Source organism: Leptodactylus fuscus, chromosome 11 (genome assembly GCF_031893055.1).
Source record: "Leptodactylus fuscus isolate aLepFus1 chromosome 11, aLepFus1.hap2, whole genome shotgun sequence".
Classification (NCBI taxonomy): Eukaryota; Metazoa; Chordata; class Amphibia; order Anura; family Leptodactylidae; genus Leptodactylus; species Leptodactylus fuscus.
This window is the reverse complement of record NC_134275.1, coordinates 58,131,648-58,203,736: the sequence shown is the minus strand read 5'-3', so window position 1 is coordinate 58,203,736 and position 72,089 is coordinate 58,131,648. Positions and strand designations below refer to the sequence as shown.

General features: G+C 44.7%; 4 protein-coding genes across 7 annotated transcripts in view; 2 read left to right on the top strand and 2 right to left on the bottom strand.

Moving 5' to 3' along the window:
• The window catches only part of SATL1 (spermidine/spermine N1-acetyl transferase like 1), a 24,827-nt gene extending 20,533 nt beyond the window's left edge, over positions 1-4,294 (bottom strand). Inside the window, exon 1 of the mRNA XM_075260894.1 lies at positions 4,121-4,294. Coding sequence (XP_075116995.1) covers positions 4,121-4,294 — 174 coding nt within the window. The remainder of the gene's footprint in view (positions 1-4,120) is intronic.
• Positions 4,295-8,917: 4,623 nt separating this feature from the next.
• On the top strand, positions 8,918-15,791 carry LOC142184380 (uncharacterized). The gene is made up of 7 exons (XM_075259211.1): positions 8,918-9,031; positions 10,147-10,252; positions 11,971-12,165; positions 12,289-12,382; positions 12,612-12,700; positions 13,877-14,024; positions 15,512-15,791. The coding sequence occupies exons 1-7, from the start codon at positions 8,962-8,964 to the stop codon at positions 15,635-15,637; spliced, it is 828 nt and encodes a 275-aa protein (XP_075115312.1). The 5' UTR covers positions 8,918-8,961; the 3' UTR covers positions 15,638-15,791.
• A 433-nt stretch (positions 15,792-16,224) lies between these two features.
• Positions 16,225-33,047, top strand: ZNF711 (zinc finger protein 711). Its single transcript, XM_075259867.1, has 9 exons — positions 16,225-16,659; positions 18,307-18,410; positions 18,795-19,319; positions 22,146-22,307; positions 26,074-26,220; positions 27,238-27,375; positions 29,395-29,442; positions 30,472-30,612; positions 31,738-33,047. The coding sequence occupies exons 2-9, from the start codon at positions 18,332-18,334 to the stop codon at positions 32,913-32,915; spliced, it is 2,418 nt and encodes an 805-aa protein (XP_075115968.1). The 5' UTR covers positions 16,225-16,659; positions 18,307-18,331; the 3' UTR covers positions 32,916-33,047.
• A 3,945-nt stretch (positions 33,048-36,992) lies between these two features.
• On the bottom strand, positions 36,993-71,865 carry POF1B (POF1B actin binding protein). 4 transcript variants are annotated; one of them, XM_075259268.1, is made up of 19 exons: positions 71,797-71,865; positions 68,635-68,853; positions 52,056-52,130; positions 51,800-51,862; positions 49,595-49,654; positions 48,826-48,912; positions 47,021-47,116; positions 46,832-46,876; positions 45,147-45,280; positions 45,029-45,044; positions 44,612-44,689; positions 44,070-44,162; positions 43,339-43,452; positions 42,966-43,118; positions 42,736-42,855; positions 40,727-40,855; positions 40,267-40,331; positions 39,915-40,026; positions 36,993-39,007 (listed from the first exon to the last, which is right to left on the bottom strand). In XM_075259268.1, the coding sequence occupies exons 2-19, from the start codon at positions 68,815-68,817 to the stop codon at positions 39,002-39,004; spliced, it is 1,629 nt and encodes a 542-aa protein (XP_075115369.1). In that variant the 5' UTR covers positions 68,818-68,853; positions 71,797-71,865; the 3' UTR covers positions 36,993-39,001. The 4 variants fall into 4 exon arrangements, with proteins under 4 accessions (XP_075115369.1, XP_075115370.1, XP_075115371.1 ...); XM_075259269.1 differs by having other exon boundaries at positions 52,062-52,130; XM_075259270.1 differs by lacking the exons at positions 68,635-68,853; positions 71,797-71,865 and adding an exon at positions 65,575-65,668.
• Positions 71,866-72,089: the final 224 nt, after the last annotated feature.

Here is a 72,089-nt window from a genome sequence, read left to right as displayed (position 1 = left end):
GTAAAAATTGTGGGTGCACGTAACCCCAATATATTCTTTGAATTACCAGTCAGAAACTGGCACTATATGGCAGTAGCAAGAAATGAGGGTATTTATAACCCCAATATATTCTTTGAATTCCCAGTCAGACAATGGCACTGTATACCAGTAGTAAAAATTGTGGGTGCACGTAACCCCAATATATTCTTTGAATTCCCAGTCAGACACTGGCACTATATGGCAGTAGCAAGAAATGAGGGTATTTGTATTCCCAATATACTCTTTGAATTCCCAGTCAGACAATGGCACTGTATACCAGTAGTAAAAATTGTGGGTGCACGTAACCCCAATATATTCTTTGAATTACCAGTCAGAAACTGGCACTATATGGCAGTAGCAAGAAATGAGGGTATTTATAACCCCAATATATTCTTTGAATTCCCAGTCAGACAATGGCACTGTATACCAGTAGTAAAAATTGTGGGTGCACGTAACCCCAATATATTCTTTGAATTACCAGTCAGAAACTGGCACTATATGGCAGTAGCAAGAAATGAGGGTATTTGTATTCCCAATATACTCTTTGAATTCCCAGTCAGACAATGGCACTGTATACCAGTAGTAAAAATTGTGGGTGCACGTAACCCCAATATATTCTTTGAATTACCAGTCAGAAACTGGCACTATATGGCAGTAGCAAGAAATGAGGGTATTTATAACCCCAATATATTCTTTGAATTCCCAGTCAGACAATGGCACTGTATACCAGTAGTAAAAATTGTGGGTGCACGTAACCCCAATATATTCTTTGAATTCCCAGTCAGAAACTGGCACTATATGGCAGTAGCAAGAAATGAGGGTATTTGTATTCCCAATATACTCTTTGAATTCCCAGTCAGACAATGGCACTGTATACCAGTAGTAAAAATTGTGGGTGCACGTAACCCCAATATATTCTTTGAATTACCAGTCAGAAACTGGCACTATATGGCAGTAGCAAGAAATGAGGGTATTTATAACCCCAATATATTCTTTGAATTCCCAGTCAGACAATGGCACTGTATACCAGTAGTAAAAATTGTGGGTGCACGTAACCCCAATATATTCTTTGAATTCCCAGTCAGACACTGGCACTATATGGCAGTAGCAAGAAATGAGGGTATTTGTATTCCCAATATACTCTTTGAATTCCCAGTCAGACAATGGCACTGTATACCAGTAGTAAAAATTGTGGGTGCACGTAACCCCAATATATTCTTTGAATTCCCAGTCAGACAATGGCACTGTATACCAGTAGTAAAAATTGTGGGTGCACGTAACCCCAATATATTCTTTGAATTACCAGTCAGAAACTGGCACTATATGGCAGTAGCAAGAAATGAGGGTATTTATAACCCCAATATATTCTTTGAATTCCCAGTCAGACAATGGCACTGTATACCAGTAGTAAAAATTGTGGGTGCACGTAACCCCAATATATTCTTTGAATTACCAGTCAGAAACTGGCACTATATGGCAGTAGCAAGAAATGAGGGTATTTGTATTCCCAATATACTCTTTGAATTCCCAGTCAGACAATGGCACTGTATACCAGTAGTAAAAATTGTGGGTGCACGTAACCCCAATATATTCTTTGAATTACCAGTCAGAAACTGGCACTATATGGCAGTAGCAAGAAATGAGGGTATTTATAACCCCAATATATTCTTTGAATTCCCAGTCAGACAATGGCACTGTATACCAGTAGTAAAAATTGTGGGTGCACGTAACCCCAATATATTCTTTGAATTCCCAGTCAGAAACTGGCACTATATGGCAGTAGCAAGAAATGAGGGTATTTGTATTCCCAATATACTCTTTGAATTCCCAGTCAGACAATGGCACTGTATACCAGTAGTAAAAATTGTGGGTGCACGTAACCCCAATATATTCTTTGAATTACCAGTCAGAAACTGGCACTATATGGCAGTAGCAAGAAATGAGGGTATTTATAACCCCAATATATTCTTTGAATTCCCAGTCAGACAATGGCACTGTATACCAGTAGTAAAAATTGTGGGTGCACGTAACCCCAATATATTCTTTGAATTCCCAGTCAGAAACTGGCACTATATGGCAGTAGCAAGAAATGAGGGTATTTGTATTCCCAATATATTCTTTGAATTCCCAGTCAGACAATGGCACTGTATACCAGTAGTAAAAATTGTGGGTGCACGTAACCCCAATATATTCTTTGAATTACCAGTCAGAAACTGGCACTATATGGCAGTAGCAAGAAATGAGGGTATTTATAACCCCAATATATTCTTTGAATTCCCAGTCAGACAATGGCACTGTATACCAGTAGTAAAAATTGTGGGTGCACGTAACCCCAATATATTCTTTGAATTCCCAGTCAGAAACTGGCACTATATGGCAGTAGCAAGAAATGAGGGTATTTGTATTCCCAATATACTCTTTGAATTCCCAGTCAGACAATGGCACTGTATACCAGTAGTAAAAATTGTGGGTGCACGTAACCCCAATATATTCTTTGAATTACCAGTCAGAAACTGGCACTATATGGCAGTAGCAAGAAATGAGGGTATTTGTATTCCCAATATATTCTTTGAATTCCCAGTCAGACAATGGCACTGTATACCAGTAGTAAAAATTGTGGGTGTATATAGCCCCAATTCTATTGCTAGGGGACTTGCAGGGTATTTCTGGGGTGAAGGTGGGGGGGCACACCGTTGGAACGGGTATCGGGGTATATATCGGGTATACGGGAATACACTGACAGTGTATTCCATTCAGGATCCTGGGAAAGCTGGGTTGCGGCGATTGAGCCCGTCAGTGCCACGTTACACTGACAAGCTTCTCCCTGGAATTTAGCTCTTACAAGAGCTGTTGGTTGTCTTCTCCTTCCTATCCTAGCCTGTCCCTGCCTACCCAGAATCTAAGCCCTAGCTAGCTGGACGGAAACCTCCGTCCTCGGTGAATTGCAAGCTCAGAATGACGCGAAGCTGGGCGGCGCTGTTCTTTTAAATTAGAGGTCACATGTTTTCGGCAGCCAATGGGTTTTGCCTACTTTTTTCAACGTCACCGGTGTCGTAGTTCCTGTCCCACCTACCCTGCGCTGTTATTGGAGCAAAAAAGGCGCCAGGGAAGGTGGGAGGGGAATCGAGTAATGGCGCACTTTACCACGCGGTGTTCGATTCGATTCGAACATGCCGAACAGCCTAATATCCGATCGAACATGAGTTCGATAGAACACTGTTCGCTCATCTCTATTTAAGAAGACTTTTCACTACCACTTTTTTACATCTTAGCCGCCCATCCACTGGTTCTGGCACAGTTGGAATTTTCTCTCTCACTCCCACCATTCCTGAGCAATCAGTGCTGTTAGTTTTGGTGCCTGATTTGCTATTTAGATTCTGTACTGTCAAGAGGGCGGTGTCAGGCAGGAGCAGACAAGGGGGTGTGATGCTGAGCTCTGACCACAGCTGCCTGTGATTGGAGCTCTGAATCAAACCCCCCCCTCCCTTCTGACACGTCAAACGCTAAAACTAATTGCAGTAGTTGTTCAGAAACTGTAGGGGCAGGAGAAAAAAATCAATTGTGCTGGAATCAGTGGGGTGGGGGGCTATTAACACATATTAGGAACTAGAGGGGATGAAAAGTTTTCTTGAACCTGTTCCAGGCCGCCCATGGACTATATACATCCGGGCAGTCCCTCTCTTGTTCTGTAAGGATGTAGCGGAATATCCTTGCAGTTTTCAGCAGATTCATGAAGTCGTGCAGCTGCTGAAACAGGGAACTAGCTGTAACTACGGCCGAGCTCCCTTAGAGAAGGCAGGGATGGTTTATTACTGTCCCTGCCTTCCCAATCGCTGTGTACAGGCAGGGCAGGAATTAAGAGGAAGGCTATGTTTTTCTTTTCTAATGCAACTCCATTGTCTATGAGGAAAAGCAGATGATTCAGGGCTCTGTCAGCTCCATCCTATACAGACTGGCTATGGTCTTGCTGAAACACTTCTAGCCTCCCAAGTCTGAACCCCCTTTTATGGTGGTGATGGTCCTCAGTGCCAATGGGCCCCTGTACAGCTGCACCTCCACCATCATTGCTTAAAATGCGGCCGTCATTTCTTCGACCTCTTACTTTGATCATCCGCAGAATCTCGGGACAGTCGTTTGGTTTGGCCTTACGAATAATAAAAGCAGGCTTGTCTGTGCCATGGTGACTGGTGCCAGCGGAGTCCTTGCTCCTCTGGGAATAGACTTTGCTAGATTCAGGATTTGTATTGCATATCTCCGGGACGCTCTGATTCTCCATATTGCGGTTGCTGATACTGGGCCTTCATCCAGATGTTGTCTCCAAGATCTTCTCTTCTGACACTTTACATCCTCGATATCAATAACTTGTGACTGGAGTAGTCAGGAGTCCAAGCTCCTCCATTGTGACTTCACCACCAGCTCACAATAGAGGCCACATCACCCTAACAACACAGAATGTCACACTGGACGTCACATCACACCAGCAGAAGCACAGTGTGTCTTACTGAAGGCTGACATGGTGACATATTCTCCATTCATTCCATGGTGTTGCACATTTGTGCTGTGGTTCACATACAGCATGGTGGCTCAGTGGTTGGCTCTGTAACCTTAGTATTAGAGTCCTGAGTTTGAATTCTAGGAATACATCTGCAAGGAGTTTGTATGTTCTCCCCGTGTTTGTCCAGGACAGGCTGTGGCCTAGAGAATACATGTGAGGTATCAGGAGATTAGGTGTGTATGGAGAGGACGGGTGAAAGATGATTAATTCTGTTTTATCCATATTGAGTTTTAGGAAGTCGGAGGATAAGAAGCGGCTATGGCTGACAGACACTCTAGTTCTCTGGATAGCAGAGAGGTGATTTCTGATGCTATCTCCGAATCACAAGTGTCAGTAAAGTGCTACAGATATCACAAGCCATCTGTCACACCTGTATGCTGCTAGTAGCTGTCTTATTTTAGAGCATTGTAACCACCAAGCTCATTGCCTATGTACTGTTCTTCAGTTACATCTGTGTCTCTGTCCTTCCACCATTCCTGAACAGAGAGTCACTGTGCTATTTGTTCAAAGGAACACACCAACACATCCCATGTCTGACCCAAGAAACTCTCAATGTAAGCTCTCTGACATAGGTACGCCCCCTGTGGCTAGTTTCAGGTACTTCTGCACAGAGGACTCTCTAGTCTAGTTTGATACAAAAACAATAAAGATATATCTGAAATGAGATGAGCAGGAAGCAGGAATAATATATAATGTCCAAAGGTCAATGACTGAAAACAGGACAAAGTATCAGGTGATAAGGAGATGGAGGAAGTGCTGCTTATCAAGGATCTGATGACGTCACCACATTAACAATCACATTTATTGGAGGATTCTACCCCATTTGGTACTGAGGGAAAGGAAATACATGACAAAGAGGTGCCCCAACAGCAGAGAAGACCAAAGCCCCCCTCCTTGTACTGGTTAACCCCTGTTTGTCCCCATGATTCCTGTTATTGTTCTTCTGTTTCCTAATATTGAGGTGACTGAGGAGAAGGGAGTGGATTGTCACTACTAGTCAACTTGGTCAGGACCCCCCTATAGTGCTTGAGCTTGGGCCTAATAGGTACAAATTACTATACAAGAACTGTCACATATCTTAGCAGAGAATTATGCCCGGGCTCCTTTCCTCCTGATGACGATAGAGCAGCTCATGCATTGGAACAAAACAGAACCCACCACCACCACTGAATCCAATTGAGGACCGGTAGCATTTGTATGTCATCTGAGTGTCACCTATAAAATCGACCCCACTCCCCTTGGCCTGGTCAGAGTTGTTGACATACAAGAGGTTATACTGTATATCCCCGAGGAGACGTGAAGAAAACCCAATGTACATAACCAAGTGTAAGAAAGGAGACAAACGCAAACAACTGAGGCCAGCTTCAGAAGGAACAGCCACTGAGCTCTGAACTTGCAGATCCACAAGCAATGTGTAACAGAAAGCAGGTCTAAAAGATACAAAACCTGAGCCAAATACAAAGATATATAGCTAAATTGTGTCACTGCTATGACCAGGGTGCACATACAATGTACTCACTGTATGATGTGTATAATAGAAGGTTCTGTTAATAAATATATTTGTTTTGTATCAAATGTGTTTTATTTCCTCAACATTCTAAATATTTATGTTTCATGTCAGTAAATGATACTCTGAGGCTAAAGAATCTACTACATTGTGAGTTACACTGCATCAGTCTGAGCATCCTCAGACACTGTCCTGTCATGGCACTCGTAGGATAAGTAATGTAATGTATATACACAGTGAATGTACCAGCAGAATAGTGAGCGCAGCTCTGGAGTATAATACAGGATGTAACTCAGGATCAATACAGGATAAGTAATGCAATGTATGTACACAGTGACTGCACCAGCAGAATAGTGAGCGCAGCTCTGGAGTATAATACAGGATATAACTCAGGATCAATACAGGATAAGTAATGCAATGTATGTACACAGTGACTGTACCAGCAGAATAGTGAGCGCAGCTCTGGAGTATAATACAGGATGTAACTCAGGATCAGTACAGGATAAGTAATGTAATGTATGTACACAGTGACTGCACCTGCAGAATAGTGAGTGCAGCTCTGGAGTATAATACAGGATGTAACTCAGGATCAGTACAGGATAAGTAATGTAATGTATGTACACAGTGACTGCACCAGCAGAATAGTGAGCGCAGCTCTGGAGTATAATACAGGATGTAACTCAGGATCAGTACAGGATAAGTAATGTAATGTATGTACACAGTGATTGCACCAGCAGAATAGTGAGTGCAGCTCTGCAGTATAATACAGGATGTAACTCAGGATCAGTACAGGATAAGTAATGTAATGTATGTACACAGTGACTGCACCAGCAGAATAGTGAGCGCAGCTCTGGAGTATAATATAGGATATAACTCAGGATCAGTACAGGATAAGTAATGTAATGTATGTACACAGTGACTGTACCAGCAGAATAGTGAGCGCAGCTCTGGAGTATAATACAGGATGTAACTCAGGATCAGTACAGGATAAGTAATGTAATGTATGTACACAGTGACTGCACCAGCAGAATAGTGAGCGCAGCTCTGGAGTATAATACAGGATGTAACTCAGGATCAGTACAGGATAAGTAATGTAATGTACACTCACCGGTCACTTTATTAGGTACACCATGCTAGTAACGGGTTGGACCCCCTTTTGCCTTCAGAACTGCCTCAATTCTTCATGGCATAGATTCAACAAGGTGCTGGAAGCATTCCTCAGAGATTTTGGTCCATATTGACATGATGGCATCACACAGTTGCCGCAGATTTGTCGGCTGCACATCCATGATGTGAATCTCCCGTTCCACCACATCCCAAAGATGCTCTATTGGATTGAGATCTGGTGACTGTGGAGGCCATTGGAGTACAGTGAACTCATTGTCATGTTCAAGAAACCAGTCTGAGATGATTCCAGCTTTATGACATGGCGCATTATCCTGCTGAAAGTAGCCATCAGATGTTGGGTACATTGTGGTCATAAAGGGATGGACATGGTCAGCAACAATACTCAGGTAGGCTTTGGCGTTGCAACGATGCTCAATTGGTACCAAGGGGCCCAAAGAGTGCCAAGAAAATATTCCCCACACCATGACACCACCACCACCAGCCTGAACCGTTGATACAAGGCATGATGGATCCATGCTTTCATGTTGTTGACGCCAAATTCTGACCCTACCATCCGAATGTCGCAGCAGAAATCGAGACTCATCAGACCAGGCAACGTTTTTCCAATCTTCAATTGTCCAATTTCGATGAGCTTGTGCAAATTGTAGCCTCAGTTTCCTGTTCTTAGCTGAAAGGAGTGGCACCCGGTGTGGTCTTCTGCTGCTGTAGCCCATCTGCCTCAAAGTTCGACGTACTGTGCGTTCAGAGATGCTCTTCTGGCTACCTTGGTTGTAACGGGTGGCTATTTGAGTCACTGTTGCCTTTCTATCAGCTCGAACCAGTCTGGCCATTCTCCTCTGACCTCTGGCATCAACAACGCATTTCCGCCCACAGAACTGCCGCTCACTGGATGTTTTTTCTTTTTCGGACCATTCTCTGTAAACCCTAGAGATGGTTGTGCATGAAAATCCCAGTAGATCAGCAGTTTCTGAAATACTCAGACCAGCCCTTCTGGCACCAACAACCATGCCACGTTCAAAGGCACTCAAATCACCTTTCTTCCCCATACTGATGCTCGGTTTGAACTGCAGGAGATTGTCTTGACCATGTCTACATGCCTAAATGCACTGAGTTGCCGCCATGTGATTGGCTGATTAGAAATTAAGTGTTAACGAGCAGTTGGACAGGTGTACCTAATAAAGTGGCCATGAGTGTATGTACACAGTAATTGCACCAGCAGAATAGTGAGCGCAGCTCTGCAGTATAATACAGGATGTAACTCAGGATCAGTACAGGATAAGTAATGTAATGTATGTACACAGTGACTGCACCTGCAGAATAGTGAGCGCAGCTCTGCAGTATAATACAGCATGTAACTCAGGATCAGTACTGGATATCAGAAGGTTACATTTTTCTTCCATTTTTTGTCCATTAAAGAAACATGAAAATGAAAAAAAAACAGGAGACATGGATCCATATGAGAAACACTTTGACTGTAATGGGGTTTCCGTTATCGTGTCCATCATGCTACATTATTTTGTCCATCATTTTTATGGATTCCAGCACAGATTTGATCTCTGCTCAGTTATGTATATAGTGATCTCCCATGGTATATAGATCATATTCAGATATCATTGCCTTGTACATTTGCTGAGCCGTGTGTCTTGGTCGTCTTATCTGCTGCAGTTAATCAGTAATATGTACTAACAATAAATTCCCTTAGGAGAAGACGACATCTCGTGTGTTCCTGCAGTTTCTCTTCCACTCTGATACAATGACGTCCTGGAATTTTAGCCTGTTTTCTGCTTTTCTGTATTTCTTGGTGGCGGCGACGGCTGGACAACGTAAGACTCTGATTGTTCTATAATATGGAGATATATATGGGATAACATATATACAGTATATATTATTGATGTATTTGAACTAAACAGCATAAGGATAGTTAGAGTCGGATACTCCATTTGCTGATCGATTGTGTCCTAGACATGCAGGACCGTCCAAAGTCTATGCTGGCAGGATTATGGGGCGCAGATCGGAAGGGAAAACAATGGCGATCACCAAAGCAGAAGAACTCAGCCAATTGCTGTCTTTAACCCAGATCAAATCAAATCAAATCAGCTTTATTGGCACGTCCGAATAGATATTTGGCATTGCCAAAGCTAGTAAAGCGGGTGGGTGGGGGTGGGGGGGTCGTTGGAGTCGAGGGGGAGAGTATGAGGGGGGTGGGGTGGCTGATTTGGGGTATAACAGTCCGTGGAGTCTCATCTTCCTCTTAGTTGGTGGCCGCTATATGGGGAGGTGGGGTGGGGTGGGTGGTTTGGGGTATAACAGTCCATGGAGTCTCATCTTGCTCTTGTTTGGTGACGGCTGGACACGTATTGGGCAGCGATCTCCACAGTGGCCTCTTCTTCTCCCAGTAGGATTTAGAGTTTCCTCTTCTTGTCTGCAGATATGAAGTCAGGGATGTGGGCAGAGAGTCTTTGGTAGTGGACGGCCCCCCTCACAGCTGAGTATTTGGTGCAGATCAATGTCCCGGATTGTCAGGTAGACCTTAGACAGTCAGTAACATAGAGCAATATTTCTCCATATTCATATTACAGGGGTTTCTGGATATATGTAATTGTTATTATTACCCAGGAGCTAAAAACACAGTTAAGTTATATCCTACACAGACACATTGTAACAGACCCTCAGCTGATGTTCCATGCCAAAATCTTGAAGTGTCTTATGAAATTTTTAGAGGAAAACCATTTAGTGCAAATCTATTGAAGCATTATAAAGAGGAGTAGAAGGGCTACCCTCCCCCCAAAAGAGGTGTGATATGTCTACGCCCATTTTATTATTTCCCCGTAAACCTGATACGTGTCTTCTGCTAGAAATGTGCCAAGAAATTCTGAGGCCATAATCTGATTATCAGATCTGATGTGTGATAAGGATGATGTTTCTTCTACCATTGCAGCCAGCTGTAACAATGTGGAGGATTTTGGCCGCTGCACCGGAGATACAGACGGCTTCTGCCATAGTGACATCCCATGCAGCTGTAAAGGCGGCCAACCGTTCTGCAGGTGACATTAAAGAATATCATGACATATATCTTAATACCATGTGCCCTAGTATGAACAGTTTCCAACATATTAGAGAGACTTGAAGGGACAGTTCAACCTAAGCTTCACCAAATTTTGGCCGCTTCCCCAGACAAAGAACTGATCCCAGAGTAGGGTTGGCTGAATTCCTCCCAAGCTAAAACCCCGGAATTCACTGGGACAGTGATCACTGACCACTTACTATTATTTGCTACTAGAGCCATGCAGGATTACCCTACCTCCTATCTACTACTAGAGGGGTGACACAAGCAGGGGCCCCACTTCCAGCAAATGGCTCTAAGCCTAAGCATGTGAATTGTTTTCCAGGTCTATGGATACAAGCAGCAGTGCTTTACACCTCTCCATCCATCGCTTGTCATTGTGCTTTACATCTCTCCATCCATCGCTTGTCATTATACTTTACACCTCTCCATCCATCGCTTGTCATTGTGCTTTACACCGCTCCATCCATCGCTTGTCATTGTGCTTTATACCTCTCCATCCATCGCTTGTCATTGTGCTTTACACCTCTCCATCCATCGCTTGTCATTGTGTTTTACATCTCTCCATCCATCGCTTGTCATTGTGCTTTACACCTCTCCATCCATCGCTTGTCATTGTGCTTTACACCTCTCCATCCATCGCTTGTCATTATACTTTACATCTCTCCATCCATCGCTTGTCATTGCGCTTTACACCTCTCCATCCATCTCTTGTCATTGTACTTTACACTGATCCATCTATCGCTTGTCATTGTGCTTTACACCTCTCCATCCATCGCTTGTCATTGTGCTTTACACCTCTCCATCCATCGCTTGTCATTGTGCTTTACACCGCACCATCCATCGCTTGTCATTGTACGTTACACCTCTCCATCCATCGCTTGTCATTGTGCTTTACATCTCTCCATCCATCGCTTGTCATTGTGCTTTACACCTCTCCATCCATCGCTTGTCATTGTACTTTACACCTCTCCATCCATCGCTTGTCATTATACTTTACATCTCTCCATCCATCGCTTGTCATTATACTTTACATCTCTCCATCCATCGCTTGTCATTGTGCTTTACATCTCTCCATCCATCGCTTGTCATTGTGCTTTACACCTCTCCATCCATCGCTTGTCATTGTACTTTACACCTCTCCATCCATCGCTTGTCATTATACTTTACATCGCTCCATCCATCGCTTGTCATTATACTTTACACTGATCCATCCATCGCTTGTCATTGTGCTTTACACCTCTCCATCCATCGCTTGTCATTGTGCTTTACACCTCTCCATCCATCACTTGTCATTGTGCTTTACACCTCTCCATCCGTCTCTTGTCATTGTGGTTACACTCTGCTCCTCAGCGCTTGGTGGCGCCCCCACTCTGTACATGGTCTGTCTGAATATTGTGGCTGAGCGGCCACTGTTCCTTAATAATCCCGCTCACAAGTGATGGAGGAATATCTAGGAGGGTAGACATTTCATAAAGAGACTTGTTACATCAGTGACACCTATTCCAAGACTATGCTAGAGTTCAGTGATCTCCAGAGATCTGGCCCTTATGTCAATAGATGTAATGGCGACTGCAGAGTGAGCAGCTGGATTATATTCACCGGGGCAATGAGGTAGATTTTATAATAACTGTTGAAGTGATTGTCTAGACTCATGTATACAGTGAAGGATTTATAACCCACCTTATTGGTCTCCAGCTGCCCGTTCTACAGAGGACCCAATGGAAACTACTGGTATTTGGGTAAAAAGTGCGACCATCTGTGGAGCACACTGGACATGATAGTGGTCGCCGTCTTCCCCGGGGTAGCACTGGCTTTTGTGGTTGCCATTACAGCACAGCTCATTCACTTCTGCAAGACTAAGCCACAAAACAAGACAGTAAAAGAGCCAAAGTAAGTGAATAACTGGGGCAGGGCTGTGACAACCTCTCAGACATGATACATATATATATACAGGTGGTTGTCAGGTGTGTGGCTCTTATGTCTGATCCCAATGTCATTTTATTCCATTTTCAGGAAAAAATCAGAGCGAAAAACAACTAATACGCATCAGAATGAGGCCTTCATCCCCGAGGAGGTGGCCAGAAATCAATATCCGAACATACCACGGGTAAAGAGATGTTTATGATAAGTGTCTAGATTTCAGTGGAGAATCGCCTTGGCACCATATGTCTGGCCAAATTAGGACATTGTCCTACCTATGCCCCTGGGCCGCTCTATCTCACATGTCAAAGGTCCTTGCCCCTTGCCTTGGTCCTACTAAACTATTGACCAATAAACCGCGGCCAGTGTAACCAGTCAGACTGTATCCTGATTGCTGGTTTGCATCTCTTTCTTAGATCAATGGCCTTGAACAAGTGCAACCGAAAATTCAAGCTCCACAGTGGGATGTGCCTGCAGCTGAAGCTCCGAACCCTCGTAGAATGAAGTGGGTATATAGGGCGACAGTCACGTATGGGTAGAGTTCCTGGAGCTTAAAGGGATTCTCCAAGAAAAAAAATAGCCGAAAGGGGAGAAATGGCATAAAAGAATAAGAATTTGCTCACATCCGTGCTGGTGTTCATCCAACGCAGAGTCTTCCTAAAATTTAGGAAGAAAAAGTCATGTATGTCATTTACCAGGTGACTGCAGAGTCGCCATCTTATTAATGATGAATTAATACATGGTCAGATGGAAGTTGCGGAAACCTCTGTGGGTGCTAAAGCCATATTGATAGATACAGTGGCGTAACTAGGAATGGCGGAGCCCCGTGGCGAACCTTTCACATGGGCCCCCCCCCGGTGCCGAAGACGCCGACCAACCCCTCCCCCCCGCGCACTATTATGCCCCATACTTGCCCCTGCACACAGCATTATACCCCATAGTGGCCCCTTCACCCAGTATTATGCCACATAGTTGCCCCTGCACACAGCATTATACCCCATAGTGGCCCCTTCACTCAGTATTATGCCCCACAGTGGCCCCATCACCCAGTATTATGCTCCATTGTGGACACCCATTAACAATTATTATACTCTGGGGTCTTTTCAGCCCCCAGAGTATAATAATCGGAGACTGAGAGGGGGATACAAACATAAACACTGTTACTTACCTATCCCTGCGCTCCCCGCTGTTGGCTATCTTCAATTACGTCAGGGACCACCCGGTCATAGGACGTCACACAAGTAGGCCCGAAGTCTTGGCGGAGCATGGAGAGGTAAGTAACACTATTTGTTATGTTCGCTTACCTCTCCCGGGCCTCCCATCATTATACTCGGGGGTCTGAAAAGACCCCCAAGTATAATAATGATGTATGCGGGGCCTGCGGTATCACTTACCAATCCTGCCAGGATCGGTAAGTAAGTAGGGCCCGTTACCGGTTGGATTAACTCCAGCCGGTAACGGCCTATTAAAAAAAAATAAAAACGCAGCGGCAGCGGCTGTCGCTGGGCCCCCTAATGTCCCTGTGGCAGTTGTCTCCGCTGCTTCCCCGGTAGTTACGCCACTGGATAGATATTATCAATAGATATTTCCTTGGACCATACAAAAGTGAACAAAATTTTATGACAGATGTATTTCTCATTTTCGGGGAAGTGCTGTAATAATGGCGTCTCTTGTATTGCAGCTACTACAACGACATGCCTCCGGCCAGACGATCCACCAATTACTTCAGTGAAAGGGAGCAACCTCAGAATTTTGGCTTCAAGCTACCTGAGCAGGACTATGACGGCTACGACCTGCGGGGACAGAAGCAGAATCAGCCACAGAACTCTGTAAGTAGGAGCATCAGGCAGGGTCCGCAGCAGTGCTGCCCTCTATGGGTAACACAACAATAAACAGCTTATGTTGTAGCCAGGGTAGGAGTCTCAGCCATACAATCCGAAAGAACCATCTTAGGTTGACCCTACTCATTATATCTGTGTCTCTCAGTCCCTGCATACAACATGCATACCTGGCTGAGTGTGCATGTATTATAAATTTGGATAGAAGTTTAATCCAATGCCAGATAGCTCTGTGACCTCCAGACTCCTTTGTCCCCCCAAATCCTTTTATCCATTCCAGACCCATTTGACCCCCTTATTCCCTCCAGACTACTTCTTCCTCCCAGATCCTTTTGTTCCTCCTCTCTCCTTCAGGCTTCTCTGTCGAGAGGACGCCATACACATGAGGTGTTTGGTTGGCTGGTTGAGATGATAGTGATCTCAAGTATATTTACAGTTTCATGCTGTGATTTGTTGCTGTGGGATTTGATTGGTTACTATGAGTAACTTAGACAGTTTTGCTTTCAGGCCAATGTAGTACATTTGCCCCATTAATCACATGTCCTATTTCTGCCCCTTTTACTGAGCCGTCAATGAACACAATTTTTTGAGGGATTCATGAAAATGTGTTCCAGATTGATCCAAAGCTGTCGTTTTTTACCTTCACACCTGCGTTCGAGATTCGCCGCTTGGGGACCGGAAAAAGGAAACGCAATCCTTTTAAAAACGGTTACCTGCAGACCCCATAGATTATAATGGGGTTCACTGGGTTTCCACCCGAAAAATGCGCAAGACTTGCTTACAGGACTTTTCTTCTGCATTTTTCAAATGGAATGAAGAAGGAATGCCTGAACGAGCAAGGAGCGCAAGTGTGAATCCAGCCTTAGGCCTTGTTCACATCAGCGTTTGGATTCCGTACAGGGGAGTCCGCATGAGGACCCCTCGAACGGAATACTGAACGCAACTGCAAGTGTTGCACACAGTGATAGCACACGGACCCCATAGACTATAATGGGGGTCCGCGTGCTCGCCGCCAAATCTCCGCAGGGATCGTGCGGACAGAAAAGCAGTTCACAATCTACTTTCCAGTCTGCATTATTCGTGTGGGCAGCACGCAGACCCCATTATAGTCTAAGTAGTCTTTCACTGCACACTGCTTGCAGTTGCGTTCGGTATTCCGTTCGGGGGGTCCCCCTGCAGACTTTCCCGGACGGAATACGGAACGCAGATGTGAACCAAGCATCAGAGTAGGTTCACACTTACCCCGAGCTCTCTGTTGTTCAGGGACCCGCGGATCCTGCATGCAGGAGCAGAGTGGGGTCCGTCGGGGTTTCCGCCCGAAAATGCAAAGAGAACCTGGGCTTATCGATTATGTTTACCTCATGTGTCATCTCTGATGTCATTTATTATATCTCATTTATTTTATATTGTTATATTGACCTTAGTGTCTCTTATTTATGACATTTACCTCACGTGTCATCTCTGATGTCATTTTTTAGCGGTTTATGATCCCACCCGCCGATTACCAACAGAGAGGACCAGAACCGAGCACCCACAACGCCGCCTGGACCAACCAATCTTTCAGTTTTGCACGTCCACAAGTTAGAAGTAACTTTGACTATTAGGACCTGTAATATTCTTTCTAACGTGCCGAGTTATGGCCGCCACCTCCTCCATGTTAACATTTTACTGTAAGGTTCAGGATCTGTAATGGCAGAATGAGAATCACCTCAGTTCTTGTCACAATGAATAATCTTTCACGTTTTAATAAAAGATGTCTGTCTGCCGCTTGTGTGGTGTTTTGTGTACACTGTGGTATTAACAAAGCTGCAGAGGTGGCCATAGCAAGGAAGTATGGCTGAATAAGAGTGACCAATCAAATCACTGCTGTTGTTCGTAGTAACCAATCACAACCCTGTATCGTCCTGGACACTACTCTGTAACAACCAATCAGATCATGACTTTCAATCTTTATTAGTTAAACAACCAATCAAATGCCTGCCTTTATTCTCCAAAAGGATGAGTACAGTAACCAATTAAATCAATGCTTTTAGTCCTTAGGGGAGGGGCCAATAACAACCAATCAAATGAAAGCTTTAAAGGTTTTGAGGGTAAGGTAATGACAGCTAATTGGTTGCTATGGGCAACAGCTGGTTCAGTCACGAAGCCTTGTGTATGGAATAAAATGGCGGCTCCTGTCAGCCACAAATAAACCTCTCCGGTGCGGCCTCAGGTTGTGTCACTGACGGCGAATAATGGAGGCCCAGGTTACGATAGTGCGGCTCCGGTCCACGGCCGGGCCCTGACTCTGAGAGTGGCCATGCTGGGAGTTGTAGTACCACACAACCCCGCTCCTGTGACCAGTACCCCGGCCAGGCCCGGCTGTGAAGGGGGATGAGGCGCTGTCATCTCGGGCCCAGCCGTGAGCAGTGAGGGCGGTGCGGCCTGGAGCTGCCGGTTCTCCACTCTCCCTCCCCGCTTCTCCGCCGCCAGTGACGTGAGGTGTGGAGGGGAGGAGGCCGCTCCGGGCCGGGGGGAGGAGGAGGAGGCCGCGCCCGCTCCCCTCGCTCATTGGCCGAGGCCCCCGCAGCCCCCTGATCCGTAGACCCGAGACCCCGGTGGAGAGAGGACGCCCGGAGCCTGACAGGTAACCGGAGGGATCGGGGGGAGCACAGGCCGCGGCCCAGGGACGCCAAATCCTCAATTACAGCCTGGAGGCCCCGACTGAATGACCCCCATCCTCCTGGGGAGACCCCCAATATACAGGCCGCGCATCAGGACAGGACCCCGAACCATGGACACAGGCCCGGACCCCCAAAATCCTGACCATACAGCCTGGGCCTGTCAGATAGGAGAACTCTAGGAGAGCACCCCAGATCCTGACCCCCCCCCCCCCCCCCCCCCCCCCCCCATCATCTCCCAGGGACTACCATCCCCCTCCCAAAGAAAAATCCTTTCCCAGGAACTAAAAAAAAAAAAAAAAAAAAATTGAAAATCCTTTCTCGTTACTGTTCAGCCCCCTCCCCCTCCATCCTTTTCCAGGGACCGATTACCACCCCTCAAATCATAACCCACATCCCTGATCCCTGTGTATACATCTGTATCACTCCTGTATCCACCATACATCATCTGTAATGATGCATCACTTACCAGTGGTACCCCCTCACCTCTGTACTAGGTACCCTCTCATCTCATCTGTGTGCTATGTACCCCTCATCTCTTTACTTAGCATCACCCCTGTACTATATACCAATCCCCTGTACTATATACCCATCCCCTGTACTATATACCCATCACCTCTGTATTTATAATCATCTCTCTATCCTTCACATCTGTTCTTATTATCAGTGTACTCCTCATATCTGTGCTATGTGCTTATCATCACCCATGTACTGTGTACCCCTCTTCTCTGTACTGTGCACTGATCCATCCCAATACAGTGTACCCCTCTCCTCTATATTGTGTTCTTATCATCACCCCCTGTACTGTGTACCTCTCATCTCTGTACTATGTACCTATCATCACCACTGTACAGTGTACCACTCATATTTGTACTACGTACCCCTCATCTTTATACTCGTCACCTCTGTACTGTGTACCCCTCATCTCTGTTCTAGTTCTTAACATCGCCCCAATACAGTGTACCTCTCATCTCTGTATTTCTCATCACCCCAATACTGTGTGCCCCTCTTCTCTATCCTGTGTACATAGCGTCACCGCAGTACAGTTTACTCCTTATGTCTGTACTGTGTACTTATTATCACCTCAGTACTGTGTACCAGTATCCTCTGATCTGTATTGTGTACCCCTCTTCTCACTACTGTGTACTTACAGGGGCACTCATGGGTGATAACACTAAGAACATAGTATACAGATGAGGGGTACAGAGGGGATAAGTACACAGTAATATATACTAGCTATCACCCCTGTGCACCCCTCATCTGAGTACAGAGGTGATAAGTACATAGTACAATGCACCCCTCACCTCTGTGCTGTGTACTCCTCACCCTTCCTTGTACAATAGACCTGAGACTCTGTTTTTTTTTTTTTTCTTTTTTGGGAGGGGGGGGGGGGGTGTTTGGAGCTTTTAGCACCTATTAGTTTAACCCCAGAATACAGAGCTTTGAGGTTCTTTTGTTCTCTGCCCCTCTGGCTCTGTGTCTTGTATTTGAGGGCACGGTACATCAGGTGGATGGGGCAGCTACAAAGACCCTGTACTGTGACTGGGATTCTCCTTTTGCTCACTTTCATCCGTCTGGGATTTCCAGTGACTTGTGGCTTTATTTGTGTACAGGTTTTGTGAATGACTCGGAATAACCATGGATTCGGGAGGTGGAGGGCTGGAACTCCAGATACAAGAGGCCAAGATTCCTCATACAATGATCATGCAGGACTTTGGTATGGGTACTTCCTTTATTTGGTCAGAAAGCCAGAGAGATCGTAGAAAAATCCTCAATAATGATCAATAATATAATGCATGGAAACATTTAGCAGGTATTCTAATGCATTGGTTCAGAGAATTAGCTAATAATGTAATACATAGATGCATAATACGTAGAAAGATCTTCTAGATCATATAATGGATAAATTCAAGGATCTTATAGGTAAAATCAATGGAGGGATCTTATAGTTTAATGGTCAAGTAGAAAGATCTTCTAGGTAATATAATAGAAGAATAAATAGATCTTATAGTTAATATAATAGATTATTCTACCTATCCTTGTATTAGATCTTTCTATTTATCAATCTAACCTGTTATATGTTCCTTGGTTGTCTCCGCAGTGGCTGGGATGGCCGGCACAGCCCATGTCGATGGCGACCACATTGTCGTTTCTGTTCCAGAGGCCGTGTTAGTTTCCGATGTCATCACAGATGATGATATCACATTGACGCAGGAGGAGCTGTCTGATGAAGTTGTGCAAGGTCCTGACATCATAAGTGAGGATGACGCTGGTACAGAGAACATTATTGTACCGGAGGCCGTCCTAGAAACCGCAATTGAGGAGGAGCTGGAGAGCAGCCATCACGTCTTGGAATCTGACATCATCACTGAAACTGTTACTGACCAAGTGTTTGTGACCGATCTTGTCGCTGGAGCTGAAAGTCATTTGGCCCAAGTGGTACAGGACGCAATGTCAGGATCTCACTCTCCCACCATGGTCTCTCAGGAGGTTCTGGTTGCCAGCTGTGACTCTGATGCCATTATCCATTCCCCTGACATCCAGGCTGCCGGCTCCTCAGTAACCATTAAAACCGAGGATGATGATGATATGAAAGGTCCTGGTGAGGATTACCTGATGATATCATGTAAGTAAACTCCGCTTGTAGGCATAGTCTCAGTGTAATCACCATTTGGAGTAGCTGGTCAGTGGGGCCTCATGGTCAGAGGCCTAGGGACTGTTGACATCACATTTTTTTTTGGACACTTGTGTTTATCCCAAAAGAAAACACACAGCCACGAATCCGTTACTTTTTCCATTGCTGACTATATAATCGGATGGCCACCAACCCATCTGTTTTTTTGCATCCGTTCATGTCCTCAGGCACATGCAGATTTATATACAGGACTGGAGAACGTCCCCTAGTACTAGTCTATGAATGAGTACAGTCAGGGGGACGCTCATCACAGCTTAGTGTCATCGTTGGGTGGTAAGGAACACCCCCTCTGACAGTACAACCTTATGGATGAGTACTGTCAGGGGAGGCGTTCCTCATAGCCCAGTTAGACTATCACGAACGCTCTTCTGATGGCACAGATATCTCCACCCCGGGGACAGATAGCGGGAAAGCGCACTGTCTGCTTTCTAGCGGTATATAAAAGCGCATGTGCCTGAGGACATGAAAAGTCCTCTGTAAATAAAAACGGATCAGTTTCTGTTTGTTCTTCAGTGCGACATAAAAAGTGTTTTGTCCTACAGTAACTGATCAGTTTTTATTGAACCTTGACTCCATCTTCAGTTTCTATCCGCTTTCATCCGTTTCTTTGCACCAGTTTTTTGAATTCGCAAAACTGATAAGTTACACTGATGATCAAAATGTAATGTGAACGGCCGCTTAAATTGGAAGTTGTAGACCCCAGTGTAAAATTTGCAATGGGGCCCTCGCTTACTATTGGCTTTCTAGAATACGTGTCTTCCTATGTTGTGGAGAGGTCTTTGGGCTCCCTCAAGCTCTGTAGCTATTTCTCTGCTCCTAGATGTCTTCTTGATGATGAATCCAAGTATCATTGATGGTTTCCACTGATTGTTCCACCTCCGTTATCTGTCTCAGTAATCTGCCATTGTCGGAGCTTACCAGATTGCTGAATAAATGCCCAGTGAACCACACTATTTTTCAGATTGCCAGCAGTGAGGTTGAGGGTAGAGCAATGACGTTTCGGTGTCTTTGCAGCTTTTACACAGTGTTTTGCAGTGTATTCTGGGAGGTTTTTCTCCTGTATAGGCATCTGTTACTGCATTCTGAATGTAGGTACAATCAGGACTTGCTCCACTTATGTATTTGATTAGGGCCTGGCCCAGATTTGATATTGGGCTTTTAGGGCTCCTTATTCTTCATAAGGTCCAGACAATGTCATTACCCACAATTAAGAGGCCGAAAGATTACTGTCACTCACCCATCACATTGTATGTTGCTTGTGTAAGTACCCATGTATCGTGGTTCCCCAAAAATAAGCCCTAGTCTGATTTTTTTTTTTTTTTTTTTTTTTTCAGGCTTTTTGGAGTATGCTAGAAATATAAGCCCTACTCCAAAAATAAGCAGTAGTTACAGTTCATTAAAAAACGTGTCCAGGCAGCTATATATGTAAAAATGTAATACGGAATAGAATAAAGCAGGACAGAATGGAAAGCCAATATCCCCCCCTTCCCTCAGAGAATTGCACCCCCCCCCCAAAAAAAAAAAATGGAAATTAATCTTAAAGGAGCTTTCTGTACAAGATGGCACTAGTGAGATAGGCAGCCATTATTGTTGTGGAGAACTATCGGTAATGCCAGGCTTTCACACACAGATCAGGTAGTCCCACTGGCATGACTCCACTCCCAAATCCAAGCATTGTGGCTGCTTCTGGTCACCAAGGGGAGCCAACTGTTACACTGCTGCAATGACACGAGACAATGAAAGTGATACGCCTTTGACAAGAGTGATGCCGGTCTGTGTGAGAGCCCATCCATTACTGGCACTTGTCTACTCTGTTTTGGGTGTGATGAGTGGATTGTTCCTAAGGGGAGACATCCCCTGAAAATAAGCCCTAACCCCTGCTTAGTTCTGCTGCTGCTTTCCTTCAGATTCATTGAGCATAACAAAGCTCTAGCTGTCTGTAGCCACCACTAGGGGGAGTTCCTGGCATACAGATTTGTCATTGACTTCTACGGAGTGGGAAGGATACAACCTCGCTCAATAGATATATTGCATTACTTTTCTTGTATATTGTGTCTTGTATTATAATCCAGTGCTGTGTTACCACTCCTGCAGGCTTCAGTGCATTTCCTGCTTGTTCTGGTGATCTCTATAGTCATTTGGTGTAGGAACGCTCACTGCCCCTCTGCATTATAGGAGATCAGTGAACCTGGGTGGGGGCGTCTGGTCACAGTCTTGCTGTTTCCACTCCCTAAAATACACTCGTTTTTGCATGTTATTAGGAACATTAAATGAGTGTTCAGATTGTGGTATAAAGATGACACTTCCCAGATTGCAAACCACCAGAGCAAGCTGTGAGTAGATGCTGAATAGAGGGAGCGTGCAGATATAGATTGGGATCTATGACTCACGTAAGATGCCGTGTGCATGTATGGATTATCGAGCTTACCTGTCATGGACATCTTCTTGGTGGTTAGGACACAAATGACGCAGCAACCACTGCGAGGACCAGGGTAGCAGCAGGTGGATACCCAATTTAAGAACTCACCAGGGATCTTGCAAGCTACTAAGCTCACAGTTCTCACCATTCAGTCAAACTCAACATTTCTGACAGAAATCTGGGCCGACAGGATCATTTTGTGGGCTTCAGTTTCCACTCCTTGTCCTAAAATCTGTCTGTAGGGTCTTGTGCTTGTATCCCTGTCCAATGACCACTCTTCTCACTGCACAGTGTCTCACGGTTAATTAACACGATGTAAATGAATTTGCTTCATCCAGTAGACGACGTCGGGGACAAGTTAGAACGCATCGGCAGCACTCCTCTAAAAATCAGCACAGAGGTTTCCCATGGGGACGCAGCGTCTAAAGAAGATGGGTTTGGTTCAGAGGTGATTAAAGTTTACATATTCAAAGCGGAGGCGGATGATGATGTGGAAATAGGTCAGTACACTTCACACACGGCCATCAAACCATCTCACCGTGAAATCCTGCATTGTAAATATGTATTATCTTGTATCCGCTCACTGCCTCTTATCACTTCAGATCAGACGTTGAATGGGCAGCTTTTACTTGCTCCACTATTGCAGCTGAAACCAAAGACCAAGTCTCTGTAGGATATATGCAGGTCTGTCCATACCTGTGGAGGAGGCACAAGCCCTCATCATTAACTTTAGTCTAACAGGCTCTTTCTCCTTTTGTAGCGGTGTTTCACAGTTTAAAGGGGTTCTCTAGGGATTGTTTGCTCACTTAGTATCTGCTCCTCCTCGCCACCTCGCTGGTTGGGAAATTAGGTTGTTATAATAGTGAAGCAGCTTCCATGGTACATCCCGTTGTGAACACAGAAGTGGAAGGAGGTGAATTAACTTGGGTGCTGGTTTCGATCACCAATTTTGGGGCCGGCCTGGAAACCCAAGTTACAGTCCAAATAGAACTACAGAGAATTGAGGTGTTTTAAATACTCCCTGGAGAGCCCCTTTAAAGGGATTCTATCATTAAAATCAGATTTTTTTTGTCGATCACGCGTAGGAATAGCCTTAAGAAAGGCTATTCTTCTCCTATCTTTAGATGTCTTCTCCGCGCCGCCGGTTGGTAGAAATCCCGTTTTTTGTCGGTATGCAGGTGAGTTCTCTCGCAGCACTGGGGGCGAGCCCCAGCGCTCAAACAACACTGTGGGCATCCCCAATGCTGTGAGAGAACTGCCTCCATCTTCTTCTGGAACGGCCTCTCTTCGCGTCTTCTTCCGACACTGGCTTCAAATTTCTAGGCCTAGGGCAAAGCTGACTGCGCATGCCCACAGGCCACAAGAAAATGTCCGTTTACAAGAATTTTCTTGTGGCCGGCAGGCATGCGTAGTCTGCTCTGCCCGAGACCTAGAAGTTTGACCCCCTGAGCCAAAAGAAGACACAAAGAGAGGCAGAAGATAGAGGCTGCGCTTTAGATTTCTCTTGCAGCATTGGTGATGCCCCCAGTGCTGCGAGAGAACTCATTTGCATACCGACAAAAACCGGGATTTATACCGAACAGCGGCCCGGAGAAGACCTCTAAAGGTAGGAGAAGGATAGCCTTTCTTAAGGCTATTCCGACGTGGTACCCAGAAAAAAATGCATTTTAATGATAGAATCCCTTTAAGATCACAAGTAGCTTTGTAGATTCCTTGATTCACAGTTTGAGTCAGTTTGAGCTATTTTATTGTATCTTCTCCATTCACATCCAGAGCTGCTTCAGAAATGGTTTCATTGTTCCTTCTGTAAGACATGGCCACATTATATCAACTTCCTCAGTACTGCTGCCAGGTAACATGAAACTCCTAGAGAACTGCTTTGGATGTGACTGGAGCAGTGTAACTAAATGATCTGCTTTACTTGTTCTTTTATACAAAGGCTCAGGATGTGTCCATGCTGCAGTGATCAGAAGAAAAAAATCTCATTATTGGAGTTACTCAATTTACATGCAGATGTAAAAATGCAGACTCCTCGCAGTTACAGCTGACTACTCATTAATGTACAGCAACATATAGTCAGCAGCCGGGAGCCATTTTCCTGAAAGAAGCTCAGTTGTATTAAGGGGGTTCTCTAAGACCCCCATGTGTATTACATGTTCATGATCTTTCCACGGAATAGGTTATCGGTAATTGGTGGGGTCTGACACCCAGACCTTTGGCTGGTATACAGGGTATATGGCCAGAAGCAACTCTGGTCCTATTCTAGTGAATGCAGTTCCCTGACACCACTGCTATATCACCGTACACCGGATAAGTTGATAGGTGTGGGGTCTGGTTGTCAGATATTCGACAATCTGGTACTGATGACCTATCCTGCGGACAGGTAATTGATATGCAATATACAAGGGGGGTTGGATAGTGCATTTATCTCTGTCTACATGTGAAATGGAAGTTAGATTGTGCTTGTCCGTACCTGCTGCTTTACACGTCCGCTCCTGAAAAGGAGACCCATGGAACGGCCACTGAGGTGTGGAAAAGTATGCATTATATGGAGTCTGTTTGTTTTTTTTGTTTTTTTGCTTTAGCACCATTGGTGTTGCTTCAGTATATTGGCACCATAAAATGCCACCTTTACGATGCCCCAGTGAAAGTTATTGGGTAATACGCATGTCATGTACCATTGGACTCTATTAAAGTGTGAATTCTATTCAAGGGGTTTTCTGAGGCTTTAAAGTTGATGAACTACGCTCAAGGTTGGTCATGAACTGTAGATCTGTGCGGGTTTGGCATCCAGGACCCCGTGGATCTACTGTTTGAAGCCACAGTGGCCATTCATTGGTCACATGGCCTGATCACATGGCACAGACTCATTCACTTGAATGGACTGCGCTGCAATAGCAGAGGTGTACAGCGCTGTGCTCGGTGAGTACTGCAGAGCTGCAGCGCTTACAGCCGTTCGCCAGAGTCTGGGGTGTTGGACCTCTGGCCATCTTTAATTGTGGGAGGAATATGCAAATCTGTCTCCCAAGATGTAAATAGGGAGACAGTGCCTCTAAAATTACAAAGAAAAAATATGAAGTAAGAGAAAGCTCACCACTTAGCTCCCGACCTGCTTCCCAAGGCGCACGACCCGTGCGTCAGGACTCCATGAAACCAATCCTTGATAAGTTTCCAATAAAGATAGAGGGATCCGCAGCACATGGGTGCACTTTTAAAAATTAACTTCAGACTTTAAAAACTGCCATAGGCGGCAAACAAAATATGATCAAAACATTGTGAAGAAGAGAGAAAAAAAACGTGAATAAAAACCGAAGTACTGACGCGTTTCGGAATTCTAAGATCCCTTATTCATAGTGGTTCCGGCGTGTATACTGAGACTGAAATCTAATTGTCTGATCTCTCCATTTTAAACCTTAACACAGGTGCAAAACGTAATGGGATGACGAATGCGTTCCGTTTCATTAAATGTATTTGTGTCAATAAAGTTTGTTTCGACCATTGCCGAGTCATTTGTTTTAATTTAATACACCATAGCTAGCCATAGGAAACCATAGGTGATTATATTAACCCTTTAAATCCTTTTTCCAAAAGTTCTAAATTTCACATCTTTATAGGGTGGAGGTAGGAGTTAATGTATAAACATCCAGTGCCTCTGTTATGCTGCCCTCTATAGGAAGCAACCTGAACATCATGCACGACTTTCCCAGAAACCTTTACTGCATAATGTGGGATTTTTACCAAGTCAGTTTCTCAGCTACGGACGGCCGTTTCGGTCTGGTTGGACCTAGTCAGCGCAGCGTAGTAACAGCCATCCGCAGCTGAGAAACTGACTTGGTAAAAATCCCACATTATGCAGTAAAGGCTTCTGGGAAAGTCGTGCATGATGTTCAGTGTGCTTCCTATAGAGGGCAGCATAACAGAGGCGCTGTCTCCCTATTTACATCTTGGGAGACAGATTTGCATATTCCTCCCATGATCCCTTACAGTGAAGCGACTATGGCTCTATAAGTCTCCACACACCTAATAGGTGGTTTCTCCTTAAGGAGTGACATTATCCCCATCATCTTTAATTAATGACCTACTTGAGGATAAGACATCAATTAATAAGTCCCAAAAAACCTCTTTAAATGTAATATTTCTACTGCTGGGCTATGCACAGATTATATATGTAGCTGAATGTATCGTCGGATAGAACTGAATGTTTAGTCCTATATTGATAACATCTTAAAAGCAGTCATCTTGTGACATTGTCCTTCATTATTTCAGGGGGCACAGAAATTGTTACTGAGAGTGACTTTCACAACGGGCATCCCATTGCTGGAGTCATTGAGCAGACCGGTCTGGCTCGAGTACAAAGAGAGAAGATGGTTTACATGACTGTTAAAGACTCCACTCAGGAAGATGAGGAGATCGGTAAAGAACTGCACGGCTTTCCTTCCCATAGGCAATATAAGTCACTGATAATATCCATTCATCAGTCCAACTTGCATCATGTTTTTCTATTTTTTACTGTGGTTAGAGGTAGAGCTGCATTTTATAGATTACATTGGTCCCTCTTTGGCATCAAAGCCGATCTTACACATTAGATAGCCGTCAGATGCTCTTAAAAGGATCTTATCATTGGATTCCCTTTTTTTCTCGATAACACGTAGTAATAGCCTTAAGAAAAGCTATTCTTCTCCTATCTTTAGATGTCTTCTCCGCGCCGCCCTTTGGTAGAAATCCGGTTTTCTTGGGTATGCAAATGAGTTCTCTTGGAGCACTGGGGCGGTCCTCAGCGCTCAAACAGCAATGGGGGCGTCCCCAATGCTACGAGAGAACTCTCCAGCAACGCCTCCATCATCTTCTGGAACGCCCTCTCCCTGTGTCTTCTTCAGTCCTGGGTTTCAATCTTCTAGGCCTCAGGCAGAGCCGATTGCACATGCCCGCGGCCACAAGAAAATGGCCGCTTATGCTGACTGCGCATGCCTGGGTCACAAGAAAATGGCCACTTACACCAGCTTACAGTGTAAGCGGCCATTTTCTTGTGGCCTGGGCATGCACAGTTGGCTCTGCCTGAGGCCTAGAAAATTTAAAACCCAGGACGGAAGAAGACACAGGGAGAGGGCGTTCCAGAAGAAGATGGAGGTGTCGCTGGAGATTTCTCTCGCAGCATTGGGGGTGCCCCCAGTGCTTTGAGAGAACTCATTTGCATAAAGACGAAATCCTGAATTCAGTAGAATGACGGTGCGGAGAAGACATCTAGAGGTAGGAGAAGAATAGCCTTTCTTAAGGCTATTCCTACGTGTTATTGAGAAAAAAATGGGTATCCAATGATAAGATCCCTTTAAGCATTCAAGCTCCTATTTTCAGGCGACCTGCCTTTTTATTATCCTGATATGTTTGATGTATCATACAGACAACTGGTAACGTCTTCTCCACTATACACAGGCTGTGCGGAGATTGCAGATGAAGTTTACATGGAGGTCATCGTGGGGGAAGAGGAAGCCGCTTCTCTTCCTGATGGTCAGACGGAGGACTCCAACTTGAGCAAAACATTTGTTCCTGTGGCCTGGGCAGCAGCTTATGGTAAGAGAACATATATCTGCAGTATGTGAGAACTTTATAAGGCAATGTAGGAAATGCATCCATTCTATTGTTAAAGGAAAACACATTTGGTCCTGTTACTACACAGTGTATGGAGCTTGTCTGCTTCTTGCTCCTAATAGCCGATATAAGACGTATGATCTGATGTCATGTCATACACCTCCAACCTGATTTTGATGACCTATCCTAAAATAGGCAGAAATTATCCAATTTTGGAGAATGCCTTTTAAAACCTTCTTCTATAACTTTGTAAATGCTTTGCTTTTCTTATCCCGTGTGGGGTTTGACTTGCTGAACGGTCTATTAACCTCCAAAATTTCAGGATTTTGCTGGTTTTCTGAGCAAAATCCGAGAGCAATGCGTTGCAAGTTGTCAAGTCACATGGTTGAAGAGACCTCTATAGTAGTCTCGAAAGCTCGATATGTCATCAAAAAACTTTTTAAGTTAGCCATTAAAAAAGGTATCAACTACTGAGGACTTCTCTCAAAAAATTTTTCATTTCATGTCCACTGGCTAACACAGTACAAGGATATTTTTTCTTTTACAAAGTCACATGGTTGACAACTACGCAGGCAACTAGCAATATTGTGGATATGGCTTTGCCTATGAAAGGTCCAGTAAGGGCTAGTTCACACGGGGGCAAAGAGGCTGATTTTGACAGCGGATTTCGCTTCAAAATCAGCCCCTTTACAATAGTGGTCTATGTAGACTGCTAGCTTTTTTTTTTTCTGCTAGCAGAGAAAAAGAAGCGACATGACCTTTCTTCAGGCGGAAAAGATGTGAATGGGAGGCGGTTTGCAAAAAACCATGTGGGAAAAAAACACGACGCGGTTTTTGCAGCCCATTCACTTTACAGGAGGGGAAAACAGCCTGGCTTTTTTGTAACAAAAAAAAGCTCCAAAAAAAAAGCTTGACAAGGTCCAAAAAAAGCCTCCTAATTAGGAAGCTTTTTTTCCGGTGCCAAAATAAGCCACATTATTTACGTGTGAACTAACCCTTAGCGTTCTGAAACTGAAAATTCAACAAAGTGAAATCTGTAAATTACATAGCCCTCAATATTTTTTGCATTCTTTATCTGCTGTTGTAGGGGCGGTTAGTGGCACGCTGCACAGACCTTTCGTGTATGGAAGTTTAGTGTTGAAAAAACAACTTTTAGGCTAAAGCCACATATTGTGAAAAACTTCTAAAAACCATGGCAGAGAAAAAAAGCATTTCTACACATGTGATTCGGTATTCATTCATTCATTCATTCATTTTCTGCAGTGTGTGGCCGAGACTAAAACTCTCATTCACTTTGCAAAAACTGTAAAACGCTGTTTTTTTTTTGTTTTTTTTTCTATTTCTGCAATGGCCAAAAATGCTTTGTCTCTTCAGTGTGTATCCTTACCCTTAATAGTGAGCTGTTTGGTGCACCTGAGCTGTCACACATGGTTTTGCTTGTGGTCACCACCCCCCAGCATAAAGCTTGACCAATCCCAGTGTGCAGCCAAAGACTAATAGAGGTGCTCTGTCAGGCATGGCCACGCCGCGGGTGCACCAAGTTGTTGGCAGTGAGATTGCGCTTTGACACAAGATAGGTTTGTGCATTATATCTGTGCCTACAACAGCGGAGATAATGGACCAAAAAAGACTTTAAAATGTGCGGGTGCAGTCATATATCTGCAGTATAAATCTTATCTCTGCGTACTACTCAATGGGGGGATTCTCGATATGAAAGCCATTACATGTGCCAAACGTGCATCACAACCCACATTGTGCACTTCATTTACCGCATTGTACAAATGTGGGCGATCTAGTTATTATTACTCATGACAGTTTTCTGGTTCCGACTTGGTGTAAATGTCTATTCTGGCACACAAGAATGCGTCTCATTTACGAAGAGGCCTGACATTTATATATCGGTTGTATTATCTGAAACCATTCTTCTTTCTTCATGGCAGTGGGTGATCGAGTGAGGAAAGTAACTCAAATTTTCTGTGACTTTGTTTTTTTGGTCTGTAGGTGAAGAGAGGGAGCTGCCCAGGAAATACGGGGACTGGCAGGAGGCAGGTGAGTTATCATAGTGAGATTGACGGGTTATTGCTACCTCAACCCTTATTGGCTGAAATGACAATACATGTCCGTAGGTCACAGCTAGAAGTGGTCAGGATTATGGAAACCGGATACAAAACTGCATAGCACAGTCAACTCAGCTGTTTCCATAATCCCAGCCACCTCTGACTGTACTAATAACTTGTGAATTCATTATGCCCTATCCATGTGATACTAAGATTAGAGATGTGTAATAGTGAAATATTTCCTTTTTCTGCCTCTATCAGATCTATTGGTCCATTTAATGTATGTTCTGGGAGCTTATACATAAAATAAATCCATTAAAGGCAATGTGAACACAGACTAACAATGCAAACGGATTGATTTACTTATCTTGTAGTGATCTTAAAGGGGCTGTTCTATTATGGACACAGGATAAGTGTTTGATCACTGGGGATACGATCACAAAGTCCTTCAGCAACGAGAATGAGGGACTGAAAGTCCCATTTAAAGCATCCTTGTGAATGGAGCATCAGTTCACTTATGTGACTTCTTCTCAAGTCACTGCTATGGGGCTGCAGGGACCATAATCTTCAGCTGCATCAGAGTGTAGAGATCCATGGCTGCATCTAAACTGTTATAAAGACACTAATTCATATGTCTTATCGCCATTCACTTCTGCAGTGCATTGCTATCTATTATAGAGGGGCTGACTAATATAGTGTTCAATTAACTCTTCCCTGTCACCCATTACTTTGTCACGTCTCTCCCATGCTGATACATATATATACACATAGGTGTATATGGTCAGTAGCTGTTTCCCAATGTTCTCTTATATTGTGTGTGTTAGATTTTGCATGGCAGGCAGCAGAATTGTGAATTCTGCTCTGGATGTGACACTACAGCCCATTTAATGTTGAGCACATGTATAACGTGTCAGTTTACATCCTGCTCTGATGCCTCCTCCACAGGACACGATCCAGGTTTTATTCTCTGCCTTTGTGTTGAATGTTCTTTTTATTGTAATGTGACATTTTCTGGCCTCAGGAAACTTAGAACCGAGGCTGGAAAACAAGAATGGAACAGCGACCCAGTACCTGCAGATCTGTGACAGTATCGCCACCAGCAGAGCCCTGAAACAAAAGGCCAAGAAGAGGAGGAGAGGGGATGCCAGACAGTGGCAGACAGGTACTGCCAGACTCGGGCACACACAGCAGTGGTCAGTGATACGTGGTATGGACTGTGGGCAATGTTCATTGGAGATAGAAGGTGACACTGCAGATCACCAGAGTCCGTCACATCCTGGAAGACTCCCCCATAGATGAGATTGCAGCCTTTGTTATTCATTTTAACCTTGTTATTTTGCTGATCACAAAACTAAATCTGTCGTGTTTCCATCTTGTTATACAGTAAGAGTCTATAGAAACAAGTCATGAAGAACATGGCCCATCCCTAGAATAACCCCATTATCAGAATCCTTCACTTTAAGGAAGCAATCCCAAGGTTTTCGGAGTTTTTTTGTTTTCAGACTGATTTTTAGCAACTCTTAGGAATTAATAAGGAAATGGGCGTCTAGTTCACATATACGATTCAGTATGAATCCATAAGCGTGTTTGCTGGTCATGTGACACAGCCAAGGACCAGATAGGAATGTAAAAGGAACTTGCATTTGCTTTTTTTTAGGCTAAGGCCTCACGTTGAGGAAACGCAGCTTTTTTGGTTATAGATTTTGTTGCGGTTTTGTGAGCCAAAGCCAAGAGAGGATTGAGCTTCATATATATTGCTCATTACTTTTGTAGCCATTCTTGGCTTTGGCTCCAAAAACTGCAACAACATCTGCAACAAAAAAAAGCTGTGTTTCTGTAACGGGGGGGCCTTAGCTTTAAAGTGTTTTTCAGCCAGACCTGCCCCATCCATAACATACGTGGGGTGGGGGAAATATAGAAAACCTTGGGAGAGCTACTTAAAGCAGCCGTGGTCCAGTAAGAAGCTGCAGGGTTACATTCTACACATCTGTTTTTATAAGACAAGCAGAACACAATCCATTTACATACAGACTGGCATAAAACTATTGGCTACCCACTCCTGTGCTGAAGTCCAGGTAATGGGCACTGATATATATATATTTTTTTTTTAGCATAGCGAAATATTGGGCCACTGTCAGCGGTTGGCTTATGATAGCACACCAAGCACCACTTCCCTCTTGAAGCCCCCATTTAGAGCACACTTTGGGTCTGGTTTGTGTAGATAGGGCTTCTCATTCTAATACTCTAATGCAATATTCAGTATTCTGCTTTTGTGTTTCCTGCACAGCCGTCATCATCGGTCCAGATGGGCAGCCACTGACAGTCTACCCCTGTCACATATGTGGCAAGAAGTTCAAATCCAGAGGTTTCTTGAAACGTCACATGAAGAATCACCCCGATCACATGATCAAGAAGAAGTATCAATGCACGGATTGCGACTTCACCACCAACAAGAAGGTCAGCTTCCATAACCACCTGGAGAGCCACAAGCTGAGCAGCAAGGTGGACAAAACGCACGAGTTTACCGAATACACGCGGAGATACCGCGAGGCTAGCCCCCTCAACTCCAACAAGCTCATCCTGCGGGACAAAGAGCCCAAACTCCACAAGTGCAAATATTGCGACTATGAGACCAGCGAGCAGGGACTGCTGAACCGCCATCTGCTGGCGGTCCACAGCAAAAACTTCCCTCATGTATGCGTTGAATGCGGAAAGGGTTTCCGGCACCCTTCTGAGCTCAAAAAACACATGAGGACACACACAGGCGAAAAGCCATACTTGTGCCACTATTGTGAATTTAGGTGTGCCGACCAATCCAATCTAAAAACACACATTAAAAGCCGCCACGGGACGGACTTACCATATAAGTGTGAACAGTGCCCGCAGGCATTTACTGATGAGAAGGAACTCTTACGGCACACAGAGCTATTTCAGGGTCACAAAACCCACCAATGCCCCCACTGTGACCACAAGAGCACCAACTCCAGCGACCTGAAACGGCATGTCATCTCCGTTCACACCAAGGACTTTCCTCACAAGTGCGAGGTCTGCGAGAAAGGGTTTCATCGTCCGTCGGAGCTGAAGAAGCACAGCGAGACTCACAAAGGCAAAAAGATCCACCAATGCCGACACTGTGACTTTAAAACGTCCGACCCCTTCATACTGAGCGGCCACATACTCTCTGTACACACCAAGGACTTGCCCTTTAAATGTAAAAAGTGCAAAAGAGGCTTCCGCCTTCAGCTCGAACTCAAGAAGCACATGAAAACTCACAGCGGAAAGAAGGTGTACCAGTGTCAGTACTGCGAGTACAGCACTACGGACGCTTCCGGATTTAAGCGCCATGTCATCTCCATACATACGAAGGACTACCCTCACCGCTGCGAGTTCTGCAAGAAGGGATTCCGGAGGCCGTCAGAAAAAAATCAGCATATCATGAGGCACCACAAGGAGGCCATCATGTAAAAGAGTACAGCCGCTTCAGCAGCAGGAGCCGCAGCCTTTCTCTGGTCTTTTATTTCATTTGCACTTTGCTGTGCGTTCCTCATGAAGGGGTTAATCCTCAATAGTGCACTGACCACAGCACGTCGCTGATTTAAGGGGGGGGGGGGGGTATGTTTTAATCTTTCTAGATCAGAAATGGTCAGACAGTGGCAGGAGAACCACAAGTACCAGCACGCTGCACTCCTGCCTAGACCACTAACGTAATGGCATGATCTGACTGACTGGTCGAGGGTTCACAATCGCTCGTTTTCGACTCTGTGCCTGAACTTTTTGCAAATTTCCATGTGCTGCAAAACGAAGCGATTGTTCCCCGAAAACGTCGCCAAGCGGCGACGTGTGCATTTGTGTATAAAGAGTTTACAGCGCTGCTAACACGACGGGCGCGCAGGATGCAGTATTGATTCTGTAGCATTTATTTCCTCTTACTTAAAGGTGGAACGCAGCAAGATATAAGGTGCTAGATAAGGCGACGTCGTCCGAGCTTTTAACGTTATTACAGTGGAGTGTGGTTTGGTGGGATCTCGTTTATTGTACGTATGTATGTACGAGTCTGATAAATGTAAATAAATATATATTATATCTATAGATGGAAGAATATAGCAGAAATTTAGCACTTTTATCTCGATGCGCCTGTTACGAGCGAGGAAAGGGAGGAGGCGGTCACAGGGTTAGCGCTGCTGGCAAAGGACAATTTCTGCAAGGCTGCAAAACTAACCCATCCTGTGTGTATGGATATATTCTATATGGCACACCTACAGATATCCAGACAGATACGCGGTTACTTACACGTCGTCTTGATTCGCCTTCTGCTTCTAAGTGTCCATTAGAGCCTCCTCCGCCCCTGCCCAGCCCTCTTAGTGTCCAGAGAGAGCTGCTAAATTATATATTGTCACCCCTTTTTTTTTTTCTTGGAATAGTCTTAAAAAAGGCTATTCTTCTCCTATCTTTAGATGTCTTCTCCGCGCCACCGTTCAGTATATAATCCGGTTTTCGTCGGTATGCAAATGAGTTATCTTGCAGCACTGGGGGCGACCACAATGCTGCGAGAGAACTCTCCAGCGCCGCCTCCATCTTCTTCTGGAATGGCCTCTCCCTGTGTCTTCTTTCGTCCTGGCTTTCAATGTTCTAGGCCTCAGGCAGAGCCAACTCTGCATGCCCAGGCCACAAGAAAATGGCCGCTTACACCAGCTTACTGTGTAATAGGCAAAAAGACAACCAGAGGCCCCCTGGCAATTCCTTCAAACCCCACAATCGCACTGTGAGGCGTACCCATGTACACGCACAGCTCTGACTAAATTCTTTTGTATGGCTAGTGACTAACCAGTTGGACTTGTTCACTCCTAAATCTAATTTCCTGACAAACTGCCCAGCGAGATGCTAAAAAAAAAAAAAAGCCGAATTTCCTGAATCCTCCTTTATTTGAATCAGTCCTTTAACCCCTTCCTGCACCTTCATATCTGCAAGGAGTTAGTATGTTCTTGGTTTCCTCCCGAACTCCAAAGACTTACTGATGGGTATTTTTTTTTTTTTTAATGTAGATTACGAGCCCCATATAGGAATCACAATGTACTTTTTTTTTCCTATCAGTATGTCTCTGTAGAATGGGAGGAAATGCACGCAAAAACGGGGAGAATATACAAAATCCTTGCAGATGTTGTTCCTGGCAGGACTCGAACCCAGGACTCTAGCACTGCAAGGCTCCAGCACTGAGCCACCGTGTTATCCCTATTTTTTACTTGTGGGAAGTCACCTGACCTCTGTGCGGAGTACTTTGTCATTGTTTCCCTGCAAAAAATTGTTCTGCAGATATTCTGGCTGTCATTGCCCTGACTGCCTATTGCTGGACACTGACCGTTACACCTTGCCGTGTTTTCCTGCAGTCGCTCAGTTTTGCAGTACTTGTCCTTTCCGCTTCACCCTGACCGCCATCTATATCAATGCGACAGCCTCAGTTTTGTTAGTTGATGGCCTCACCCATAATTCCATGCTGTGGCGTAATCCGTACAGTGTGTATTTTCCCATCAGCCTTTGCTGCCGTCCAGTGGCAGATCCTCCGGTTTACAGTGAACCTATACGCACTTCTCTCTGAGTACCGCTGTGTTAGCATGCCGCCGACCAAACCGCGCTCCATGAACTACAGCCCGGGGCAACTTCATGAAAAGACGAGTCCTGCGGAGAAGAGCGTTTTATGTGGTTTTTATTATTTTTATATTTGTTTGTGGGACAGCAACGGCACAGACTCTTGGGGTACGTGCACATGGTGCAATTACAACTGCAGGCGATTTTTAGGCTTTGCAGGATCTTAACTTTACATGTAAAACTAAACCGCACCAAAATCGCATGCAGTTTTTTTTTTTCATTGCATTTTTAACTGCACCATGAGCATAACCCCTTAGGAGGGGAGGAATCTGGTCTCAAATATCTAACAAATCTGCCTGGTGTGAACGGACTTTAAAAATCCAGGTTTTTTTCCACGGGGTTGTATAAGCTGAGATTTCCTCCTCTCCGTCCGCAGCACTTTTTGTAGGGGCCTTTGTTGCACCCAATAGCTGAGCTTTATGTTGTAGACCCCTCCCCATTTATAGTTGTCTGTCCCAGTGACCGATTCCTGTCAAGTCACTACTTTTTTTTTTTGCACAATTGTACAAAACAAATGTCAAAATTTGTTTATTTTTATGTTTTGTGTTTTTGTTCGTTATTTTTAATTTTTTTTAATTTCAGGTAGACTTTTCTCTGAAAATGAAGCAGTAATGTGGCTGTATGTGGGTGTAAATGACGTACATGTTGTAAGATAAGATTGTTCATGTTCACGTGCGGATATTTGTGTTTCCTCATCATAATGAGCATCAAATAAAGAGCGTATCTTGCATTTTAATACTGTCTGGTTCCGATCCGTTCTTGTGAATCTTGTGAACACATTTTGGTCATCCGCCTTCCCTAATCTACAGCTAAATCTCAGTATCCCACTGGGTTCCAGTCTAAACTAAAATAGTAGAAAATAAGTCATTTGTCCACCACACGCGTTTCCACCGGGATTTTTCCTGCAGCCCACAATGTGGGCCCTTAGTCTGAAAAAGGGGTATCCAATGATAGGATCCCTTTAAAACTAACACATAGGAATAGCCTTAAGAAAGGCTATTCTTCTCCTACCTTTTGAGGTCTTCTCCGTGCCTCCGTTCGGTAGAAATTTGGGTTTTCTTTGGTATGCAAATGAGTCCTCTCGCAGCAATGGGGGTGTCCCGAATGCTGCAAGAGAAATCTCCAGCGCCGCATCTATCGTCTTCTGAAACGCCTTCTCTCTGCGTCGTCTTCCGTCCTGGGTCTCAATCTTCTAGGCCTTGGGCAGAGCCAACTGTGCATGCCCGGGCCACAAGAAAATGGCCGCTTACGCCAGCTTAGTGTGTAAGCAGCCATTTTCTTGTGGCCCAGGCATGCGCAGTTGGCTCTGCCCGAGGCCTAGAAGATTGAGACCCAGGATGGAAGATGACGCAGGGAGAGGGCGTTCCAGAAAATGATGGAGGCAGCGCTGGAGAGTTCTCTCGCATCATTGGGAACATCCCCAGTGCTGCGACAGAACTCATTTACATAGCGAAGCAAACCCAGATTTCTATGGAACGGTGGCGCGGAGAAGTCATCTAAAGGTAGGAGAAGAATAGCCTTTCTTAAGGCTATTCCTGCGTGTTAGTCACAAAAAAAGGGAATCCAATGATAGGATCCCTTTAAAGGGGAGTAGTAATTTATTTATGCTGATAATGGACCAGGGGGCTCCAGTGAAGTCAGGTTACTGGATCATGTGAGTCAAGGTAGCTTTAGCGCCCGCCCCCATATATATGCATTGGTTAGTACTTGTATCCAGAATTGCAGTTGTGTGCAAATAAAATCCACGGGCTAAACACGACATCTGCCGCAATGTACCAAAGGATGTTCTGTACAGACTTGGAGCAGGTAGAGCATTGAGTGCAGCTTTGGATGTGACCAGAATATAACAAAATGCTTTTATCTACAGATAAGACAAACTCACCAGAGTCTCACGTTACTTATTTTTTCTTTATTTTAGAATATATTCCACAGCGGCTTTAAATCATCAGTATCTGCCTACAAAATACAGCGGATAATGCAAAATATCCAGCGACTATCAGCGAGCGAAGGCGACGTGTACAGCGGCCCGGTGTCAGGTACCAGACAAGATAGAGCCAGCGATTCTGCCCGTATGGGAAATAAACTCACATATAGTCAAGTGTAACATTCAGGAATAGAAATGCAAACACTGGAGGATCTGTAATGGGTGGAGATGCGGCACTTGGCAGTTCACAGGTTAAATCTGCGCTTGGAGGATTAGCTATGATGGAAGATTGTGCTTTAAATGATGTTGAGCAGAGTCAAAGGGGAGCCAGACTACAAACAGCTACACTCTAGTCACATCTAGAGCTGCAGGGTCTTACCTGCACTTCTATGTGCCATCTTGGATGTGACTAAAAAAAAAGCATGAACTATTCCAAAGCGTAGCTGTCACCTGAGAGATACTTGACAGTATCCACTGCTATTAGATGGTCACAGTGCAGAGATTTTACCACCATTAATTTCAACCTCTAGTATATTTGCATTTCGATTACTGAATGTCACCCTCCCCCCACACAATAAAATAACCAGCAAATTAATTTCATGAGCAAACCACCTCCGACAGCTATTTAGCATTTCACGTAAACCACATAAAAGTCCTTCCCCCTCACGATATACAAGGTACAAGAGGCCGACCGTCCGTCTGCGCAGTCAGACAGGACAGCGGCGAGGAAGTCTGCGCACAGGCTCCAGTATAGACAATAGATTGAGGATTGTTATAAGAAACATTTTGGTCCAATGAGACCATCCAGTGCTCAGTATGAGCTCAGTCCAGTGTTATGCCTTGGGGACACACACAGAACCCCCTTCACCCCTAAAACATCAGATTCCTACTGCATCATTAACTAAGGAGTGACATTTTACATGTCCGACAACTTGGTCACGAATGAATACCAAGTGCTTAATCCAGAACGTGTTCATTGAGATCCGGGTAGGTGAGACATAAGATTGCATAGGCAATGTATGCATAAGAACCCTAGACAACCACTCTGGTATAGGAAGTGGATCTGTAAATACGTCAGACCCCCTGGGGACTACCTGCTACCCTATATACAGCAGCGTATAGCTTATCTTTATGGATCTCTGCAAGTGTGATGATGGGAGAGGATTAAAGAGGGTCTCCACGGAGTCTATCCCCCTCCGCTTACTTCCACTGAGGTTTTGTATGCTGGTTCCATTCCTGGGTCACATGATTGGCACCAACAATCTACCCCCAAGTCGCTCCGCTTCTTTCGTCCTCTACTGTGTTCCCTGCTAGTTACCTGTACTATGGGGGCTGGCTGAATGTGTTTTTAATAGAAATACAGCCCCCAAAGTACAGGTAACTAGTGGTGAACATTGGAAAAGAGGCCGACTGATTCAGGGGTTGAAGGCTGGTTACGATCCTGGAGTCCCTGGATTTGTCATCTGCAAAACCCCAGAGGAAGTGAGTGATGGCAGACTCCCTGGAGAATCCCTTCAGCAGCACTTAGGTAGGGGCTACACAGTGAAACCCAGCCAAAGATTGCTTTGTCACCCTGTAACACTACAAGTAAGTGAGTGCGCTCGTATCCGCTACATTACTTGTGGTGTTACAGGGTGACTATAAGCATCATGGCCTGAATTGCCTTGTATCCCCAGCCTTAAATCTGATCTTTATAAATCCAATATTATACTAAATAGCGATTGGTGAACATAAAGGTTCTCCTTAGTGCATACAATGTCACCCGGTACTACCAAAAAGCCAAGTTTTTACATTTTTAATTCCTCCCACCACTAATATGGCCCTATAACCTGCGCTGTTAGCGATAGTCTGTGTGTGTGTGCAAGGTATGCAAGACCAAACCTCGTGGACTGAGCCTCTAACACTGATAGACAGGAGGACTCGCGTCTCAGACCACCCCCCATGAGACCCATCAGCAGTCCTGGTGCTCCAGCGGCCGCTTCATTCAGTCCTAAAAAGAGAAACGTGCATCAGAAATGGATCCGTAGCTAATAATATAACAAGTAGAATAGGTTAGTGTATACAATGGTGCTTGAAAGTTTGTGAACCCTTCAGTATTTTCTATGCTTATCTACTTCGGTGCAGATCTGAACCAAATCAAACAAATAGAGTCAAAAATGTCAGTCTGTCAGGAACGCCCCTCCTCACAGTAGCATCTATTGCGCTGTACTGTCAGAGGGGGCGTTCCTTGCCACCCAGCCATGATGTTGAGTGGTGAGGAACGCCCCATCCCTCTCCTCACAGTACTTGTCCATAGATGAGCACTGGGGGAGGCACTGCTGTGAGGAAGGCCGTTCCTGACAGACTGTCAGGAACGCCCTTCTGACAGTGAAAGCTACAGTACTGACACCAATAGCTCTTCACCTGGGCACAGGACGGGAAAGCAGATAGCGTACTGAATTCAGCGCACTATTGGCTTTCTAGCGGTATATTAAACTATATGTGCCCCAGGAGGTGAAAGGTCCTCTTTAAACAAAAGTCTGATCTTCACAACACGTCACCCCATTGGGAACACACTCCATTTGTCTGCCAATCCTAAAGGTTCACATACTTTTAGCACAGACAGATATGTGTAGATATTGGATTGTGTTCTAGAAATATATGACTAGGTCCGATATTTTGATTTGTTGGTTTGTTTGTTTTTTGGGGGGTTTTCCACACAAATTTTAAAAAATAGATAATCTTTTTGAGCATTAGGTAAAACTCCTGCAGAAATATAGTAAACTCTGAGGGGTTCACAAACTTTCAAGCACTGGTGTAAATAGAACAAGTAGTACTATGTGCACCCTGAGCCTCGCCACCATGCTACACCAGTACACGGCCATTACTAAGATCAAACACTTGACTGATCCCCTTACTCGTTTGGACGTTAGTCGCCGCTCTACGACGATGGTCTGCGTTCCTGACGTTGAAGCCTTCGTGTCCTTATAGTCAGAGAGCAGTCGGAGGATGGGGTAATGGTTACTGTACCTGTAACAGAAAGAAGGACAGTTAGTCTTATGTACAAGGTTTAGCCCTAAACTACTTAACTCATTGAATTGTACCCTGACTTATACTCCAGTCACAGCCAGAGCTGAGGGGCCTCACTACCATACTGAGGCAGGGGCAGAGGTAACATTAAAGTAAATGCGATCAGAGCACAGTCACTTGGACGGATACCAAAGAGCACCTGACATTTACTATGGTGTAAAGCACATGAGATATACTCACTTTCTGGTTATGACCTCCTGGGTGACGCTGGTGGAGTCTTTCTGTTGGCGCAGTCTAAAAAGCTCCTAAGGGGAAGTAATAACATAGAGATCAGTCAGGAGGGTCCGCTCAGATCATAGGCATGGGGTGTAGGATTAAAGGGGGTCAGCAGTCCTGGTGCTCCAGATTGTAGAAATGCTTAGATAATCCTAGGATAACTACTGGCTGCCAGCAGGGGGTTTTGGCCACTTTTACCCCCCCCACTGTGAATGCAGCCACAGGAAAACACCCCCTTTCTTATGATCCTTGGGGTTGTCAGTCATCAGAAATCCATTTACTATCCTATGGGCAGAGCACAGGTAACCCCTTTATCTTGTGATGACTTTTTGAAGACTTTCCAGCACATATAAACCGTAGAGTGGCCCTTTAACCCCATGACCTCTGAGAGGAGAGCCGGACCCCTCTCCACAGTAGGACTTACCTCCTGCTGCCTCCTGATTAGGGAGTCTCTTTCCTCCAGGGAGGAGATCAGCTCCTGCAGCTTCATCTGTAAATCGCTGCTACTTCCTTCCCGAGCAATGACATCATGCTGGAACCTGGAGATCTGGGCCTGGAATACATAACACATCCGTATATCAGCGGCGGAGCCTTCATCCTCATCACACTAATGACATCTGTCTATAAAGTAAAAGAGAGGATTTCCCAATTCTGTAAAATCTCAGCCAAGAGACCTGGAACTAGAAAACCACATAATCTGCCCCTGCCCTGGAGTTCATTACAGGCAGCCAGTAGGTGGAATTGGGTCCTACAAATTAACCGCTTCCCGCCGATGGCATTTTTTGATTTTCGTTTTTCATTTTTGACTCCCCTCCTTCTAAACCCCATAACTTTTTTATTTCTCCGCTCCCAGAGCCATATGAGGTCTTAATTTTTGCGGGACAATTTTTTCTTCATGATGCCACCATTAATTATTCTATATAATGTACTGGGAAGCAGGAAAAAAATTCAGAATGGGGTGGATTTGAAGAAAAAATGCATTTCTGCGACTTTCTTACGGGCTTTGGTTTTACGGCGTTCACTGTGCAGCCAAAATAACATGTCCCCTATATTCTGTGTTTCGGTACGGTTCCAGGGATACCAAATTTATATGGTTTTATTTACATTTTGACCCCTAAAAAAAATTCCAAAACGGTGTTAAAATTTTTTTTTTCTAAAAGTCGCCATATTCCGACGGCCGTAACTTTTTTTTATACATAGGTGTACGGGGATGCATAGGGCGTCTTTTTTTGCGGGGCCGGGTGTACTTTTTAGTTCTACCATTTTCGGGAAATGTTATTGCTTTGATCACTTTTTATTCAAATTTTTATCAGAATTAAAACAGTGAAAAAACGGCGGTTTGGCACTTTTGACTATTTTTCCTGCTACGGCGTTTACCGAACAGGAAAAATATTTTTATAGATTTGTAGAGCGGGTGATTTCGGACGCGGGGATACCTAACATGTATATGTTTCACAGTTTCTAACTACTTTTATATGTGTTCTAGGGAAAGGGGGGTGATTTGAACTTTTAATACTTTTTATATTTTTTTTTACTTTTTTTTTTTGCATTTATTAGACCCCCTAGGGGTGTTGAACCCCAGGGGGTCTGATCACTAATGCAATGCATTACAATGCTAATGCATTGCAATGCATTTCAAAAAATCATCATCTCTTTTGCAGGCTGTATACACCAGCCTGCAAAAGAGAGAATTTGCAGACTGGCTGGGAGCCCTTAACAAGGCTCCCGGCTGTCATGGCAACGCGGGGTTGGCCCTGGAGCATGCTCCAGGAGCCGGCGATCCTTGCCAAAATGGCGGCGCCCATGCGCCGCCGGGAAGATGGCGCCTCCGGCGCCTTTGACAGCAGCGCCGGAGGGGTTAATGCCTCCGATCGGTCCGGGGACTGATCGGAGGCATTAGAGCCGGTTGTCTACTGCTTAAAGCGGGCGGTCGCCATAGTTACAGACCCGACACGCGCCGTACTATTACGGCGCATGTCGGGAAGGGGTTAGATACACTGTTTATATCTTGTACTTCATGAGATGTAGCCACTAGGTGGCCCTGTTTTACAGATGACTTGGTACACTGCTTACATACTGGATTTCATGAGATGCAGCTTTATAGAAGACCAGGTATGTTGCTTATCACTTGAATTTCATCAGATGCAGCAACTAGGTGGCGCTGTTCTATAGAAAACTTAGTAGCTGCAACTTGTAAACTCCAGAATGGAAGCAGTGTAGCAAGTTGTGCTGCTCAGTAGAAGAGCTAATTATATCCTATAGTTTATGAGATGGATCCATTAGGCGGGGCTGTTATATAGGGCCATATTATATAGTGCACCTGGTCTACTATAGATGTGTAACTTGCAGGGTGAGGATTTTACCGAGCGAATCAGTTCACACAAGTGCTGAGACTATAATACATAGGACACACATTGAATCCTTCAGACTCACCCTTAAAGCTCGGATCTCCTTGTCCTTCTCATCTCGGAGGCTGTCAATCATGTCCTTGTACTGTCTGGTGATCTCGTCTGTCTTAGTCTGGAGCATGGGGCTGGAGATGGTTTCTGTGACCTGAGGAAGAAAAAGGAAAGGACTAAATACAGTATGTCCATTGCTATAAGAAGTCTGACCTTGATGTCAAACCTATAGCAAAACTATTATATCCAGATCTCATGGCCCACCTGTACACGCAGGTTCTTGTTCTCCTGCTGCAGAGCATTCTTGGCGTACTCCAGCTCCTTTAAGCGATACTCTCGGTCACTCTCTGCATTGCGCAGGGCTAGCATACTGTCCTCCATGCCGCGCAGCTTCATCTGACCATCTTTTATTTCTTGCTGAATAAACAAAACAAGTCACTAGACATATTTACAGATGCAGCAGAGCCGAGAGTGTTGCACAGGGCTGCAGGTAACATGCACCACACTGATCACAGCACACACATTATCTGAAACCCATGAGATCTATCTAGATCCAAGGATATCAGCTGCTAGTGACAGTGCCCATGTTCCTCGTGCGTCTCAGAGTTCACTATATCTAGGTTACCATGATCCATACCTGCTGCTGGCGATTCTTTTCCCGCAGAGAAGCCAAAATGGTCTCAAACTCCTTGATCTGCTCGTCCTTGAAGGTCAGGTCTCTCTCCAGGCTTTTCTTGTCAAGTTCTAATTTCTGCAAAAGAAAGCGATTGATAATTATCATTGTATTTGTTTTATCAGTAACAACATTGTAACACATGGAGTTATCCAGGCAGGGGTGAGGCTAAGCACTGGCAACATTGTAATACAGGGGGCTCATCTAGGCAGGGGCGACGCTAAAAAGTAGCAACATTATAACACATGGGGTTATCCAGGTGGGAGGAGGCCATGCAATAGCAACATTGTAACACATGGAGTCATCCAGGCAGGGGCAAGGCTTAGCTTATAAAAAAAAAAAACCAAACCAAAACATTACTAAACACACTTCCCTTCTAAACCTTAATTTCCCCACTGTGGGACTATTAAAGGATTATCTTATCTTATTTTATATTCTGTATGTATAAATATTCACATTATTTGTCCATCTTTGTCATCTTTTCTCAAGACTCTACAGATGTAGCTAGGCTTGTTGGTGCCCACTCTGACAACCAGCACCGACCCTCAACTAGGCCCCTGCTTTAAGCATCTCCTCATATGTTTTAGGCTTCAGAACCCCCCCCATCTGCCACCACTGAGCCCACATTTATACTTATTCTATTTATCTATGTCTTTTATGTGTAGTACAGACATTACAGCTTCGTTGAGTCTTACATTTAAATCATTCTGTAAATGTCCCAGTTCCTCCCGCAGGCTGCTGAAGGTAGATAACACTAGCCTCATAGACTTGTCCGAAGTCTGTCGCATCTGGGGGCAAGAAAATATAATGTGATTAATCAATACAGCACCCAAATAATGAGAGGGGATCAGTACAGTGTCAATATACAGAGAGGGGATCAGTACAGCGCCTATATACAGAAAGGGGATCAGTACAGCGCCTATATACAGAGAGGGGATCAGTACAGCGCCTATATACAGAGAGGGGATCAGTACAGCGCCTATATACAGAGAGGGGATCAGTACAGTGCCCATATACAGAGAGAGGATCAGTACAGCGACTATATACAGAGAGAGGATCAGTACAGCGACTATATACAGAGAGGGGATCAGTACAGCGCCTATATACAGAGAGGGGATCAATATAAATATCAGTACAGCGCCTTTATATTCAGAGGAGATCACTTTAAACTACAATGTAACTGATCAATCACAATGTAGCGACAAGTTGATAAATGTCAGTGGCGCCCTCGTCTGACCTGGAGGAGGTAGCGGATCTGCTGCTTGGTGAGTTCAGAGACTCCTTTAGGAATCAGCGATTCGATATCCTCTTCAGACTGTAAGGAAGAAAAGCATATGAGTATCTACATATCTGTGATCAGTGTCCGGCATCATCAGAGACCGAGCCTGTCACTATTCCTTTCCTCATCTCTTATGTTACATAAGGTTATCTAAGACTGATACATTGTAACAAACCATCAGCAGTGAGAAGAATTAATTCAAGAGTGATTTGGAGTTTCAGGATACGAAGAGGAAAGATCCAGAGATCTTATAAATGCTGAGAAAATGGACACAGACTCTACTAGAATGTTACAGGACAGTTTCTGTTACTTTGTGTCGGGCACCACACTTGTTACAATTGTAGCACAGTTAATAGAGTTCAGAGATGGAGTTACCGATTCTGACGGTTTCCTGAAAAACAAAACAAAACAAAAAAAGGTTACAATCTCCAGTGGCGTTGTCGATACATCGATTGAAACAATACAAATGGGGACAGAGGAGGGCGGAGCTTACCTGGCGCCAATCTTCTCCACGTGCTGCAGCAAACAGCTGTACAGGTCATTGTTCTTCCTGCTCAGCTCAGCCAACAGCTCGCCAAAATAACGTGCGTCCAGCTGCTCCGGGCCGGAACTGATGCTGCTGCGGGTCTGGAAGGACATAAGAGGGCAGGAGGCGGTGAACTGAGCGATATGGACAAAGACCAGAACCAGCAACGGAGGCCTAGGAGCTGCAAGGGCACGTCAACTCATCTGCATGCCTAATAGCCACCTTTATATTACCAATACAGGGTGGTCTCTCCCTCTACAAGGGGCATACATTGCATTAAGTTGTACCCTCCCCTCCCCCCCACCTCTCTTCTACTGTCACCTCTGTGCCAGTTTTCACTGTAGCGCTAGTATTTTGTTCATAAAGGAAAGCTGAACATAGCAAATTACTCAATGGCCTTATTAATGGGGCTCAATGATTCTTCTTGGCCTAGAGCTACACAATGACATGTTGCAGGACATATGTGTAGTCATAGTCTTATGTCATGTGATCAAAAATCGCAAACATTGCAATGTATCTCTCCGGTATGGCATTGAGACTACAACGTGGCTCAGAAAATACAATACATGCTGGATTGTGGTCGCGACAGGTCTGCAATGACCAGAGAGATAGTCACACAACTGGCTTTTTTTATTTTGATCATAGACTTCAATGGAAGTTTCCTGGAAAATGTCTAATACCTGACAATGAAGTCACAGACGTATCGGATGCAACTTCTATAAAAGCCTATGGTAAAAAGTTGCATGAAACATCTTCATGGCCAGATACAGTTTCATTCTTGTCTGGTGAATTGCTCTGCCCATGTGCTGACTAGTTCTGGCATTCCACCTAAGAACCAGGAAGCTCTGGCTGAATAAAACTGCAGATCCGTATAGACATAACATCGGTAACAAAATCCAGCGACGGCGGCAAAACGCCCGCGAACGTCTTAGTCTGGTGTGACTCAGGCAGTTTCATTGTGGACTCAGGGATGTTCAGTGACTCCCCGGGGCCGCACCTTCCCTCACGTTGGGACTTGTTCACATGCAGGAGATGAACAGCTTCATGGGAACTTAATTAGTTTAGGAAGATTTCAGCTGACGCAGGAAGATCCGGGATCTCCGCCTGGCACATACTACTGTCTACATGTATGTAAAAATCTGTATAGATCTGTGCTTAAAGCTTCAGCACTCTAGGAAAAGACACATAATGAGAGTGTGCTGATCCCTCAAGGATTTCAAGAACACTGCCTGCTGTCACTGAATGAGAACAGTGCTGAAACTGCCCTGGACTGTTTGTTACAATGTATCAGTGCAGACAATCCTCTGCAGCATAAATCTCATATTTCTTAACTGCACTGATACATTGTAACAAGATGCTCGGCTATGTGATCAGGATTAAGCCAGGATGGATTTTAAGGGATTGTCAAAGAAGTATTTTCAGGGGTTCCAAGTTGGTTCAGACCCTGACCCCGCCAAGTCGCTCCTCTTCTATGTGCTATAGTAAAGCCAGGTGCACAATCGGGGTCGGAACCACTAGGGACACAAGAATAAACAGACTCTTTGGACAACCCCTTTAGTCGCTCCTCCTACCACAGTACTGATAACTCTCCCCAGTGCACCAAAGTGACCCATGACCCCAAAGATACTACTGCACCACAAGAGGCTCCGTACCTGTTCAGAGTTCTGCACCGTCACCTTCTGCTCAGATATCAGGTCCTGTATGGAGAGGAACAACCATCAACAAGAGGAAGAAGAGGAGAAACTACTACTCCCAGCATGCTGGACCCTTCTATGGATGTCAGAAGGAAACCGATCACATGTATCATTCACAAGTACAGGAGGTGTCATGGCCGCACTCACCTCGGTGGACTGGACGGAGACCTTCCTGTGGCTGCTCAGGTCACTCACTTGGTCACTTATTGAGGAAACGCTCGTCCCTCGTATCACCTGACGTTCCTGGAAAGACACGTATCTAGTTAAGGCGACACCAATCCCACTTAATGCCCCACCTGTGTAGGTGATAAAGAGTAACTGCAGGGTGTGAACACTTATGCAACTGGCTTGTAGGAGTTGTAGCTTCATTTTTTTCACAATTTTGGGCAGAGAAATAAAATAAATAGAACAACAACAAAAAACAACTACTGCAGGTCAGGCAACTGACAGTCTGACAACTATTACTGGACCGGTACTTGATAGTTCGTCAACCATTGCTGGTCCTGCACCTGACAGTCCCACAACCATTGCTGGTCCTGCACCTGACAGTCCCACAGCCATTGCTGGTCCGGTACTTGACAGTCTGACAACTATTGCTGATACAGCAGCCAATCTACACATAGAGGTTGCAGAACTGGACAATGGCTAGACAGTAGGACCAGACTTATAGATGGGATTCTCCCAACATCCTGCCCTATAGGCAGGTGTCAGTATTTTGCGCCGGATTCTCCGACCTTTACTGTACATGTACATATGGCAGCAGGGTGGACTTTTACACCATTTATACTCCAGCGTGTGGGCGTATTGTGTATCCTGCAGATGCCAGACTATCCATATAACATACAGCAGGTGCTGGTCTTAGTTTAGGGTTTATCTCTCAGTCGTCCTAATCTTGGCAGTATGAACACGACTTCCCATCATGAAAGCAGAATCCTCAGATAATAAGCAATCCCGCCCCCGGTGCGGAGGGGCAGAGCAGCTCTACTTGGCAGGAACCTTGGGAATTATTAATTAAGAGGCTGCTTACAGATGGAGCTTTGTGCTGGGATGAGGAGGCGCCTGGGGGAGATGCGGCTCCATCACCTGGTGTCCCGGACTCCCTCAGGACCTGACTCATTCCATCAACACAAACACAAGTCTAAGAATTCCTACTGCAGTCCTTATACTGCCTCGCATTATATTCATTCACTACCTGTCATTCAATGCAAGAGACAAATCTGCTGCAACCTGACATCACTGAGAGCAAGAACCATGAAGATAATCCTTGCTGCTGTCATGGGGCCCGTCCCATCTCTTCTCTATGTGTAATGCACAGGTAAGAGCTGGACACGGACAAGATCTTACAGGTGCTGATAGGAGGTGGGAATTCCTACACATTCACAGGATCTTTGCTTGCTATCAATGAATGGATGACTTCATCTGTAATATCTCTGCTTGCTGGAAGTGATGGTGATAAACTGAAGCAAAGTAGACCAAGGAACCACAGAAAGGTTTACTATCCAAAGTGTCAGCCTCATATATGGAAGACTGGAGGACAGCGACAGCATATCCATAGGGGGTGCCATAAATGTGGCCAGGTGTCCACAGGTACCAGACGTCAGTCCTAGATCCCTATTCTGACTACTGCTATGGCTGCAGTGAATGAAGAGGAGGGCACATATGGAGCTCTACAGTCACGTCATCCCACATGTAGAGAGCCGGTCATATGCAATCACTCCCCCCCCCCACTCACCAGGGGTCAGAGCACCACATTCTGTAAATAGAATCAGTCATATGTTTATGGCACATGATGGTTGTGTTGTATTAAAGGGGTACTCCGAGATATCCACAGGATTAAGTAATTGGGCTGTTCTATCACCGCACTGTATTGTATGGCTCTATACACTGTAACCGTGGCCCCAGGGAACTGTATACCAAGCTGTACCACCTGGCGTCCGCGGCCTCGCACTCACCTCAGGGGCCGCCATCTCTACTCTGCGGATGGTCTTCTCATAGATGACATTATTGCTCGGGATGTAGTTAACGCCTTTTATGTAGTTCTGTAAACAGAATTAGAATTATTACTGCTTTGGTTGTATCTACAGTAGAGATGAGTGAATAGTATTTGATCAAATACCTCGCTCCCATAGGAATGCGTGTAAACGGCCAAACACCAAGGGGTTAAGTGCAGTGAATATTTGGTGCGCTTAACCCCTTGGTGTTCGACCGCATTCCTACGGGACCGACGTATGCGATCGAATACTATTCGCTCAACACTAATCAACAGCAATATATACACTGGTTAGTCACAAGATTAAAACCATCTGCCTAGTACTGTGTGGCTCCCTGATCCATGGGGCCAACTCTGCACATGTGCTCTGCTAGCCTGTAAGATGCTTGGTGCACCCCTAGGAGGCGCCTTTGTCACCTGATAAGTAGTGTTACCTGCAAGTGGTCTTACGCTAGGTTCACACTTGCATTGTGGTTCCAAATGCTTCAGTGAAATGACAGACGTGACTAGATCCTGAAGGACCCCAATGACTATAACGTGTTGGTGAGGTTACATAGGACCGCCGGTGACTTCTATTCTATTACATAGGACTGCAGGAAACCTCTGTAACCTGTATTACCTGTATTCTGCTGTGATACATAAAAGGATACTAACAACTCTACCTCTGCTACATCAGCTTATCCAATTACACCTACAGGCCTAACACAGACATCAATAATAGAATCACCAACCTGTTCTGGATTCTGTACTATGTATCTGCGCACGGTCTCCTGAGGATACGTCTGGATTTCCTGAAAATGGTATGAAAAACTGATAAGTAACATATCAATCACACAAATATAAACCTACAAATCCTTCATCACTACTCATAACTGACCCTAAAATATTAGGATTATAGAAATTATATTCTTGTACGTAGGAGCAGTATTATAGTAGTTATATTCTTATACATAGGAGTAGTATTATAGTAGTTATATTCTTGTACATAGGAGCAGTATTATAGTAATTATATTCTTGTACATAGGAGTAGTATTATAGTAGTTATATTCTTGTACATAGGGGCAGTATTATAGTAGTTATATTCTTATACATAGGAGTAGTATTATAGTAGTTATATTCTTGTACATAGGAGCAGTATTATAGTAGTTATATACTTGTACATAGGAACAGTATTATAGTAGTTATATTCTTGTACATAGGAGCAGTATTATAGTAGTTATATTCTTATACATAGGAGTAGTATTATAGTAGTTATATTCTTGTACATAGGAGCAGTATTATAGTAGTTATATTCTTGTACATAGGAGTAGTATTATAGTAGTTATATTCTTGTACATAGGGGGCAGTATTATAGTAGTTATATTCTTGTACATAGGAGCAGGATTATAGTAGTTATATTCTTGTACATAGGAGTAGTATTATAGTAGTTATATTCTTGTACATAGGGGCAGTATTATAGTAGTTATATTCTTGTACATAGGGGCAGTATTATAGTAGTTATATTCCTGTACATAGGAGCAGTATTATAGTAGTTATATTCTTGTACATAGGGGGCAGTATTATAGTAGTTATAGTCTTGTACATAGGGGCAGTATTATAGTAGTTATATTCTTGTACATAGGAGTAGTATTATAGTAGTTATATTCTTGTACATAAGAGCAGTATTATATTAGTTATATTCTTTTACATAGGAGCAGTAGTGGTTATATTCTTTCTAAGCAGATATCACTTTCCTGCTATACTTAGCTCTGGTCAGTAGGGGGTGGTACAGAGCTCTTTTTACAGCAGGCAGTAGCAGGGAGGTGCAGATATTACACTTGCCTGGTAAAATCCTCATTATTTTGATGAAGTAGGCACTTAGTATTTGGCTGGGTCCTGAGGGTTTACTATATGAGATCATCAGGATCAGTCTTGGGTTTGTTAGTGTCAGGATGGAGATCAGTGAAGTCCCACAACCCTGTACATTACAGTGTGACTGGCGCTGTAACCTGTGGGACTCTGTAATGTTACATCAGTCATCCTAGATCTGGGACCTGCAGGAGAGTTGCTGCCTCCTCTTCCTCCTCCGTCTTCTGCACGGAGTTATTGTATCGCGGCTTTCGGCGTTCTTACTGTTGTTCTTTGACACTCCTAACACCTCAAGCTGGTGACACTGCCCAGAGCGGAGATATTACATTGCACGTTGAGAAAGAAGATACCTGAATGGACCTCCTAGGGGGTAAGGAATGTAAGTTCAGGCCTGGGGGTAAAGTTCCCCTTCCCAGAATGGGTGATCTTGGTGGACTTTTAGCAGCCAATATAATGAAGTATTATTAATATGAGCTCAGACTTGTAATAAGAATCTAAACTACAGTCCCCATCACTGTGTATTACGCCTCCTGTCATCTGTGCTCAGTATTAATTTACTAATAACCACCGGCCTGAAAGAATGTGACATTCCTGCAATAACTGGGAGTCACTGGTCTGACTGGTTCTTAGAGAACAGATCAGTTCATGACAATGGGCAGAATGATCTGGGCCTAAGCCACATGTGCAGTGAGGACCAGTCAGGTATGGAACTACAACCCCCAGCATGCCAAGACCATTGACTGATCTACTGGCCTTCATATGCTTTCTTTCTCTTTTGTAATTTTCCTCCACGGCACCCAAAACTATAGCTGGCCAAGCAGTAAGGACCTAAAACCTTCCCCCTCCCTATAAGGATCTAGGTCAGTTTGGAGAAGTTGCAATATAAGGTTCAGTTTCTTGGATTGTAACATCTTGTCTGATACTCCAGTCACACCCAGAGCTGCAGTCCATGATGCATTGTCACTCAGGCAGACTTAGTATTGGACTAGTGTACACTGCTTGGAAGAAACACTGCATCTCTCACAATGCAATGCAGCAGACCCTCCACTTTTTGGATACTTTTTGGGTTAAATACCACGTTATCGTACCGTTTCAGGGTTTTGGACGATGTACCGTCGTATTGTTCCCTGTGTGTACGGAGCCTGGATCTCCTGAAAGAAAAATATTCTGTATTATAAGTCTGAAAATAATAATAATAATAATAAATATATATACACAAACACACAGTCTAAAAACTGCATCTTAAAGACCAGGAGCAGCCTGCAGAGCTGTTGGATCCCTATATGTACATGTACTTGACACCCCACCACACGTCTGATCCCATACACCCGCTGTAGGACTCACCTGCACCTGCTCCGGGTTCTGCACTATGTATCTTCTGATGGTCCCTTGTGTGTAGGGGCCCGGAGACTGCACTTCCTGCAAAAAACCCACAATGATCAGAATTCCCATCTTTCTTCAATTTGGATACAATATAAAGAAATCAGACAAATTAAATCAGCTTCATTTTTGTCCTGTTGGCCATATGGGCTCTCATGAGACATAGCTATAACGGATGCAGAGGTAGTAATTGCTACCAAGTCCTGGAGCCTCAGGGGGCCCAAAGGCCTGTCCATAATATATGAAAACACCAGTATTACAGATAGCACATGGTAAGTGGGGGCCACATGAGTTTCAAGTTACAGCTCTGTTTCTGTCCTTTTCCTTTGCTTAAAAGGGGTTATCCAGTTTGTAGTAGCGATGTCTTATCCTTAGGGTAGACGTCAATATTACATCTGCAGGGGTAGGACACCCAGGACCCCAGAGATCACCTATACAGAGGCTGCAAAGCTCTTGGTATTGTGTACATTTAGGGAGTCACAATCATCACTTTCTGTACAAACTGTTGGTACTGCAGCACTGTCCCTTTGGAGTCACCTGTCCTACAGTCAGCCTCTCCCCTCCTGACATGGCTGATAACAGATAGTAATAGATTGTACTCACCTGTCCTACAGTCAGCCTCTCCCCTCCTGACATGGCTGATAACAGATAGTAATAGATTGTACTCACCTGTCCTACAGTCAGCCTCTCCCCTCCTGACATGGCTGATAACAGATAGTAATAGATTGTATTCACCTGTCCTACAGTCGGCCTCTCCCCTCCTGACATGGCTGATAACAGATAGTAATAGATTGTATTCACCTCTCCTACAGTCGGCCTCTCCCCTCCTGACATGGCTGATAACAGATAGTAATAGATTGTATTCACCTCTCCTACAGTCAGCCTCTCCCCTCCTGACATGGCTGATAACAGATAGTAATAGATTGTATTCACCTCTCCTACAGTCAGCCTCTCCCCTCCTGACATGGCTGATAACAGATAGTAATAGATTGTATTCACCTCTCCTACAGTCGGCCTCTCCCCTCCTGACATGGCTGATAACAGATAGTAATAGATTGTATTCACCTCTCCTACAGTCGGCCTCTCCCCTCCTGACATGGCTGATAACAGATAGTAATAGATTGTATTCACCTCTCCTACAGTCGGCCTCTCCCCTCCTGACATGGCTGATAACAGATAGTAATAGATTGTATTCACCTGTCCTACAGTCAGCCTCTCCTCTCCTGACATGGCTGATAACAGATAGTAATAGATTGTATTCACCTGTCCTACAGTCAGCCTCTCCCCTCCTGACATGGCTGATAACAGATAGTAATAGATTGTATTCACCTGTCCTACAGTCAGCCTCTCCCCTCCTGACATGGCTGATAGCAGATAGTAATAGATTGTATTCACCTGTCCTACAGTCAGCCTCTCCCCTCCTGACATGGCTGATAACAGATAGTAATAGATTGTATTCACCTGTCCTACAGTCAGCCTCTCCCCTCCTGATATGGCTGATAACAGATAGTAATAGATTGTATTCACCTGTCCTACAGTCAGCCTCTCCCCTCCTGACATGGCTGATAACAGATAGTAATAGATTGTATTCACCTCTTCTACAGTCAGCCTCTCCCCTCCTGACATGGTTGATAACAGATAGTAATAGATTGTATTCACCTGTCCTACAGTCAGCCTCTCCCCTCCTGACATGGCTGATAACAGATAGTAATAGATTGTATTCACCTGTCCTACAGTCAGCCTCTCCTCTCCTGAGATGGCTGATAGCAGATAGTAATAGATTGTATTCACCTGTCCTACAGTCGGCCTGATCAAGATGAGAATAGCTATAATACCCCACACCCTCACTACACACACACACACATATATATATATATATATATACACACACACATCATGGCGGTGCACGTTCTTGAAGTTACTGGTAAGCGCTTCCTGATACAGTAAATCCTCTGTAAGGAGTTGGATCAGTTCTCTCAGTGTAAACATCCAGACCAAACACAAGAACTCCTCAACCTGCTCTGACAAGGAGGACGGCCCGAGGCCAAGTGGATCCTTATAAGATGTCACAGCGGCCAGGCCGAGAAGTGTGAACACAGTGTAAACAAACAGTTCAGCATGTTTCCTGGTGTACGGACATCTCATAGAGCGTCTACAAAACGTCACTAAGACAGCGGGTGTTATCAAATATTATATGATATTATTACGCATCTTATCAAATGTTATATTATTATTATCATCATTATCAGGAGCTTCTTAAGTTTCCCCCTTAGTCGGTGACTGTCATCATTGAATAACATGAATATTTCTTGTCAGCGGTGTCCTGAGGGCTCAGTCACTACACGTTATGGCCTGTGCTATGGCTGCTTATTGCTCCCGTATTGTCAGGACAACTCCCCCCATCCTCCAGGACATGATGATTTACACAAATGACACAAACACCGAGGACATGTCATTCATTCAGGTCAAAGTTAAGAGCAAACACCAGAAACCGCCATCATTTATTCAGTGAATCTCAGACTCGGATTCTGCCATTTCTGTAACTGGAAAAGCTGGGTGACATCCAATATGGCCGCCATTACAGCTCGGATTAGGAGTTACTTCCCAGCTTTCCCAGACTCCTGAATGCCAGATCTGTCTGATGATATAGGGATGAGGGAGCAAATTATAGATTCACAACTAAAGGATTTTATTAAAATTGACAAGTCATTTTTGCAATGCTATCACAGCTGAGGATTTGTTACAATGAATCAGTCCAGAAGCAGAAATGATAAGTAAATAGCCGTCCTCCGCACTGATGCATTGTAACAAACCATCAGCTCCGGAAATGAACAGGTCTATGCAGAGACCAGGAAAATAATGAGGAATTTGAAAGGAAACCCGTCACATGGAAAATGTTGATCAATGTCCAAGTCCTGTCACTGACTGACAGCTATCTGTATACAAAGTCATGGGGGAAGTCTGTCAGTCACTGAAAGGAACACAACACAGAAAGAACAGAGATTACAATGGATAAATGACAGGTCATACATTACTATCTACTCAGCTCCTCCTGCTCTATATCCTGCAGATAGGACACTATATACAATCTGTTCCTCCTGCTCTATAACCTGCACATATGACACTATGTACAATCTGCTCCTCCTGCTATATAACCTGCACATAGGACACTATATACAATCTGCTCCTCCTGCTCTATAACCTGCAGAGAGGACACTATATACAATCTGCTCCTCCTGCTCTATAAACTGCAGATAGGACACTATATACAATCTGCTCCTCCTGCTCTATAAACTGCAGATAGGACACTATATACAATCTGCTCCTCCTGCTCTATAACCTGCAGATAGGACACTATGTACAATCCGCTCCTCCTACTCTATAACCTGTAGATAGGACACTATGTACAATCCGCTCCTCCTGCTCTATAAGCTGCAGATAGGACACTATATACAATCTGCTCCTCCTGCTCTATATCCTGCAGATAGGACACTATATACAATCTGCTCCTCCTGCTCTATAAACTGCAGATAGGACACTATATACAATCTGCTCCTCCTGCTCTATAACCTGCAGATAGGATACTATATACAATCTGCTCCTCCTGCTCTATAACCTGCAGATAGGACACTATGTACAATCCGCTCCTCCTACTCTATAACCTGTAGATAGGACACTATGTACAATCTGCTCCTCCTGCTCTATAAGCTGCAGATAGGACACTATATACAATCTGCTCCTCCTGCTCTATAACCTGTAGATAGGACACTATATACAATGTGCTCCTCCTGCTCTATATCCTGTAGATAGGACACTATGTACAATCTGCTCCTCCTGCTCTATAACCTGCAGATAGGAGACTATATACAATCTGCTCCTCCTGCTCTATAACCTGCAGATAGGACACTATATACAATCTGCTCCTCCTGCTCTACAGTCATGGCCAAAAGTTTTGAGAATGATACAAATATTAATTTTTACAAAGTCTACTGCTTCAGTTTTCCTAATGGCAATTTGCATATACTCCAGAATGTTATAGAGAGTGATCAGCTTAACAGCAATTACTTGCAAAGTCAATATTTGCCTAGAAAATGAACTTTATCCCCCAAAACACATTTCAACATAATTGCAGCCCTGCCTTAAAAGAACCAGCTAACATCGTTTCAGTGATTGCTCCATTAACACAGGTGTGGGTGTTGATGAGGACAGGGCTGGAGATCTATCTGTCATGATTAAGAATGACGCCACTGGACACTTTAAAAGGAGGCTGGTGCTTGGCATCATTGTTTCTCTTCTGTTAACCATGGTTATCTCTAAAGAAACACGTGCAGTCATCATTGCACTGCACAAAAATGGCCTAACAGGGAAGAGTATCGCAGCTAGAAAGATTGCACCTCAGTCAACAATCTATCGCATCATCAAGAACTTCAAGGAGAGAGGTTCCATTGTTGGCAAAAAGGCTCCAGGGTGCCCAAGAAAGACCAGCAAGCGCCAGGACTGTCTCTTAAAAGTGTTTCAGCTGCGGGATCAGGCTACCAGCAGTGCAGAGCTTGCTCAGGAATGGCAGCAGGCAGGTGTGAATGCATCTGTACGCACTGTGAGGTGGGGACTCTTGGAGCAAGGCCTGGTCTCAAGGAGGGCAGCAAAGAAGCCACTTCTCTCCAGAAAAAACATCAGGGACAGATTGATATTCTGCAAAAGGTACAGGGAGTGGACTGCTGAGGACTGGGGTAAAGTCATTTTCTCTGATGAATCCCCTTTTCGATTGTTTGGGACATCTGGAAAACAGCTTATTCGGAGAAGACGAGGTGAGCGCTACCACCAGTCTTGTCTCATGCCAACTGTAAAGCATCCGGAAACCATTCATGCGTGGGGTTGCTTCTCAGCCAAGGGAATCGGCTCTCTCACAGTCTTGCCTAAAAACATAGCCATTAATAAAGAATGGTACCAGAATGTCCTCCAAGATCAACTTCTCCCAACCGTCCAAGAGCAGTTTGGCGATCAACAATGCCTTTTCCAGCATGATGGAGCACCTTGCCATAAAGCAAAGGTGATAACTAAATGGCTCAGGGAACAAAACATAGAGATTTTGGGTCCATGGTCTGGAAACTCCCCAGATCTTAATCCCATTGAGAACTTGTGGTCAATCATCAAGAGACGGGTGGACAAACAAAAACCTACAAATTCTGACAAAATGCAAGTATTGATTGTGTAAGAATGGACTGCTATCAGTCAGGATTTGGTCCAGAAGTTGATTGAGAGCATGCCAGGGAGAATTGCAGAGGTCCTGAAGAAGAAGGGTCAACACTGCAAATATTGACTTGCTGCATTAACTCATTCTAACTGTCAATATAAGCTTTTGTTACTCATAATATGATTGCAATTCTATTTCTGTATGTGATAAAAACATCTGACAAACACACAGAAAAACCAGAGGGCAGCAGATCATGTGAAAATATAATATTTGTGTCATTCTCAAAACTGTTGGCCATGACTGTACAATCTGCTCCTCCTGCTCTATAAACTGCAGATAGGACACTATGTACAATCTGCTCCTCCTGAAATATATCCTGCAGATTGCACATAGTGTCCTATTTGCTCCTCCTGCTCTATAACCTGCAGATAGGACACTATGTACAATCTGCTCCTCCTGCTCTATAACCTGCAGATAGGACACTATGTACAATCTGCTCCTCCTGCTCTATAGCCTGCAGATAGGACACTATGTACAATCTGCTCCTCCTGCTCTATAACCTGCAGATAGGACACTATGTACAATCTGCTCTATAACCTGCAGATAGGACACTATGTACAATCTGCTCCTCCTGCTCTATAACCTGCAGATAGGACACTATGTACAATCTGCTCCTCCTGCTCTATATCCTGCAGATAGGACACTATGTACAATCTGCTCCTCCTGCTCTATAACCTGCAGATAGGACACTATGTACAATCTGCTCCTCCTGCTCTATAACCTGCAGATAGGACACTATATACAATCTGCTCCTCCTGCAGATAGGACACTATGTAGAATCTGCCCTTCCTGCTCTATAACCTGCAGATAGGACACTATGTACAATCTGCTCCTCCTGCTCTATAACCTGCAGATAGGACACTATGTACAATCTGCTCCTCCTGCTCTATAACCTGCAGATAGGACACTATGTACAATCTGCTCCTCCTGCTCTATAACCTGTATATAGGACACTATATACAATCTGCTCCTCCTGCTCTATAACCTGCAGATAGGACACTATATACAATCTGCTCCTCCTGCTCTATAACCTGCAGATAGGACACTATATACAATCTGCTCCTCCTGCTCTATATCCTGCAGATAGGACACTATGTACAATCTGCTCCTCCTGCTCTATAACCTGCAGATAGGACACTATATACAATCTGTTCCTCCTGCTCTATAACCTGCAGATAGGACACTATATACAATCTGCTCCTCCTGCTCTATAACCTGCAGATAGGACACTATATACAATCTGCTCCTCCTGCTCTATAACTTGCAGATAGGACACTATATACAACCTGCTCCTCCTGCTCTATAACCTGCAGATAGGACACTATATACAATCTGTTCCTCCTGCTCTATAACCTGCAGATAGGACACTATATACAATCTGCTCCTCCTGCTCTATAACCTGCAGATAGGACACTATATACAATCTGCTCCTCCTGCTCTATAACTTGCAGATAGGACACTATGTACAATGTGCTCTGCTCCTCCTGCTCTATAACTTGCAGATAGGACACTATGTACAATCTGCTCCTCCTGCTCTATATCCTGTAGATAGGACACTATATACAATCTGCTCCTCCTGCTCTATAACCTGCAGATAGGACACTATATACAATATATTCCGCCACTCCTGCTCTTTAACTTGACTGATTTGGCAACATTATTGACTCCCCTCCCTTTCCCAGACGTAAGTGTTCTCACCCTGTAAAAATCTAAAACCTTCAACCTGAAACATCAGATGAAGCTTCACGCTGTGGTAACGTATAGATCATCAGGCACATGTGACATACTGAGGCCACACGCCAAATATTCCAGCGGTCAGGACTAGGCCGAGAGTGTGAACATCTTATCAGTGGCTATTGGATATACCCAGCCCCGGGACCGACCCCAACATGACAACCATCTGACCATACCTAGGTATGTCTGTCCTGCAGATGATGGAGTTGAGCATTACACAACGCAACGCAGAGAGTGAGTGAAAGGAACTTAAGCCTGCACCAGGCAATACTGGGAATATTTTATATTCTATGAAAGGTGTGAAAATGTAGGCCACTATTTTCTTTTCATTGATGGAAGACAGTAACACGTGACTGCAAGGTCAGACTACACAGAGATTGTTTGTAGTCTGTTACTATAGAGATATACACACCTGCATTGGGATTCTAGTCTGAAATTACAATGGTGGGAAACCCTTCTAGGACAGGGCGCAGGTGTATCATCCCTTTAAATCACTCCAATCTGTTTTATAGGACACTCCATCCATTCTACCACATGTTTTGTTCTTCGGCAACAAAGAGACAGAACATCTACGAGGGCCTGAGCTGCCGAGCAACCAAGGGTCCCGGCCCAGGAATCCCTGCAAGGAATAGAAATTATCCTGAAGACCTCGCCAGTCACTTCCAGAAATGTCACAAAAAACCTTCCGGCTGCAACGGGTCAGAGTGTCAGCTCTTCTGCTAATAGGATCCCATCACCATATTCTGTAGAATGTCTCGCCTGTATCTGCACTGGATGAAATGTTACTCACATAGCAATTCCCTCCAATTGTGACTGCTCACCGATCTGGTCCATGTTAGTTGTGTCATGTGCCACAGAGATCTCCTCCTGCAAAAGCACTGATGCTAGGGGAGAATGAGACACCTCATATAGGCACAACATGGAGGGCACAGGCAACGGCACCTCATAGAGATACAACATGAAGGCCCATGACAGTGGCACCTCATAGAGGAACAACATGAAGGCCCAAGACAGTGGCACCTCATAGAGGAACAACATGAAGGCCCAAGACAGAGGCACCTCATAGAGGCACAACATGAAGGCCCCAGACAGAGGCACCTCATAGAGGCACAACATGAAGGCCCCAGACAGAGGCACCTCATAGAGGCACAACATGAAGGCCCCAGACAGAGGCACCTCATTGAGGAACAACATGAAGGCCCAAGACAGTGGCACCTCATAGAGGCACAACATGAAGGCCCCAGACAGAGGCACCTCATAGAGGCACAACATGAAGGCCCCAGACAGAGGCACCTCATTGAGGAACAACATGAAGGCCCAAGACAGTGGCACCTCATAGAGGAACAACATGAAGGCCCAAGACAGAGGCACCTCATTGAGGAACAACATGGAGGCCCAAGACAGCGGCACCTCATTGAGGAACAACATGGAGGCCCCAGGCAGCGGCACCTCATAGAGACACAAAATGGAGGCCCCAGACAGCGGCACCTCATAGAGACACAACATGGAGGCCCCAGACAGCGGCACCTCATTGAGGAACAACATGGAGGCCCCAGACAGCGGCACCTCATTGAGGAACAACATGGAGGCCCCAGGCAGCGGCACCTCATAGAGACACAACATGGAGGCCCCAGGCAGCGGCACCTCATAGAGACACAAAATGGAGGCCCCAGACAGCGGCACCTCATAGAGACACAACATGGAGGCCCCAGGCAGCGGCACCTCATAGAGACACAAAATGGAGGCCCCAGACAGCGGCACCTCATAGAGACACAACATGGAGGCCCCAGACAGCGGCACCTCATTGAGGAACAACATGGAGGCCCCAGACAGCGGCACCTCATAGAGGCACAACATGGAGGCCCCAGACAGCGGCACCTCATAGAGGCACAACATGGAGGCCCCAGACAGCGGCACCTCATAGAGGCACAACATGGAGGCCCCATGGCACCTCATATAGGCCCTACGGTTCCCCATTATCTACTTTCCACACACTGGACATCATTACGCTCTAAAATTACTAAATTAAAACATTTAGAAAGAAAGGATCTGTCAATAGCAACTTGTTGGTGGTTTCCATGTACAGATTATATATAAAGCAAAGTAAATAAACAGTGGCTGAATGTTACAGGTGATGAGTATGGAGCCAGTATCAGAGGTGGAGACCATCAGTATGACTGTGAGCTGCACGTGGGGATCAGACAGGAAACTGCTGAATCATGAAGAGCCAGGATTTATTTTTAGCTTAAAGACACCCAAAAATCCTGAGAGGCCGGGGAGTCAGCCCTGACATAAGCCGCCCTTTTATTAGAGAATTACAGTATTGTCAGGATAATTATCAGGTGCGACGTCTTCAGCCCCGGCACAAAACAGGAAAATGCAGACTAAGAGGTGACTAAACCGTACGGGATGCAGGGCTAATAATGGAGATCATTCATCTGCAAATAAAACCTAATGCACAGAGCCGGGGAGACTCCCCAAAAGTCTACACACCCAGACAGGGGTGTCACCAGAAGCTCCGGGGCCCCTCTGTAGCAGGGCCCCACCTGCTATGTGCTATGGATAATACTACAAGCAATGTCACCCCAGCTCAGATTCGGGGCCTGTATATAGAAGATAAGAAGAGCAGGGACCGACGGAGAACTCTGGTCATTATGTCGGCTACAAAGTAGGAAAGTCACAGAGGAAGGAGGATGATGAAGGAGAAGAGCAGCTCTACAAGGAGATCATCACAGCAAATCCTTCTCTTCTACTAATCCTGGGCCACACCATGCCTGACTCCATTCATCTCCAGAGCTGCACTCATAATTCTACTGTGACATCATTTCTTATCCTCCAGTCACATCCCCAGCTGCAGTCTTCTGCTGTTATATCTTATCATATAGACATTCCGATCCAGAGCTGCATTCACAATTCTGCTGTTTCACAATAGTCATGTCTTATACTCCCATTACATCCAGAGCTGCAGTTACAATTCTAGTGCTACATCATATGTTATACTGCATTCACATCCAGACCCACACTCATAATTATACTGTTGCATGAGTCCCCCTGCGAACTTCCGGTTGGCACATGCGCAATGGAAGGGCGGCAAGAAGACTTCCTGTTCCTTAGTGAATTAACCAGGGCTGGGTATGTACTTCAGGGTATGGTCCTCGGGTTACGACGAGCCTGCTGCAGAACCTCATTTTCTGAATGGTATACAGTGTATAGCATTCGGCAAATGAAGGCTGATTGTGTAGCAGGCTCGTCCTTGCTACGAGCAGGTAAGTATGCTGTTACCAGTTGACTTTTTCTCATTGAAATGAATAGACCAGCGTTGATTGGCCAGTTGCCAGTGATTTGGCCAATCAACGCTGGTTCTGCCAGAGGCTCGTCTGAGGAGGCGGAGTCTAACATCGGACTATTCATTCCAATGAGAAAAACTCTTGCCTGCCCGTAAGCAAGGACGTGCCTGCTGCAGAATCAGTGTTCATTTGCCGAATGCTATACATATATATAGCATTCGGCAAATGAATATATATACTGTATAGCATTTAGCAAATGAGGTTCTGCAGCAGGCTCGTCGTAACCACGAAACAGTATGCCTATACCCCTGCTAGACATGGCAAACTCTCAAAACCGGAAAGAGATCTTCGACCGGAAATAGGAAGGGCGGGACTTAATCCTTTGTTATTGTTGTCAAAGGGGGACTCATGTATACTCCAATTACATCCAAAGCTGCATCTACAGTCCTCTTCTGTTATTTTCTGTTCACACTGTGCACTTGGTTCTGGTTCTTTTCAGCCGCCCTGTCTTCTACTTAAGGTTCTGTACAGTCCCATAAGGCAGCCATATAGGCTGTCACCCAGCTTTCCTAGAGGCAGAAGCAATATTCGTTGAAGGGTTTCTTAGTTAGCACTTTTCTTCTTTAGAGGGATTTCTATTTTGGGGGGATTTTTTTCTCTTTATTCTGCTGTTGAGAAACGTTTTAAGACCAAAAACAAAACCACAGCGGAGATAAATCTTTGTGCAGAGGGAAGGCGGGAGAGAAGGATTGTCTGGTGCAGGACTCCTTCCAGCTGGCGCCCCAGGGTCACCTGACCCCAATGTGTTGAACATTCCAGAGGTCAGACCTGGAGGTAGTGCCCGCAGCTTCCCATCCCCCTCATGTAGCAACAAACATTAAGGGATACACACAGATACTGAGCTGTATACACAGGGAGGGGGTGGGGGGGGGGTGGATGTCCTAGGTTATAGTGGGGAAGAGGGTCCTGAGCTGTATACTCTGGAATATATACACCAGAAGGTCTTACTCTAAACACACTGGCCTGGCTGATAAATGCTACGACCTTATTCACACGGTCTTGTGCAGTTTCTGTTTGCATGTACATGTTAAGTAGAAGCTTTCCCAGCACAATACAATGTGAACGAAGCCTTAGTAGGCTCCTGGCTACCAGTGCAACATCTGTACCTGGTGCCATCACCAAAGTTCCAATGACATCACCTGTTGCAATATACAGTGACATCACGCTGTATAGAATCCAGGAGCACAGCTATAGGGGGTGCAGAGGTAGCAATACCAGCCCCAGGGGGGCCAAAACGCAATATAACCTAGGAAGACACCAGTATTATAGATAACACAGGGTTTTGGGTGCCCCATGAAACCCTAACAGGGTGTAAATGATGAAGGCAAATAAAACTTGTGGTCAGGGACACTCTGGTGACAAATATAAGTTCTCAGTTTAGCCGCCGCCATGAATCTTCCACTCCTGCGATGATTTTAGGAGACACTTCTAAGAAGGATGCCAGAACTTCCTGTACTATAATATACCTGCACCGATACATTGTAGCAAAATATCTGGATACAGAGATGTTTCTGCAGCAGTGATTGATCTGAACTGATACATTGTAACAACATCTGTCTGTAAGGGTTTCCAGTCTCTGGATATGGTCGCTCAGTGGCAGCAAGTAGAGATCTTGAAGATGGTCAGGAAACAAATATTATAGTGAGCCCTATATGGGACAGTGTCCACAATATCTGTAAAGCGCTACGGAATATGATGGCACTATATGGAGAAATAATACCGCACTCACAACTAACACAAACCAGGGAGTCTGCTCCAATACACTCCTGGTGATGTCATTCACTGCCATAGATGACATCACAGATCTCCTGTATACATTATAACACTACTCATAATCTGCTGATGTGCCAGTGCTCAGTGCTGCCCCCTCAGAGCCGCTGTTCTCCTGTGGAGGTGCAGGTGTCTCCAGAATAGGGGTTCAGCTCCAGGCTCTGATTCCATCTCATATAAGCAGAAGTTTTGTTAATCATCTACAGGTCGTGGCGGGAGATCCCTGTGGACTCTGGACCCAACGTTCACCTCGTAACAGGACTGCGCGGAAACGTATGTAAAAGGGGCGTCAACCAGACAGTGACGAATAAACACCCCGAGTGGGGACGACCGCCACAGACATAAGCTGAATACAAGGGTGACGTGCTGGACCTCAGCGGCAAGTGCAGTCATCATTCTCCATATACAGCAAAGCGTGATGTCATCACTGATCATACAGAGCAACAGGTGATGTCATCATTCACCATCTACAGCAGCACATGATATCAGAATGTGATGCCATCATCTACAGGAACAAGTTTCCAAACTGTGAAGCCACCAGCTACACCAGGGTGTGATGACATCATCTACAGCAGCACATGATACCAGAACGTGATGTCACCATTTACATCAGGACATGATGTCACCATCTACAGCAACACGTTACCAAACTGTGACGCCACCAGCTACACCAGGGCGTGATGTCATCATCTACAACACTACATGATATCAGATCGTGATGTCATCACCTACAGCAACATGTCACTAGACCATGAAGCCACCATCTACACCAGAGCGTGAGGTCACCATCTACAACAATACATGATACCAGAGCATGATGTCACCATTGACACCAGGAGTGTGATGTCACCATTGACACCAGGAGTGTGATGTCACCATATACAACAATACATGATACCAGATTGTGATGTCACCATCTACACCAGGGCGTGATGTCACCAGCTACACCAGGGCGTGATGTCACCAGCTACAGCAGCCTGTTATGTCATCACCCACCCCTGACAGAGGGGGCAGCATTGCGTAGATTTACCTCCCTTTATCCCTCTCTCTCCACCCCGGATGTGATTGGGGATTAGTCGCTGGCACCAGGTATGACCAGGGCTTTCAGTCCACACCTCTGACACCTGGAATAAGTGACCCGCAGCCTCATACCACGAGCCCTCCATCACCTTGTTATCCACACCACCTTATGGGAGAATTCACAAGCTGCAGATTTGCTACAGAAATTTTTGTAGTTGGAAATCAATTCCTTTCCTCTGACTGGGGAAGTTATTTTAGCAAATGCATTGGTTACTGCAAGCCCTATTCATTATGTATGAATGGTCCCAGTAATCCTGCTTAGTGTGAACTGACCCCAAGACAAGCACAAAATCCTCACCCATCGCAGCTCTCGCCGGTCCATCTCCGCACCCTCTCGCACAGTCTACAGAGCCCAGACAGCGAAGCAGCCGATAACCTTCACACTCAGGAACCTCCAGTGAACAGACAGAGATCTCTAGAGAGTCGCCGCTCCAGAGATGGGCGCACCCAAGTCACCTACGACAAGCACGGAAGCTTCTTAAAGGGACAGGCCACCTCATAGAAAAGGTGAACCTAGGACCTCAGGGCTGCTGTATAAACTCCAACTCTGTCCACCACCTGGTATATCTGGAGCCTGCAGACCCCCAGCCACAGATATAGCAGGGTATGTATACCTTATATATGCCCCCTGTCACCTATACTGCCTCCATTACTAATCCCACAATCCTCTGCATTGCAGTGCCCCCTGTCTGTGAAGGGTTTGTAACAGTCTATCTCAACCTCCTAGTTCACGAATAGAATTTAAGAACAACAGTGAAGAATGACACATAGGAAAAGAAGCAGGAGAGAATGTGCAGGGGTGATTGTAAAGTAGCACAGCAATGCCATTCAGGGTGTTTGAAAAGCTGAATGATCCAATGTGAAATGACGGAACAGAATGGTAAAGGATTTCACCTGTAGCTTTCACAGTTTTCAGGTGCCAAAGACCTAACCTGATGGCGCCTCCAGTGGTCACTTGAACACATTACAACAAAACACGGTTGTATCTCTTTTGCTTGAGGCCAGAAAATTATAATGTAACAAACACTTTACTATTCAGCAGAGCCAAGAACACAACAACATCTACACTACAGCCTTATTACATACATCCTTATTATACATCAATACATCAATATTATATACATACTTACAATCCACATCTTTACTATTTACATCCCTACTATACACTTCCTTTCTACATACATCCTTACTATACTGTACATCATTACTATATACATCATTGCTATATGCATCCTTACTATGTACACTCTTACTATACACATCCTTACATTACATCTTTACTATATAGTACCACTAGGTCACTACTGAAGATCTGGTTACATAACAACAATGCCTGCTACAGGTCTGTTCACACCCTGCAATATCTTCATGGAAACACAGACAAAATACAACAGTGACAGCATCAACACATTATACTACACTATGCAAAACAGAATAGAGGAGCATATTGTAGTAGATGTCACCTGCAGTCCTATGTAACACTACAGATAACACAGTGATAACTCTCTATATACAGATAATGTAGTAGATGTCACCTGCAGTCCTATGTAACACCACAGATAACACAGTGATATCTCTCTGAGTACAGATAATGTAGTAGATGTCACCTGCAGTCCTATGTAACACCACAGATAACACAGTGATATCTCTCTGAGTACAGGTAATGTAGTAGATGTCACCTGCAGTCCTATGTAACACCACACATAACACAGTGATAACTCTCTGAGTACAGATAATGTAGTAGATGTCACCTGCAGTCCTATGTAACACCACAGATAACACAGTGATAACTCTCTGAGTACAGATAATGTAGTAGATGTCACCTGCAGTCCTATGTAACACCACAGATAACACAGTGATAACTCTCTGAGTACAGGTAATGTAGTAGATGTCACCTGCAGTCCTATGTAACACCACAGATAACACAGTGATATCTCTCTGAGTACAGATAATGTAGTAGATGTCACCTGCAGTCCTATGTAACACCACAGATAACACAGTGATAACTCTCTGAGTACAGATAATGTAGTAGATGTCACCTGCAGTCCTATGTAACACCACAGATAACACAGTGATAACTCTCTGAGTACAGATAATGTAGTAGATGTCACCTGCAGTCCTATGTAACACCACAGATAACACAGTGATAACTCTCTGAGTACAGATAATGTAGTAGATGTCACCTGCAGTCCTATGTAACACTACAGATAACACAGTGATAACTCTCTGAGTACAGGTAATGTAGTAGATGTCACCTGCAGTCCTATGTAACACCACAGATAACACAGTGATAACTCTCTGAGTACAGGTAATGTAGTAGATGTCACCTGCAGTCCTATGTAACACCACAGATAACACAGTGATAACTCTCTGAGTACAGGTAATGTAGTAGATGTCACCTGCAGTCCTATGTAACACTACAGATAACACAGTGATAACTCTCTGAGTACAAGTAATGTAGTAGATGTCACCTGCAGTCCTATGTAACACCACAGATAACACAGTGATAACTCTCTGAGTACAGGTAATGTAGTAGATGTCACCTGCAGTCCTACACTACAGATGTCTATAATACACAGACATGTAACACATCAGTATATAGGACATGTACATATAATAGCATTGAGGTCTCGATCAGGATCCCATAGAGATTGTACACACTGTAGATCTGTCACCGATCCAGTTAACCCTTTCATGCTTAATGTATCAGAAGCAGCAATTTAATAGCAGGCGTTTGTATGAACACAGGGGTCCCATATAGTGGGTACAATAAGTATAATGGGTTTGTTGCCCTTTTTTAGGACCACCCAGAATTGTGGCCCCTCTACTCTGGGGGCCCTTAGCATCTGCCAGTGACCTCTCTATGATGTAAAACCTTCAGGTAGACACAAAACATAAACAGCAGAGGACAGTAATAAGAAGCAGAGTTATCCCTGGAGACGTCCGGCCGCTGGAGGGTTAATCGCCTGTCTGGCTGCCGGGTACGTTGCTGACTCTGGGCGCGGCGCTTCGGTTTTGAACTGTGAAATGATCAAAGAGGGCGTGCATTCTGCGAAACAAATGAGAGGCCTGGAGTCTGCCTCTGCTATTTACTGTCAAATATATCACACCTGACAGATAGTACAACACATGGTAAGAAATCTGCCTCAAGTGTCAGTCTCTACTGTAGTTCTGGAATTCTATTCATGAACAGGAAGATCAGGATGTGCAGAACTACAGGTCCCACCTCAGGTGCAACTTAATCTCATATGAAGATGTTGCAGATAGATGTCCCTACTGACCGACCTACTATTTCTAATCACTACAAGTCCCAGCAAGTTCTCCCAATCAGTAGATCACAATACAGGGTCCCACTCACCTGGATCTGATGAACCTGCTGCTCAGGGGTCCAAACCATAGACTGGAGTCCAGAGCTTGGGGACATGGGGGACAGCGGGACCGTCTTGGTGATGGGACTGTAAGTTCTCACTCGCTCAATGAAGACGTTGTCCTTGTCTGTGGGGCTGCCATTCTCAGACACCCAGTAGCTGGAGGTGGACATCTCCGGTCCCGGGTCACACACGCACAACCTCTAAACCTGCAGATAAGACAGGTGTGAATATAGGGCAAGAGAAGCCGCAGCACAAGCACTGGACCTAAGATATAGCCTGCATGATGTAGTGTCACCACAGTCAGCAAAGAGACGGAGAGCAAATCCAATCTCCTCCTCAGACCCCGGGCAAAACAATCTGGTTCTTGTCTGGTTAAACCGTGTACGACACTCGTCGGGTCTTATATAATGTACAGCACCGTATACACCATATATACACTGAGATATGATACCTGCCGTGTCTTATATAATGTACTGCACTGTATACACCATATATACACTGAGATATAGGACATCTACCATGTCCTATATAATGTACAGCACAGTATACACCATATATACACTGAGGTCTGACACCTTCTGTGTCCTATATAATGTACAGCACTGTATACACTGAGGTCTGACACCTTCTGTGTCCTATATAATGTACAGCACTGTATACACTGAGGTCTGACACCTTCTGTGTCCTATATAATGTACAGCACTGTATACACTGAGGTCTGACACCTTCTGTGTCCTATATAATGTACAGCACTGTATACACCCTATATACACTGAGGTCTGACACCTTCTGTGTCCTATATAATGTACAGCACTGTATACACCCTATATACACTGAGGTCTGACACCTTCTGTGTCCTATATAATGTACAGCACTGTATACACCCTATATACACTGAGGTCTGACACCTTCTGTGTCTAATATAATGTACAGCACTGTATACACCATATATACACTGAGGTCTGACACCTTCTGTGTCCTATATAATGTACAGCACTGTATACACCATATATACACTGAGATATGATACCTGCCGTGTCTTATATAATGTACAGCACTGTATACACCATATATATACTGAGGTCTGACACCTGCCGTGTCTTATATAATGTACAGCACTGTATACACCATATATACACTGAGATATGATACCTGCCGTGTCTTATATAATGTACAGCACTGTATACACCATATATACACTGAGATATAGGACATCTGCCATGTCCTATATAATGTACAGCACAGTATACACCATATATACACTGAGGTCTGACACCTTCTGTGTCCTATATAATGTACAGCACTGTATACACCATATATACACTGAGGTCTGACACCTTCTGTGTCCTATATAATGTACAGCACTGTATACACCCTATATACACTGAGGTCTGACACCTTCTGTGTCTAATATAATGTACAGCACTGTATACACCATATATACACTGAGGTCTAACACCTTCCGTGTTTTATATAATATGCAGCACTGTATACACTATATATACACTGAGGTCTGACACCTGCCGTGTCTTATATAATGTGCAGCACTGTATACACCATATATACACAGTGAGATATGACACCTTCCGTGTGTTATATAATTTACCCTATATACACAGATATTTGATACCCCCTATGTATTCAATACTGGACACCCTGTACTGACAACCATCTCCTATGTAATATACGGTACTGTACACACTGAGATCTGACACTTGTCTTCTATATAATATACAATGCTATATACTCTTCCTGTATAATATAATATAATATAATATACAGTACCATATACACTGAGATCTATTATACAGGAAAAGTACTGTATATAGCACTGTATATTATATAGAAGACAAGTGTCAGATAATTATTATTATTATTATTGTTGTTTATTTATATAGCGCCATTAATTCCATGGTGCTTTACATTTGGGGGTTACATACAATACACAAAATATACAGGTAGATATAATACTAACAGTGATCGGCTGGCACAGTGGGGTAGAGGGCCCTGCCCGCGAGGGCTTACAATCTATGAGATCTCAGTGTATACAGCACTGTGTATTATGACACCCGTCTTCTATATAATATACAGCGCTGTATACATTGAGATCTGATACTGTCTGCTACATAGTATACAGTGCCGTATACATCGGGATCTCACACCCATCTGCTATATAGTGCACAGCGCTGTATACACTGAGATCTATTATGCAGAAAAAGTATATAGCACTGTATATTATATAGAAGACAAGTGTCAGATCTCAATGTATACAGCACTGTGTATTATGACACCCGTCTTCTATATAATATACAGCACTGTATACATTGAGATCTGACACCGTCGGCTACATAGTATACAGCGCTGTATACACCGGGATCTCTCACCCATCTGCTATATAGTGCACAGCGCTATATACACGGAGATCTGACACCATCTGCTACATAATATAAAACGTCATATACAGATCTGACACTTGTCTACTATATAATATACAGTGCTGTATAGACAACATATATTCATAATACAGACAGTCCTAGCCTAGTGCCTCTTAAAACATTATATTAAGAAACCCAGTGTGAACAGTTTCCAACAACAGGTGGGATGATAATCCTGCAGGACTTGGGCACGACATGGCGGCAGCGAGGCTGGCACTGAGGGCTATCTGATGCCTCCATTCATCGCCGGTGACAGGGCCACTGGGGCTGCACTACCTGTACTCAGACCACATGATAATGATGACATCACTGGCTGATGACATCACAGATCACCCCCAGGACCTGTATAGTGCCCCCAGCAATGCCCACTGCTACTACCCTTCTGTTATTACATCACTATTCCCTACACAAGCTGCAAGATACAATATGCAACTTTATGCATGAGAGAAAAGAGCCCCCATGTATGAAGCCAGCCCCCTCCCCATATATACAGGCAGCAGCCCCCCTCGCCATATATCTATATAGCCAGCAGCCCCCCTCCCCATATATACAGGCAGCAGCCCCCCTCGCCATATATATATAGCCAGCAGCCCCCCTCTCCATATATACAGGCAGCAGCCCCCCCTCCCCATATATACAGGCAGCAGCCCCCCTCTCCATATATACAGGCAGCAGCCCCCCCTCCCCATATATACAGGCAGCAGCCCGCAGTACCTGCAGACAGACTCTCCTCTTCCCTGGGCTCTGTACACACTGTGACTTCCAGTTGTCTGCTCAGTGTTTGGCCGGAGCTCTCACACCCCCTCCCCGGGCTGCTATAGGCTGAGGGCCCCGTCACACAGGGCAGGGGGCGGGGGCCACACTCTGTACAGGGTGACGTGCACACAGGTGTGTTACCTGCGGCTCCGCCTCCAGCACCCTGTACACACACAGCGGATGACGGCCCCGGAACGCAGCACAATCTGCAGGTTATGTGCCGGGTCCTAGAGCAGAAACACCTCAGGGGC

Excerpts from the sequence above, each read along its gene's own strand:
- LOC142184380 (XM_075259211.1), top strand. The coding sequence starts at position 8,962 with ATGACGTCCTGGAATTTTAGCCTGTTTTCTGCTTTTCTGTATTTCTTG. Across the intron at positions 12,166-12,288 it reads AAGACAGTAAAAGAGCCAAA|GAAAAAATCAGAGCGAAAAA; the intron begins GTAAGTGAATAA and ends TTCCATTTTCAG. Across the intron at positions 14,025-15,511 it reads AGAATCAGCCACAGAACTCT|CGGTTTATGATCCCACCCGC; the intron begins GTAAGTAGGAGC and ends GTCATTTTTTAG.
- ZNF711 (XM_075259867.1), top strand. The coding sequence starts at position 18,332 with ATGGATTCGGGAGGTGGAGGGCTGGAACTCCAGATACAAGAGGCCAAG. Across the intron at positions 27,376-29,394 it reads GGCCTGGGCAGCAGCTTATG|GTGAAGAGAGGGAGCTGCCC; the intron begins GTAAGAGAACAT and ends TTTGGTCTGTAG. Across the intron at positions 30,613-31,737 it reads TGCCAGACAGTGGCAGACAG|CCGTCATCATCGGTCCAGAT; the intron begins GTACTGCCAGAC and ends TTTCCTGCACAG.
- POF1B (XM_075259268.1), bottom strand. The coding sequence starts at position 68,817 with ATGTCCACCTCCAGCTACTGGGTGTCTGAGAATGGCAGCCCCACAGAC. Across the intron at positions 51,863-52,055 it reads AGAACCCGGAGCAGGTGCAG|GAGATCCAGGCTCCGTACAC; the intron begins GTGAGTCCTACA and ends TTTTTCTTTCAG. Across the intron at positions 40,027-40,266 it reads CAGGAGGTCATAACCAGAAA|GTACAGTAACCATTACCCCA; the intron begins GTGAGTATATCT and ends TTTCTGTTACAG.